Source organism: Neoarius graeffei, chromosome 2 (genome assembly GCF_027579695.1).
Source record: "Neoarius graeffei isolate fNeoGra1 chromosome 2, fNeoGra1.pri, whole genome shotgun sequence".
NCBI classification, from domain to species: Eukaryota; Metazoa; Chordata; class Actinopteri; order Siluriformes; family Ariidae; genus Neoarius; species Neoarius graeffei.
Window position 1 is genome coordinate 83,181,801 of NC_083570.1, and position 72,089 is coordinate 83,253,889.

The 72,089-nt window shown below is 42.1% G+C and overlaps 1 protein-coding gene across 1 annotated transcript; it reads right to left on the minus strand.

The window, feature by feature from the left end:
* Nucleotides 1–24,168: 24,168 nt before the first annotated feature.
* Nucleotides 24,169–54,372, minus strand: th (tyrosine hydroxylase). Its single transcript, XM_060910083.1, is given in 14 exon segments — nucleotides 24,169–24,328; nucleotides 24,424–24,557; nucleotides 25,884–25,979; nucleotides 27,433–27,489; nucleotides 32,410–32,479; nucleotides 32,644–32,779; nucleotides 49,000–49,145; nucleotides 49,576–49,626; nucleotides 49,726–49,793; nucleotides 49,878–49,966; nucleotides 50,089–50,263; nucleotides 53,114–53,200; nucleotides 53,202–53,315; nucleotides 54,289–54,372. Coding segments are annotated over 14 exon segments (1,467 nt in total).
* Between the last annotated feature and the right edge of the window lie 17,717 nt (nucleotides 54,373–72,089).

The window sequence follows — 72,089 nt, forward strand, 5'->3', positions numbered from 1 at the left end:
ATGGGAAGTCAATGGCAGCCCATAGAACCACACATAGGAAAATGCTCAAATTTGGCACACACATTCTAGACAGTCTCAGCATTCCCCTCAACAATTTTTAGGTCCCCACCCCCAACCCTCTAGCGCCACCAGCAGGTCAAAGTTGCAGGTACATTTCTGGTTGTAACTTTTGAACCGTTGGTCCGATTTTCAAAAACTTGGTATCCCTGGAATCCTTGGGTCAAGACGAATCCAAAGCACCCCATGCCGTCATTTTCCGCCCATATAGTTTTCCCGCCATTTTGAATTTTGTGAAAATCAATTAAAATGCTTCTCCTCCCTCAATTTTCGATCAATTTCTCCCAAACTTGGTAGATGGCAACTTTGGACTAAGCTGCACAAGAAATTTACCCGGTTTTTAGAATTTCCTAAGCGTTTGGCCGTGGCAGCCAATCAAAATTGGCTGCGAAGACACCAAACAGGAAGTGAGCTCATATTTCGGCCGCCCTTTGGCCTATCTTAACGAAACTTGGTGAGAGTATGTGGCACCCCTCCATGAAGGAGCACAAAAAAATTGGAAGAAATTGGCTGCTAGGGGGCGCTATAACTAGGAAAAATGTCTTTTGGCTCATATCTCATGATGCGTTTGGGCTAGAATCAAAAATCCACTGTCTCTGGAATCCTTGGGTCAAGACGAATCCATCGCGACCTATGACGTCATATTCTGACTTGAGGATTTTCCGCCATTTTGAATTTTGTTAAAATCATTGAAATTCTATGGCAACCCATAGAACCTTTAGACGAGAGGTATTCAAATTTGGCACACTGATTCTCGGCTGTCTCACGGTTCTTGTCACCAAATTTCAACTCACCACATCAAACTCTCTAGCGCCACCAACGGGTCAAAGTCCCAGGTACATTTCTGCTTGTTACTTTTGAACCGTAGGTCTGATCGTCAAAATCTTAGTATCGCTGGAATCCTTCCTTGAAACCGAATCCAACGCTCCCTGTCTCGTCATATTCCACCTGGTAGATTTTCCGCCATTTTGAATTTTGTGAAAATCAATTAAAATGCTTCTCCTCCCTCAATTTTTGACCAATTTTTCCCAAACTTGGTACATGGCAAAGATGGACTAAGCTGCACAAGAAACTTACCCGGTTTTTAGAATTTCGTATGCGTTTGGCCGTGGCATCCAATCAAAATTGGATGCGCAGACGCCAATCAGGAAGTGTGCTCATATCTCGGCCGTCCTTTGGCGTATCTTAACGAAACTTGGTGGCATTATGCCCCACGCCACCCCAAAGGAAAACAAAAGATTTGGACCAAATAGGCCGCTAGGGGGCGCTATAACTAGGAAAAATGATTTTTGGCTCATATCTCATGATGCATTTTGGGTAGAAACAAAATTCCACTATGTCTGGAATCCTTCCGTCAAAACGAATCCAACACGCCCTATGGCATCATATTCCACCAGGTAGATTTTCCACCATTTTGAAATTTGTGAAAATCTATTAAAATCCTTCTCCTCCCTCAATTTTTGACCAATTTCTCCCAAACTTGGTACATAGTAACTTTAGACTAACTGTCTGCCTGGTCAGTTCTTTCTGTTGCCATGGCAACTTAGGCTGGGTCACACTGCTTGGCCCCGCATTGCTGCTTGCAGCTATATTTATTATTCATCTTTCTTCTCCTATGGGAAGTCAATGGCAGCCCATAGAGCCACACATAGGAAAATGCTCAAATTTGGCACACACATTTGAGACAGTCTCAGCATTCCCCATAACAATTTTTAGGTCCCGACCCCCAACCCTCTAGCGCCACCAGCAGGTCAAAGTTGCAGGTACATTTCTGCTTGTAACTTTTGAACCGTACGTCCGATTTTCAAAAACTTGGTATCCCTGGAATCCTTGGGTCAAGACGAATCCAAAGCACCCCATGACGTCATTTTCCGCCCATATAGTTTTCCCGCCATTTTGAATTTTGTGAAAATCACTTAAAATGCTTCTCCTCCCTCAATTTTGGACAAATTTCTCCCAAACTTGGTATATGGCAACTGTGGACTAAGCTGCACAAGAAACTTACCCGGATTTTAGAATTTCTTAAGCGTTTGGCCGTGGCAGCCAATCAAAATTGGCTGCGCAGACGCCAAACAGGAAGTGTGCTCATATTTCGGCCGCCCTTTGGCGTATCTTAACGAAACTTGGTGAGATTATGCCCCACCCCTGCATGAAGGAACACAAAAAAATTGGAACAAATTGGCTGCTAGGGGGCGCTATAACTAGGAAAAATGTCTTTTGGCTCATATCTCATGATGCGTTTGGGGTAGAAACAAAATTCCACTATCTCTGGAATCCTTGGGTCAACACGAATCTATCGCACCCTATGACGTCATATTCTGCCTTGAGGATTTTCCGCCATTTTGAATTTTGTTAAAATCAATGAAATTCTATGGCAACCCATAGAACTGTCTGACTAGAGGTTTTCAAATTTGGCACACTGATTCTAGGCTGCCTCAAGGTTCTTGTCAGCAAATTTCAACTCATCTCAAACTGTCTAGCGCCACCAACAGGTCAAAGTTGCAGGTACATTTCTGCTTGTTACTTTTGAACCGTACTTCTGATCGTCAAAATCTAAGTATCTATGGGATCCTTGGGTCAACACGAATCCAACGCACCCTATGGCGTCATATTCCGCCTGGTATATTTTCCGCCATTTTGAATTTTGTGAAAATCAATTAAAATGCTTCTCCTCCCTCAATCTTTGACCAATTCCTTCCAAGCTTGGTACATGGCAACTTTGGACTAAGCTGCACATAAAACTTACCCGGTTTTTCGAATTTCATAAGCGTTTGGCCGTGGCGGCCAATCAAATTTGGCCGTGCAGATGTGAAACAGGAAGTGTGGTCATATCTCGGCAGCCCTTTGACCTTTCTTAACCAAACTTGGTGGCATTATGCCCCACCCCTCCAAAAGGTCCCATACCACATTTGGTGCACATTGGCCATTAGGGGGCGCTATAACTTTCCAAAATGTATTTAGGATCATATATCATTGAGCTCATATCTCAGCAGTCTCTTAGCACACACACACACACTTAGTACACTTGAAGTAATTTCAGGCATCACAGTCAATCGATTTTGACGGTGAAGCCGTGCATGCCTCTAACCATCTGGTTGGAGGTACATTTCTGCTTGTAAACACTTCCTGTGCGTGCCTCTGACCGTCTGCCTGGTCAGTTCTTTCTGTTGCCATGGCAACTTAGGCTGGGTCAACCTGCTTGGCCCCGCATTGCTGCTTGCAGCTATATTTATTATTATTATTATTCAACTTTCTTCTCCTATGGGAAGTCAATGGCAGCCCATAGAACCACACATAGGAAAATGCTCAAATTTGGCACACACATTCTAGACAGTCTCAGCATTCCCCACAACAATTTTTAGGTCCCCACCCCCAACCCTCTAGCGCCACCAGCAGGTCAAAGTTGCAGGTACATTTCTGGTTGTAACTTTTGAACCGTTGGTCCGATTTTCAAAAACTTGGTATCCCTGGAATCCTTGGGTCAAGACGAATCCAAAGCACCCCATGACGTCATTTTCCGCCCATATAGTTTTCCCGCCATTTTGAATTTTGTGAAAATCAATTAAAATGCTTCTCCTCCCTCAATTTTGGATCAATTTCTCCCAAACTTGGTAGATGGCAACTTTGGACTAAGCTGCACAAGAAACTTACCCGGTTTTTAGAATTTCGTAAGCGTTTGGCCGTGGCAGCCAATCAAAATTGGCTGCGAAGACGCCAAACAGGAAGTGAGCTCATATTTCGGCCGCCCTTTGGCCTATCTTAACGAAACTTGGTGAGAGTATGCCCCACCCCTCCATGAAGGACCCCAAAAAAATTGGAAGAAATTGGCTGCTAGGGGGCGCTATAACTAGGAAAAATGTCTTTTGGCTCATATCTCATGATGCGTTTGGGCTAGAATCAAAAATCCACTATCTCTGGAATCCTTGGGTCAAGACGAATCCATCGCGACCTATGACGTCATATTCTGCCTTGAGGATTTTCCGCCATTTTGAATTTTGTTAAAATCATTGAAATTCTATGGCAACCCATAGAACCTTTAGACGAGAGGTATTCAAATTTGGCACACTGATTCTAGGCTGTCTCAAGGTTCTTGTCACCAAATTTCAACTCACCACATCAAACTCTCTAGCGCCACCAACGGGTCAAAGTCCCAGGTACATTTTTGCTTGTTACTTTTGAACCATAGGTCTGATCGTCAAAATCTTAGTATCGCTGGAATCCTTCCTTGAAACCGAATCCAACGGTCCCTGTCTCGTCATATTCCACCTGGTAGATTTTCCGCCATTTTGAATTTTGTGAAAATCAATTAAAATGCTTCTCCTCCCTCAATTTTTGACCAATTTTTCCCAAACTTGGTACATGGCAAAGATGGACTAAGCTGCACAAGAAACTTACCCGGTTTTTAGAATTTCGTATGCGTTTGGCCGTGGCATCCAATCAAAATTGGATGCGCAGACGCCAATCAGGAAGTGTGCTCATATCTCGGCCGTCCTTTGGCGTATCTTAACGAAACTTGGTGGCATTATGCCCCACGCCACCCCAAAGGAAAACAAAAGATTTGGACCAAATAGGCCGCTAGGGGGCACTATAACTAGGAAAAATGATTTTTGGCTCATATCTCATGATGCATTTTGGGTAGAAACAAAATTCCACTATGTCTGGAATCCTTCCGTCAAAACGAATCCAACACTGGCATCATATTCCACCAGGTAGATTTTCCACCATTTTGAAATTTGAGAAAATCTATTAAAATCCTTCTCCTCCCTCAATTTTTGACCAATTTCTCCCAAACTTGGTACATAGTAACTTTAGACTAACTGTCTGCCTGGTCAGTTCTTTCTGTTGCCATGGCAACTTAGGCTGGGTCACCCTGCTTGGCCCCGCATTGCTGCTTGCAGCTATATTTATTATTCAACTTTCTTCTCCTATGGGAAGTCAATGGCAGCCCATAGAACCACACATAGGAAAATGCTCAAATTTGGCACACACATTGGAGACAGTCTCAGCATTCCCCACAACAATTTTTAGGTCCCCAGCCCCAACCCTCTAGCGCCACCAGCAGGTCAAAGTTGCAGGTACATTTCTGCTTGTAACTTTTGAACCGTTGGTCCGATTTTCAAAAACTTGGTATCCCTGGAATCCTTGGGTCAAGACGAATCCAAAGCACCCCATGACGTCATTTTCCGCCCATATAGTTTTCCCGCCATTTTGAATTTTGTGAAAATCACTTAAAATGCTTCTCCTCCCTCAATTTTGGACCAATTTCTCCCAAACTTGGTAGATGGCAACTTTGGACTAAGCTGCACAAGAAACTTACCCGGTTTTTAGAATTTCATAAGCGTTTGGCCGTGGCAGCCAATCAAAATTGGCGGCGCAGACGCCAAACAGGAAGTGTGCTCATATTTCGGCCGCCCTTTGGCGTATCTTAACGAAACTTGGTGAGTTTATGCCATACCCCTCGATGAAGGACCCCAAAAAATTTGGAACAAATTGGCTGCTAGGGGGCGCTATAACTAGGAAAAATGTCTTTTGGCTCATATCTCATGATGCGTTTTGGCTAGAAACAAAATTCCACTGCCTATGGAATCCTTGGCTCAAGTCGAATCTATCGCACCCTATGACGTCATATTCTGCCTTGAGGATTTTCCGCCATTTTGAATTTTGTTAAAATCAATGAAATTCTATGGAAACCCATAGAACCGTCTGACGACAGGTTTTCAAATTTGGCACACTGATTCTAGGCTGCCTCACGGTTCTTGTCAGCAAATTTCAACTCAGCATCTCAAACTCTCTAGCGCCAACAACAGGTCAAAGTTGCAAGTACATTTCTGCTTGTTACTTTTGAACCGTATGTCTCATCGTCAAAATCTTAGTATGGCTGGAATCCTTGGGTCAACCCGAATCCAACGCATCCTATGGTGTCATATTCCACCTGGTATATTTTCCGCCATTTTGAATTTTGTGAAAATCAATTAAAATGCTTCTCCTCCCTCAATTTTTGACCAATTCCTTCCAAACTTGGTACATGGCAACTTTGGACTAAGCTGCACTAAAAACTTACCCGGTTTTTCGAATTTCATAAGCGTTTGGCCGTGGCTGCCAATCAAATTTGGCTGTGCAGACGCGAAACAGGAAGTGTGCTCATATCTCGGCAGCCCTTTGACCTTTCTTAACCAAACTTGGTGGGATTATGCACCACCCCTCCAAAATGGCCCATACCACATTTGGTGCACATTGGCCATTAGGGGGCGCTATAACTTTCCAAAATGTGTTTTGGCTCTTACATCATTGAGCTCATATCTCAGCAGTCTTTTAGCACAGACACACACACACACACACACACCTAGTACACTGGAAGTAATTTCAGCCATCACAGTCAATCGAATTTGACGGTGAAGCCGTGCATGCCTCTAACCGTCTGGTTGGAGGTACATTCCTGCTTGTAAACACTTCCTGTGCGTGCCTATGACCGTCTGCCTGGTCAGTAGTTTCTGTTGCCATGGCAACTTAGGCTGGGTCACACTGCTTGGCCCCGGATTGCTGCTTGCAGCTATATTTATTATTAGGGGCCAAGCAGCGAAGCTGGCGAAGGCCCCTAATGAGTTTGTCGGTTTTCTTATTATTATTATTATTATTATTATTATTATTCAACTTTCTTCTCCTATGGGATGTCAATGGCAGCCCATAGAACCACACATAGGAAAATGCTCAAATTTGGCACACACATTCTAGACAGTCTAAGCATTCCCCACAACAATTTTTAGGTCCCCACCCCCAACCCTCTAGCGCCACCAGCAGGTCAAAGTTGCAGGTACATTTCTGCTTGTAACTTTTGAACCGTTGGTCCGATTTTCAAAAACTTGGTATCCCTGGAATCCTTGGGTCAAGACGAATCCAAAGCACCCCATGACGTCATTTTCCGCCCATATAGTTTTCCCGCCATTTTGAATTTTGTGAAAATCAATTAAAATGCTTCTCCTCCCTCAATTTTGGACCAATTTCTCCCAAACTTGGTAGATGGCAACTTTGGAGTAAGCTCCACAAGAAACTTACCCGGTTTTTAGAATTTCATAAGCGTTTGGCCGTGGCAGCCAATCAAAATTGGAGGCGCAGACGCCAAACAGGAAGTGTGCTCCTATTTCGGCCGCCCTTTGGCGTATCTTAACGAAACTTGGTGGGTTTATGCCCCACCCCTCCATGAAGGACCCCAAAGAATTTGGAACAAATTGGCTGCTAGGGGGCGCTATAACTAGGAAAAATGTCTTTTGGCTCATATCTCATGATGCGTTTTGGCTAGAAACAAAATTCCACTGCCTATGGAATCCTTGGGTCAAGACGAATCTATCGCACCCTATGACGTCATATTCTGCCTTGAGGATTTTCCGCCATTTTGAATTTTGTTAAAATCAATGAAATTCTATGGAAACCCATAGAACCGTCTGACGACAGGTTTTCAAATTTGGCACACTGATTCTAGGCTGGCTCAAAGTTCTTGTCAGCAAATTTCAACTCACCACCTCAAACTCTCTAGCGCCAACAACAGGCCAAAGTTGCATGTACATTTCTGCTTGTTACTTTTGAACCGTATGTCTGATCGTCAAAATCTGTGTATCGCTGGAATCCTTGGGTCAAACCGAATCCAACGCATCCTATGCCGTCATATTCCGCCTTGTATATTTTCCGCCATTTTGAATTATGTGAAAATCAATTAAAATGCTTCTCCTCCCTCAATTTTTGACCAATTCCTTCCAAACTTGGTAGATGGCAACTGTGGACTAAGCTGCAGAAGAAACTTACCCGGATTTTAGAATTTCCTAAGCGTTTGGCCGTGGCAGCCAATCAAAATTGGCTGCGCAGACGCCAAACAGGAAGTGTGGTCATATTTCGGCCGCCCTTTGGTGTATCTTAACGAAACTTGGTGAGATTATGCGCCACCCCTGCATGAAGGAACAGAAAAAAATTGGAACAAATTGGCTGCCAGGGGGCGCTATAACTAGGAAAAATGACTTTTGGCTCATATCTCATGATGCGTTTGGGGTAGAAACAAAATTCCACTATCTCTGGAATCCTTGGGTCAAGACGAATCTATCGCACCCTATGACGTCATATTCTGCCTTGAGGATTTTCCGCCATTTTGAATTTTGTTAAAATCAATGAAATTCTATGGCAACCCATAGAACTGTCTGACTAGAGGTTTTCAAATTTGGCACACTGATTCTAGGCTGCCTCAAGGTTCTTGTCAGCAAATTTCAACTCATCATCTCAAACTCTCTAGCGCCACCAACAGGTCAAAGTTGCAGGTACATTTCTGCTTGTTACTTTTGAACCGTACTTCTGATCGTCAAAAGCTAAGTATCTATGGGATCCTTGGGTCAACACGAATCCAACGCACCCTATGGCGTCATATTCCGCCTGGTATATTTTCCGCCATTTTGAATTTTGTGAAAATCAATTAAAATGCTTCTCCTCCCTCAATCTTTGACCAATTCCTTCCAAGCTTGGTACATGGCAACTTTGGACTAAGCTGCACATAAAACTTACCCGGTTTTTCGAATTTCATAAGCGTTTGGCCGTGGCGGCCAATCAAATTTGGACGTGCAGATGTGAAACAGGAAGTGTGGTCATATCTCGGCAGCCCTTTGACCTTTCTTAACCAAACTTTGTGGGATTATGCCCCACCCCTCCAAAAGGTCCCATACCACATTTGGTGCACATTGGCCATTAGGGGGCGCTATAACTTTCCAAAATGTATTTAGGATCATATATCATTGAGCTCATATCTCAGCAGTCTCTTAGCACACACACACACACACACCTAGTACACTTGAAGTAATTTCAGGCATCACAGTCAATCGATTTTGACGGTGAAGCCGTGCATGCCTCTACCCATCTGGTTGGAGGTACATTTCTGCTTGTAAACACTTCCTGTGCGTGCCTCTGATCGTCTGCCTGGTCAGTTCTTTCTGTTGCCATGGCAACTTAGGCTGGGTCACCCTGCTTGGCCCCGCATTGCTGCTTGCAGCTATATTTATTATTATTAGGGGCCAAGCAGCGAAGCTGGCGAAGGCCCCTAATGAGTTTGTCGGTTTTCTTATTATTATTATTAGGGGCCAAGCAGCGAAGCTGGCGAAGGCCCCTAATGAGTTTGTCGGTTTTCTTATTATTATTATTAGGGGCCAAGCAGCGAAGCTGGCGAAGGCCCCTAATGAGTTTGTCGGTTTTCTTATTATTAGGGGCCAAGCAGCGAAGCTGGCGAAGGCCCCTAATGAGTTTGTCGGTTTTCTTATTATTAGGGGCCAAGCAGCGAAGCTGGCGAAGGCCCCTAATGAGTTTGTCGGTTTTCTTATTATTATTATTATTATTATTATTATTCAACTTTCTTCTCCTATGGGATGTCAATGGCAGCCCATAGAACCACACATAGGAAAATGCTCAAATTTGGCACACACATTCTAGACAGTCTCAGCATTCCCCACAACAATTTTTAGGTCCCCAACCCCAACCCACTAGCGCCACCAGCAGGTCAAATTTGCAGGTACATTTCTGCTTGTAACTTTTGAACCGTTGCTCCGATTTTCAAAAACTTGGTATCCCTGGAATCCTTGGGTCAAGACGAATCCAAAGCACCCCTTGACGTCATTTTCCGCCCATATAGTTTTCCCGCCATTTTGAATTTTGTGAAAATCAATTAAAATGCTTCTCCTCCCTCAATTTTTGACCCATTTGTCCCAAACTTGGTAAATAGCAACTTTGGACTAAGCTGCACAAGAAACTTACCCGGTTTTTAGAATTTCATAAGCGTTTGGCCGTGGCAGCCAATCAAAATTGACGGCGCAGACGCCAAACAGGAAGTGTGCTCATATTTCGGCCGCCCTTTGGCGTATCTTAACGAAACTTGGTGAGATTATGCCCCACCCCTCCATGAAGGAACACAAGAAAATTCGAACAAATTGGCTGCTAGGGGGCGCTATAACTAGGAAAAATGACTTTTGGCTCATATCTCATGATGCGTTTGGGCTAGAAACAAAATTCCACTGCCTCTGGAATCCTTGCGTCACGACAAATCTATGGCACCCTATGACGTCATATTCTGCCTTGAGGATTTTCCGCCATTTTGAATTTTGTTAAAATCAATGAAATTCAATGGCAACCCATAGAACCGTCTGACGACAGGTTTTCAAATTTGGCAGACTGATTCTAGGCTGCCTCAAGGTTCTTGTCAGCAAATTTCAACTCACCACCTCAAACTCTCTAGCGCCACCAACAGGTCAAAGTTGCATGTACATTTCTGCTTGTTACTTTTGAACCATACGTCTGATCGTCAAAATCTTAGTATCGCTTGAATCCTTGGGTCAAACCGAATGCAACGCAACCCTATCTCGTCATATTCTGCCTTGTATATTTTCCGCCATTTTGAATTATGTGAAAATCAATTAAAATGCTTCTCCTCCCTCAATTTTTGACCAATTCCTTCCAAACTTGGGACATGGCAACTTTGGACTAAGCTGCACAAAAAACTTACCCGGTTTTTCGAATTTCATAAGCATTTGGCCGTGGCTCCCAATCAAACTTGGCGGTGCAGATGCGAAACAGGAAGTGTGCTCATATCTCGGCAGCACTTTGACCTTTCTAAACCAAACTTGGTGGGATTATGCCCCACCCCTCCATAAGTGCCCATACCACATTTGGTGCACTTTGGCCATTAGGGGGCGCTATAACTTTCCAAAATGTGTTTTGGCTCATATATAATTGAGCTCATATCTCAGCAGTCTTTTAGCACACACACACACACACACACACACCTAGTACACTTGAAGTAATTTCAGCCATCACACTCAATCGAATTTGACGGTGAAGCCGTGCATGCCTCTACCCATCTGGTTGGAGGTACATTTCTGCTTGTAAACACTTCCTGTGCGTGCCTATGACCGTCTGCCTGGTCAGTTCTTTCTGTTGCCATGGCAACTTAGGCTGGGTCACGCTGCTTGGCCCCGCATTGCTGCTTGCAGCTATATTTATTATTCAACTTTCTTCTCCTATGGGATGTCAATGGCAGCCCATAGAACCACACATAGGAAAATGCTCAAATTTGGCACACAAATTCTAGACAGTCTCAGCATTCGCCACAACAATTTTTAGGTCCCCACCCCCAACCCTCTAGCGCCACCAGCAGGTCAAAGTTGCAGGTACATTTCTGCTTGTAACTTTTGAACCGTTGGTCCGATTTTCAAAAACTTGGTATCCCTGGAATCCTTGGGTCAAGACGAATCCAAAGCACCCCATGAGGTCATTTTCCGCCCATATAGTTTTCCCGCCATTTTGAATTTTGTGAAAATCAATTAAAATGCTTCTCCTCCCTCAATTTTGGACCAATTTCTCCCAAACTTGGTAGATGGCAACTGTGGACTAAGCTGCACAAGAAACTTACCCGGATTTTAGAATTTCGTAAGCGTTTGGCCGTGGCAGCCAATCAAATTTGGCTGCGCACACGCCAAACAGGAAGTGTGCTCATATTTCGGCCGCCCTTTGGCGTATCTTAACGAAACTTGGTGAGATTATGCCCCACAACTGCATGAAGGAACACAAAAAAATTGGAACAAATTGGCTGCTAGGGGGCGCTATAACTAGGAAAAATGACTTTTGGCTCATATCTCATGATCCGTTTGGGGTAGAAACAAAATTCCACTATCTCTGGAATCCTTGGGTCAAGACGAATCTATCGCACCCTATGACGTCATATTCTGCCTTGAGGATTTTCCGCCATTTTGAATTTTGTTAAAATCAATGAAATTCTATGGCAACCCATAGAACCGTCTGACTAGAGGTTTTCAAATTTGGCACACTGATTCTAGGCTGCCTCAAGGTTCTTGTCAGCAAATTTCAACTCATCATCTCAAACTCTCTAGCGCCACCAACAGGTCAAAGTTGCAGGTACATTTCTGCTTGTTACTTTTGAAACGTACTTCTGATCGTCAAAATCTAAGTATCTCTGGTATCGTTGGGTCAACACGAATCCAACGCACCCTATGGCGTCATATTCCGCCTGGTATATTTTCCGCCATTTTGAATTTTGTGAAAATCAATTAAAATGCTTCTCCTCCCTCAATTTTTGACCAATTCCTTCCAAGATTGGTACTTGGCAACGTTGGACTAAGCTGCACATAAAACTTACCCGGTTTTTCGAATTTCATAAGCGTTTGGCCATGGCGGCCAATCAAATTTGGCCGTGCAGATGTGAAACAGGAAGTGTGCTCATATCTCGGCAGCCCTTTGACCTTTCTTAACCAAACTTGGTGGGATTATGCCCCACCCCTCCAAAAGGTCCCATACCACATTTGGTGCACATTGGCCATTAGGGGGCGCTATAACTTTCCAAAATGTATTTAGGATCATATATCATTGAGCTCATATCTCAGCAGTCTTTTAGCACCCACACATCCCTAGTACACTTGAAGTAATTTCAGCCATCACAGTCAATCGAATTTGACGGTGAAGCCGTGCATGCCTCTACCCATCTGGTTGGAGGTACATTTCTGCTTGTAAACACTTGCTGTGCGTGCCTCTGACCGACTGCCTGGTCAGTTCTTTCTGTTGCCATGGCAACTTAGGCTGGGTCACGCTGCTTGGCCCCGCATTGCTGCTTGCAGCTATATTTATTATTCAACTTTCTTCTCCTATGGGAAGTCAATGGCAGCCCATAGAACCACACATAGGAAAATGCTCAAATTTGGCACACACATTCGAGACAGTCTCAGCATTCCCCACAACAATTTTTAGGTCCCCAGCCCCAACCCTCTAGCGCCACCAGCAGGTCAAAGTTGCAGGTACATTTCTGCTTGTAACTTTTGAACCGTTGGTCCGATTTTCAAAAACTTGGTATCCCTGGAATCCTTGGGTCAAGACGAATCCAAAGCACCCCATGACGTCATTTTCCGCCCATATAGTTTTCCCGCCATTTTGAATTTTGTGAAAATCACTTAAAATGCTTCTCCTCCCTCAATTTTGGACCAATTTCTCCCAAACTTGGTAGATGGCAACTGTGGACTAAGCTGCACAAGAAACTTACCCGGTTTTTAGAAGTTCATAAGCGTTTGGCCGTGGCAGCCAATCAAAATTGGCGGCGCAGACGCCAAACAGGAAGTGTGCTCATATTTCGGCCGCCCTTTGGCGTATCTTAACGAAACTTGGTGGCTTTATGCCACACCCCTCCATGAAGGACCCCAAAAAATTTGGAACAAATTGGCTGCTAGGGGGCGCTATAACTAGGAAAAATGTCTTTTGGCTCATATCTCATGATGCGTTTTGGCTAGAAACAAAATTCCACTGCCTATGGAATCCTTGGGTCAAGTCGAATCTATCGCACCCTATGACGTCATATTCTGCCTTGAGGATTTTCCGCCATTTTGAATTTTGTTAAAATCAATGAAATTCTATGGAAACCCATAGAACCGTCAGACGAGAGGTATTCAAATTTGGCACACTGATTCTAGGCTGTCTCAAGGTTCTTGTCACCAAATTTCAACTCACCACATCAAACTCTCTAGCGCCACCAACGGGTCAAAGTCGCAGGTACATTTCTGCTTGTTACTTTTGAACCATAGGCCTGATTGTCAAAAGCTTAGTATTGCTGGAATCCTTCCGTCAGACCGAATCCAACGCTCCCTGTCTCGTCATATTCCACCTGGTAGATTTTCCGCCATTTTGAATTTTGTGAAAATCAATTAAAATGCTTCTCCTCCCTCAATTTTTGACCAATTTTTCCCAAACTTGGTACATGGGAAGGATGGACTAAGCTGCACAAGAAACTTACCTGGTTTTTAGAATTTCATAAGCGTTTGGCCGTGGCAGCCAATCAAATTTGGCTGGGCAGACGCCAAACAGGAAGTGTGCTCATATCTCGGCCATCCTTTGGCGTATCTGAACGAAACTTGGTGGCTTTATGCCTCACGCCACCCCAAAGGAGCACAAAACATTTGGACCAAATAGGCCGCTAGGGGGCGCTATAACTAGGAAAAATGATTTTTGGCTCATATCTCATGATGCGTTTTGGGTAGAAACAAAATTCCACTGCCTCTGGAATCCGTCCCTCAAAACGAATCCAACACCCCCTATGGCGTCATATTCCACCAGATATATTTTCCACCATTTTGAAATTTGTGAAAATCTATTAAAATCCTTCTCCTCCCTCAATTTTTGACCAATTTCTCCCAAACTTGGTACATAGTAACTTTAGACTAACCGTCTGCCTGGTCAGTTCTTTCTGTTGCCATGGCAACTTAGGCTGGGTCACACTGCTTGGCCCCGCATTGCTGCTTGCAGCTATATTTAGGGGCCAAGCAGCGAAGCTGGCGAAGGCCCCTAATGAGTTTGTCGGTTTTCTTATTATTATTATTATTATTATTATTATTCAACTTTCTTCTCCTATGGGATGTCAATGGCAGCCCATAGAACCACACATAGGAAAATGCTCAAATTTGGCACACACATTCTAGACAGTCTCAGCATTCCCCACAACAATTTTTAGGTCCCCAACCCCAACCCACTAGCGCCACCAGCAGGTCAAATTTGCAGGTACATTTCTGCTTGTAACTTTTGAACCGTTGCTCCGATTTTCAAAAACTTGGTATCCCTGGAATCCTTGGGTCAAGACGAATCCAAAGCACCCCTTGACGTCATTTTCCGCCCATATAGTTTTCCCGCCATTTTGAATTTTGTGAAAATCAATTAAAATGCTTCTCCTCCCTCAATTTTTGACCCATTTGTCCCAAACTTGGTAAATAGCAACTTTGGACTAAGCTGCACAAGAAACTTACCCGGTTTTTAGAATTTCATAAGCGTTTGGCCGTGGCAGCCAATCAAAATTGACGGCGCAGACGCCAAACAGGAAGTGTGCTCATATTTCGGCCGCCCTTTGGCGTATCTTAACGAAACTTGGTGAGATTATGCCCCACCCCTCCATGAAGGAACACAAGAAAATTCGAACAAATTGGCTGCTAGGGGGCGCTATAACTAGGAAAAATGACTTTTGGCTCATATCTCATGATGCGTTTGGGCTAGAAACAAAATTCCACTGCCTCTGGAATCCTTGCGTCACGACAAATCTATGGCACCCTATGACGTCATATTCTGCCTTGAGGATTTTCCGCCATTTTGAATTTTGTTAAAATCAATGAAATTCAATGGCAACCCATAGAACCGTCTGACGACAGGTTTTCAAATTTGGCAGACTGATTCTAGGCTGCCTCAAGGTTCTTGTCAGCAAATTTCAACTCACCACCTCAAACTCTCTAGCGCCACCAACAGGTCAAAGTTGCATGTACATTTCTGCTTGTTACTTTTGAACCATACGTCTGATCGTCAAAATCTTAGTATCGCTTGAATCCTTGGGTCAAACCGAATGCAACGCAACCCTATCTCGTCATATTCTGCCTTGTATATTTTCCGCCATTTTGAATTATGTGAAAATCAATTAAAATGCTTCTCCTCCCTCAATTTTTGACCAATTCCTTCCAAACTTGGGACATGGCAACTTTGGACTAAGCTGCACAAAAAACTTACCCGGTTTTTCGAATTTCATAAGCATTTGGCCGTGGCTCCCAATCAAACTTGGCGGTGCAGATGCGAAACAGGAAGTGTGCTCATATCTCGGCAGCACTTTGACCTTTCTAAACCAAACTTGGTGGGATTATGCCCCACCCCTCCATAAGTGCCCATACCACATTTGGTGCACTTTGGCCATTAGGGGGCGCTATAACTTTCCAAAATGTGTTTTGGCTCATATATAATTGAGCTCATATCTCAGCAGTCTTTTAGCACACACACACACACACACACACACCTAGTACACTTGAAGTAATTTCAGCCATCACACTCAATCGAATTTGACGGTGAAGCCGTGCATGCCTCTACCCATCTGGTTGGAGGTACATTTCTGCTTGTAAACACTTCCTGTGCGTGCCTATGACCGTCTGCCTGGTCAGTTCTTTCTGTTGCCATGGCAACTTAGGCTGGGTCACGCTGCTTGGCCCCGCATTGCTGCTTGCAGCTATATTTATTATTCAACTTTCTTCTCCTATGGGATGTCAATGGCAGCCCATAGAACCACACATAGGAAAATGCTCAAATTTGGCACACACATTCTAGACAGTCTCAGCATTCCCCACAACAATTTTTAGGTCCCCACCCCCAACCCTCTAGCGCCACCAGCAGGTCAAAGTTGCAGGTACATTTCTGCTTGTAACTTTTGAACCGTTGGTCCGATTTTCAAAAACTTGGTATCCCTGGAATCCTTGGGTCAAGACGAATCCAAAGCACCCCATGACGTCATTTTCCGCCCATATAGTTTTCCCGCCATTTTGAATTTTGTGAAAATCAATTAAAATGCTTCTCCTCCCTCAATTTTGGACCAATTTCTCCCAAACTTGGTAGATGGCAACTTTGGACTAAGCTCCACAAGAAACTTACCCGGTTTTTAGAATTTCGTAAGCGTTTGGCCGTGGCAGCCAATCAAAATTGGAGGCGCAGACGCCAAACAGGAAGTGTGCTCATATTTCGTCCGCCCTTTGGCGTATCTTAACGAAACTTGGTGGGTTTATGCCCCACCCCTCCATGAAGGACCCCAAAGAATTTGGAACAAATTGGCTGCTAGGGGGCGCTATAACTAGGAAAAAAGTCTTTTGGCTCATATCTCATGATGCGTTTTGGCTAGAAACAAAATTCCACTGCCTATGGAATCCTTGGGTCAAGACGAATCTATCGGACCCTATGACGTCATATTCTGCCTTGAGGATTTTCCGCCATTTTGAATTTTGTTAAAATCAATGAAATTCTATGGAAACCCATAGAACCGTCTGACGACAGGTTTTCAAATTTGGCACACTGATTCTAGGCTGGCTCAAGGTTCTTGTCAGCAAATTTCAACTCACCACCTCAAACTCTCTAGCGCCAACAACAGGCCAAAGTTGCATGTACATTTCTGCTTGTTACTTTTGAACCGTATGTCTGATCGTCAAAATCTGTGTATCGCTGGAATCCTTGGGTCAAAACGAATCCAACGCATCCTATGCCGTCATATTCCGCCTTGTATATTTTCCGCCATTTTGAATTATGTGAAAATCAATTAAAATGCTTCTCCTCCCTCAATTTTTGACCAATTCCTTCCAAACTTGGTAGATGGCAACGTTGCACTAAGCTGCACAAAAAACTTACCCGGTTTTTCGAATTTCATAAGCGTTTGGCCGTGCCTGCCAATCAAACTTGGATGTGCAGACGCGAAACAGGTCGTGTGCTCATTTCTCGGCAGCCCTTTGATCTTTCTTAACCAAACTTGGTGGGATTATGCCCCACCCCTCCATAAGTGCCCATACCACATTTGGTGCACTTTGGCCATTAGGGGGCGCTATAACTTTCCAAAATGTGTTTTGGCTCATATATAATTGAGCTCATATCTCAGCAGTCTTTTAGCACACACACACACACACACACACACACACACACCTAGTACACTTGAAGTAATTTCAGCCATCACAGTCAATCGAATTTGACGGTGAAGCCGTGCATGCCTCTAACCATCTGGTTGGAGGTACATTTCTGCTTGTAAACACTTCCTGTGCGTGCCTATGACCGTCTGCCTGGTCAGTTCTTTCTGTTGCCATGGCAACTTAGTCTGGGTCACGCTGCTTGGCCCCGCATTGCTGCTTGCAGCTATATTTTTGATGTGGTTTTGATTTAGGTAGATAGTGATTATATGCCCAAAATGCCCATAGTGATTATATGCCCAAGTGCCTCTGTCTCCAACTGTCTTACTGGAACTCAAATTTACACAGTTTTCGCAGGACATCATGGACTGTGCAGAGCAAGGCTACCTCAAGGACTATGGACACGGCGATGATACGATACGGTGCTCTCAGTGCTACGACTCCGTCATACCCCTGAGACCAAAAGGGGGACTGTAGGTATCATGCCGCCATCTTGTGTCAGAACTACAATTCCCAGGCAACTTCCGCGTGACCTACGTCACGCGTGGGCGGGATCATCTACGTCAGTCCGCCATGCGCGCATAAGTCCAAGCGGAAGCTCCGCCATTTTGTCTCTCGCGTCCGGTTTTCAAGGGAGCTAGACGCACAAAAGAGATGCTCTCCACCGAAAAGACGTCTTCTTTCTTGCAAGATCCATCACTCAGCGCGATTTTCTTTCTTACCCTTGGCAAAGGTAACTCTAGAGTCGCGCGATCTTTAAACTCAACCTGAGTTACAACCGGTTTACTTGTATTAGAAGTGACGTCACGACTGCAGCCCAGGCAGTTAAAAGTTAAGAAGCGATTGAATCCTTTTTAACTCAAAAGCGCTGTGCATCTTATTCTGATCAGAGACTTTTCCTCACGAACGCTGAGGTTCGGACCAAGAATCCTCTGCTTTCTACGGGAACCACCCAAGTGCTCCGCTGGACCTGAAAGTTTTCTACGCCTCCATCACGAGCGGCTCACGTGCTCCCACAGCGAGGCCCGAAACTACACCGGCGAATAGTTCTTCATATCTTGCTAAAGGCAGGATTAAGTAAGATTTTGGTATTTGGGCATAATTAGGATAGTCTTAGGAATTTGCTTTTATTTGAAATAGTGTGAATTTAAACCCAGGTTTATCTGTTACACTGTTAAGACACGCAGCGTGTTGATTTATTTTGGTTCTATGTTCTCTCAATTGTTTAATAGATAGGCTGCGCATGCTCCTTCTCTCTCTCTCTTATTCTGACTAATGCCGCTTTTCCACTACAAACGCGGCTGAGTCGAGCTGAGCGGGGCTATTGGAGTTGCATTTCGACTACAACCGCGCTGAACCGTGCTGGCTGGAAGTGGGTGGACACATTGGGTGGAGTTAGCGAAAGTGGGTGGACGTCACGTGATGTCGTTAAGCAGCGCAAACAGTGACATCAGTGAGCTTTTAAGCGGTAGTCTCACGACCCGAATAGTAAACAATAAACATGGACATGGAGTCGTTAGTGTTGCTGGTCTTGGTTCTGTGGCTTGTTGTCACCGACAACGCCAACAGATACTGGCAAGAGCGTATAGATGAGGCGAGGCGCATAAGGCTTCAGAAATTCTCGTAATTCATAATTCTTCTTCTTCCGGGTTTACGGTGTTTACAGATCCCAGCGTGCTCGCGGGGCGTGTGTGGGCATGTGAGGACACTCCTCCTCACCAATCAGTGCACAGGGGAGTGTCTGCTCACGCCCCCAGCCTCACTCAGCTCGGTTTGGCTCGCTTCAGCCCCACTCCAAAACGGTGCGAGTTTTAGGGGCTAAGCAGGGCTGAAGCGAGCTGAGTCGTGCTGTTTTTTGGTAGTCGAAATGCGAGCCGTGTCGGGCTGAAGTGAGCTGAAGCGAGCTGAAGTGAGCTGAAAAAGGGTAGTGGAAAAGGGCCATAACACTAATTTCCTTATCATACATTTTGACCTTATCAAGGTTTCAGTGAGTTTGGTAATGTTATGAGTGTGGAATCTTTTTGTTACTGAGAAAACACGTGCTCAACAGGCCTGACCAGGCCTGATACACTTTAGATAGCTTCCCTTTGTCTGCTTAGCAACACAAAGCTAATCTAGGCCTACCTCGTGCTCAGTAGGCCTCACCAGGCCTAACAAACACACTTTAGCTAGGCCATAGGGCCTTTCACAAACGCACACTAGCAACACAAGGCTAATCTAGGCCTCCACCATGTGTAGTTAGCTACACGAGGCTAAACATGGTCAAGTCCCTCCCACACACACACAAGCACACATTAGCAACAGAGCTAATCCTTTGTTCTATTTAGATAACATTCTTTTGTTTTAGCTAGCAACAAGCTAGGCCATACACACACACACACACCACACATGTATATACACACCTCACTGCTTGTATATATTGATTTATTATTTTTATCTTTGTTATAATAAATTCATTTATTAAACAAACTGTGTTTATTTGTGTGAACAATATATGAAGTCCCCAATCTTCTCAAAGAATTCAAAAGATGCATATAAGTTACGTAATATGGTAAGTGATCGTAATAATTTGGAAATATACCATAATCTAGCCGTTTGGTAATTCATCCAGGATTAATGGTATGATTCACTAAATGATTCATTGAACGATTCACTATATGATTCACTAAATGATTCATTGAACGATTCACTAAATGATTCACTTCAAATGAGACTGATTCTATGGTATGATTCAATTCAAATGAGTCAAAGTAAACGATTCAATGGGATTGATTCATTTTAATTATTAACCTTCAAATTTAATGAGACTGATTTAATGAGATTGATCACTTAATATCAATAATTAACTGATTGCACCCACATTGGGTTCTTGCTATTTTGCGTTGCCTCCGATGTTCTGTTTGTATCTTGCCTGAACCTTGCCTGTCCCTATTTTTTATTTTGCCTCATGTTTTGGATTTGTTTGCTTGAACAAACTCTTTTTACTGCATCTACATCTGTTTGTCACCTGCCTGCCTGACAGCATCAAGCAAAGACAACAACTTGCTTAAATTCCTAGAATTGGGTTAAGAACTGTCCAATGCATTATTAAAACCTTGAAGGATAGTGGATAACTATCACTTCACGGAAGAAATGTGGTTGGGGGAAAAAAAACCTTGACTGACCGTGATTGGAGAGCACTTAAACACTTGGTGAAGTCAAATCATATAAAATATACAGCAGAACTCAGTTATGTTTAATAGTGAAAGTAAGAGCAGGATTGGGACTAAACTGCTGTGTGGCCTTCAGAAAACCACATGTTGGTGAAGATAATCGGAAGAAAATGCTTCAGTTTGCTAGGGAGCATAAAGATTGGACTCTGGAGGAATGGAAAAAGGTCATGTGGTTTGATAAGTCCAGATTTATCCTATTCCTGAGTGATGGGTGTGTCAGGGTAAGAAGGGAAGTGCATGAAGCGATGCACCCATCATGCATAGTGGCCTCTGTATAAGCCTCTGGAGGCAGTGGTATGATCTGGGGCTGCTTCAGTTGCTCAGGTCGAGGCTCAGTAACATTACGTGGCAATAAAATGAAGTCAGCTGACGACCTGTATGTACTCAATGACCAGGTTATCATATGAATGGATTTTTTCTTCCCCTGATGGCATGGGCATAAAATTAGGGCTCAGACTGTGAAAGAGTGGTTCAAGAAGCATGAGGAATCATTTTCACGCATGACTTGGCCACCACAGAGTCCAGACCTTAACTCCATTGAAAGTCTTTGGGATGTGCTAGAGGATACTTTACAGAGTGGTTTGACTCTAGCTAAAGAGAGAAATATATATGCTGTACAAATCATTTGATATCACATTTGTGCATGCATTATTGTCAGCTCCAGAGCTGTCAGGCTTTTATAAACAAAAACATATAACAGCTTCTACACTCAAACATGAAAAAAAACTTAAATTATTTCATTTAAAAATATTGATGGCCCTCAGACCTGTGTACTTCACCTGGGATGCAGAGATGAGCACAGGTAGAAAATGGTCCAGGGCGCTCATTAACAGTGGTGCTTTGCATCAGTGACTATGTATAATAAAAGTATGGCATGATGTCAGGTGTATTAATAATAAGTATCTTTTGGAATAGTGTCAGAGATCTTCAGTGATTGTCAATAAAAAAATGTATATTACAGAATTTGATCAGAGTTACTAATTTATATATTTTTGTAACAAGGGTTAGTACTGTCACCTCACAGCAAGAAGGTTCTGGGTTCGAACCTGCCTGTTGACTGGGACCTTTCTGTGTGGAAGCCATGGCCTAATGGTTAGAGAAGCAGCTTTGGGACCAAAAGGTCACTGGTTTGATTCCCTAGACCAACAGGAATGGCTGAAGTGCCCTTGAGCAAGGTACCTAACCCCCAACTGCTCCCTGGGCTGCTCTGGGTATGTTGTATGTTGCTCTGGATAAGAGTGTCTGATAAATTAATGTAATGTAATGGAGTTTGCATGTTCTCCCACACTCCAAAGCCATGTGGATTAGGTCAACTGTCTACTCCAAATGTGAGTGTGAATGGCTGTCTGTCTGTGTTATCCCTGTGATAGACAGGTGACCTTTACCACCTCTCACCCAATGTCAGCTGGGATTGGCTCCAGCTCACCTGTGACCCACAAGCAGCATAAAAAATGAATGAATAGTAAAGGTACAATAAGACACTTATGGTCAGCCATCTCAAATAGTTTAATTTTATATCTTGTTGATGTTTGCTGTTGTTGTATTAGCAGCACTTGATTGCCTCAGTGGCAAGTACAACAGAAATGCTGTTTGATATCAGCCACCCCAATGCAAAAAGTGCATCCACCTGCAATAAACAGCTGAAGCATCATCACTGTGGCAGTGAATCAGATTTTACTGCTGTTGTCAGTAATTTCGAGATAAACTGTCAATTGGAAAAAGTACACAGTGCATGGTAATGAAACGTTCACCAACTGTAATCGAATATTTTTTACATATATGCAGATTATATATTGAAAATATCAATATGTTCACACTTTAGAATTTTAGTACTGTTCATATATTAATTCTTATATATATATATATATGGGGGGGTATTCCACGGTCATGTGAAGATATGAAGTTTATCTTCGAGTGGTGAATGTATATTTCACGAGTGAGTGACGCAAACAAGTGAAATATTTTTCAACATGAGAAGATAAACTTTATATCTTCATGCCACCGTGTAATGTTCTTTATATTATATAGACACATTTACAAAAAAATGCGCAAGTTTATCAAAAGAATTTTAATTTTGAACCGGTTCACCATTTTGACGTGTGTCACATCAGCAGGAAAACACTGGGAGTGACATCATCGGAGTGAAATATCAGAAAATGTCACTAAGTTCCGTGATGTATTTCATATGAAAAATACAAGTTTTTGAACACGTGAAAATAAACTTCATATCTTCAAGCCAATGTGTAATTTTCTTTTTATATTTTATAGACACATTCACAAACAAAAAGTACCCAAATTTATCAAAACAATTCATCGACTTCCTCACGTGTGAGGACATTAGAAAATATGTCACTCAGTGTCCCAGCTGTAATTCATATAAAAATGCGAGTGGCATATCTCATCTCATCTTATTATCTCTAGCCGCTTTATCCTGTTCTACAGGGTCGCAGGCAAGCTGGAGCCTATCCCAGCTGACTACGGGCGAAAGGCGGGGTACACCCTGGACAAGTCGCCAGGTCATCACAGGGCTGACACATAGACACAGACAACCATTCACACTCACATTCACACCTACGGTCAATTTAGAGTCACCAGTTAACCTAACCTGCATGTCTTTGGACTGTGGGGGAAACCGGAGCACCCGGAGGAAACCCACGCGGACATGGGGAGAACATGCAAACTCCACACAGAAAGGCCCTTGCCGGCCACGGGGCTCGAACCCGGACCTTCTTGCTGTGAGGCGACAGCGCTAACCCGAGTGGCATATTTCCCAGTAAAACACTCGGGTCTATGTAATATATATTTGTTATATGGACCTGAGTGTTTTACTGGGAAATACACCACTCGTATTTTTCATACAGGACATTGAATGACATATTTTCCACTATCTTCATTCCGATGATGTCGCTCCCAGTGTTTTCCCACTGTCTAGACACGCATTGTCAAAATGGCGAACCGGTTCAAAATAAAAATTATTTTGATTAACTTGCATATTATTTTTGTGGTGGCGTGAAGATATGAAGTTTATCTTCTCGTGTTGAAAAATATTTCACTTGTGTGCTTCGCTCATTCGTGAAATATACATTCACCACTCGAAGATAAACTTCATATCTTTACACCACTGTGTAATATCCTGTGTGTATATAATAGTTACTTATAATAGTTTTAATTTTATTTTTTCTAAATAGGCTTGGTTTCAGTTATTTTAACATGAGTCTTTTTGACCCAAAATTGAGAGCCACAGAGTGATCCAGTGACATCTTTGGAAACAAATTCCAGCATGAGGTCATTTTGTTGCCACCGAGGTTTTTAAAAGCAACAACTTTAGCTACAGCAGAAAAGACACAAGACACACAATGTAAAGAAAATGTCACATAGTAAACACTGAGGATCACAGCAGCAGGTGGCATGAATTCGGAAACTCAGGCCAATACATTCAAAGCATCTGTAAGGACCTTCAGTTCGTCTTTCACCGACTCCAGCCCTCCTCTGATCTTCAGTGGGTTGTCAAGGACTTCTATGCTATTTGTAAATGGGTCGAACCTCACTGAAAATGGCCTCTTGATTCCCATCGAATACATTCTGTCATTAAAAATAAGCAAATATATTTAGAACAGGTCATATTATTTCTTTATCAGATGTCACTCAATTACCCCCAACCCTCATTTCCTTTTTACCTCAGTTTATCTTTAGCATCAGAAAAGCTCTCCGACACAAAATAGACAGACTGGTAGGTCTGATCTTGGTATGGCTGCACAGCTACAGTCTCTGGGTCAAACTCTCGTCTCTCCGTCTCGTCTGAAAGTGCATGCTGGTGAGAAATAAATACACAGACATAGGAGTATGCATTAAGTAAGGAATAAAACACAATACAGTGTGCATATGGATTAAGTAACGTGAATGTGCACTATAAACTGTTTCGTCTGGTGGTCATGGTATTGATTGTAGTTCATACCTGGCTGAGACATGGTGACCTGTGAACCTTAGCCTACAGGGTCTGGACCCTTAAACTGTGGGCAAACGGCACACCCATCCAGGTGCCATTTTATTTTATTTTTTTCCTCAGTAGGGCTCAGTGTAGGTCTTCCGGCTTACCATGACCACCTTATGAACCATGTCTTCCTTATTGTCTAACTGTCCCTGTTTTTTTTTTCAATGTTTTTTCCCCATCCATCCATTATCTGTAGCCGCTTATCCTGTACAGGGTCGCAGGCAAGCTGGAGCCTATCCCAGCTGACTATGGGCAAGAGGCAGGGTACACCCTGGACAAGTCACCAGGTCATAAGATAAGATAGCCTTTTATTATCCCACAAGGGGAAATTTACATTGTTACAGCAGCAAAATATATACACAGAAAAAGATAAGGCAGTGAAGTAGTGCAAAAGTACTAAGTATACAAAAAAGTATATATATATATATATATATATATATATATATATATATATATATATATATATATATATATAAGAAACTACAAATGTAGAGATAAAAAAATTAACAAATTTGCATAAATTAACAGGTTTGCAGATATACTATCTATTACAAAGGTGGTATTGCACGTGTAAGTATTGTACAGGTGTTATTACCAGTATTACCCAGGTAGTATTGCACAAGTAAGTAGGTATATTGCACAAGAGCCATTTTAACCATGTGTAGCTAGCAGTTCGCTGTAAAGTACTGATGCTGATAGCTCATTGCAGGGAAACTAATAATAAGAAAACAAATTGTATCTTGTCACACAACTGAGAATCCCCCTTCCTTCCCCAGCAGTTTTACCTTAAAGTGCTAACACTGACTGAAGTCTTCTTTGATGCATGTTAAATATCTCCTTACAGGATGCCTTACCTGAGCAGCGTTCATGGTTTTACTGTTAATTTTTTTTTAATTGCTGTTTGTTAGGCTAAAATGAACTAACTTCCATACAAGTCCCTATGAATTAGCTGTTACTATAGAAACAATAACATGTTAGAATGAGCGCATTAATGTAAACCTGTGATTTGCCTTGTAGCTAAAATGATATCAGATTGTGCTGTTAAAGAAAGTTAATAATCACATTCAGGAATTCTACAGTGCTGTGGTATAATGGTGCATGGTAAAGATGAATATTCAGTTGGACTGTAAGAAAAGGAACACTTACCACTAGCTCACCATAGGAGGAAAGAAGGCCTGCTCCATAAGCTTTCACTGAGTCTCCCTGCTTACAGAGTCCAAACTCCACTGTGAACCAATAAAGCTGAAAATGCATGCATACACAAGCACACAATTATCGCAGCTCAGTGAGGTTATAAAATATCTATCTATCTATCTATCTATCTATCTATCTATCTATCTATCTATCTATCTATCTATCTATCTATCTATCTAACCCCCCCAACCCCCCCTGGTGGGTAGTGTGTCTTTCCTCAAGTTGAGGTCATCTACCAGAGTCCTGGGAGTCTGATGGTTCTGCGCAGTAGCTTAGCTGTTCCTAGGACTGCACTCTTCTGGACGGAGACCTCAGATGTTGTACCTGGAATCTGCTGGAGCCACACTCCCAGTGCTCCTGTCACCACTGGGACCACATTGGACTTTACCTTCCACAGCTATTCCAGTTGTTCTTTCATGCCCCTTTTCCACCAAATCAGTTCCAGGGCTGGTTTGGGGCCAGTGCTTAGTTTGGAACCAGCTTTTCTGTTTCCACTGACAAAGAACTGGCTCTGGGGCCAGAAAAATCAGTTCCAGGCTAGCACCAGCTCTTTGCTGGGCCAGAGGAAAGAACCACTTATGTTGCGGGGGGGGGGCCGAGTTGTTAAGACCAACAACAATAGCAAGACTGCCAAAGCCGAAATAACACCGGCTAACATTAGCTCATAACAAAGGCTAACATAACCATCTCACATTCAGTGTAAGAGTCAAACGTTATTAGGTTATTACCTGTCTCCTAGAACGTAATCGCCGTCCACTCAAAACCTGCCGATCAACACAAACATATTGGATCTGCCATCTTCTGATCCCAATGAAGCACCGTAAAGCCAGAAGCAGCAGCTGTACAAATGCGAAGTCATCCATTATTGTTGTTGTTGTTGCTGCTGCTGCTTCTTCTCCGTGTTGTTGTTGCTTCGATGTTCGTGCCAAGGTTTATGCAAACGCAGCGACGTAACTGACGTATACAGTGACATAATGACGTGGCTCCCCTTAGCACCCCGAGCTATGGAAAAGCAAACTGGTTCTCAGCTGGCTCGCAAGTTGAATGAGTTGTGAACCAACACCAGCACTGGCCCCGAACCAGCCCTGGAACTGATTTGGTGGAAAAGGGGTGTCAGTCCTTCGTACTTCTTGATCTACTTATGCTCCTTCTGCCTGATGTTACCACACCTATCACAACTACACTCTTCTGCTCCTTGTCTACCACCACTATGTCTGGTTGGTTAGCCAGCACCTGCTTATCAGTCTGGAACTTGAAGTGCCACAGGATGTTTTGGTGGTATGTTCCATTGGGACTTGGGGACTTCTAGTCCATACTCAGCACAAATGTTCCTGTACACTATCCTAGCCACTTGATTATGCCTCTTGCATCTTACGTTGTAAGATGCTTTTGTGTGTGTGTGTGTGTGTGTGTGTGTGTGTGTGTGTGAGAGAGAGAGAGAGAGAGAGAGAGAGAGAGAGAGAGAATATATGAGGATATATATAAGGATTAAAATACTCACTGTTGACAGTTTCTCAATGTCATCTTCTGAGGCACCAAGAGAGGCAAGACCAATGTTCTGCAAACACAGACATATCAGACCAACACCGACATTATAGAAGCCAGGTAGGAGTCATCAAACATTTTGCAACCAGTTCCCCATTAAAACGTTAAATTATGGACCCCCTGATAATCACAACACAGTTTCATTTTATTAATATAATCTACCTATAAGCATATTCTTCTTTCTTTATTGGAGCCATTAGAGCTTTATACTCCTGGACTCCAGCCTCAACAGATTTGAAATATTTCATATTATATTAACAGTTTCTTTGGTAACACTTTAACTTAAAGGTGCATTTGGTAAGCTTAGTCTTCCCCCCAAGATTCAGGAGAGCAGGTTTTAGATAAGATACGTGGAATGTATCTGCTGTGAGGAGGGAGTTCTAGCCTGTACAAAACTTTGCTGATGTGGTCAAGCACTTTAAAAGGTCCAATATATCATGGCTGTAGTTTCCTGCAGGAGTTGGGTTCTCTGAGGTTTTTCGTGGCTGTCCATACTCTGTCACCTGGGTTGTATGCTGGAGTATCTGCTCTGTGTTTATCTGAATATTTTTTGTACTTGGCATTGATCATTTCAATACGTTGGTGTACCTCCTCCCATACTGTCTGGCTGCATGAGAACCACCCTTCGACAGCTTGAACTTGGCTGGGCATGTTGTCCCAGGGGAACAGGGGTGGCTGGTAGCCGAGTATGCACTGAAACGGTGTTAGTTGGGTTGCAGAGTGCTTGAGGGAATTTTGTGCATACTCAACCCATGGAAGGAAGCGTGCCCATTCCCCCGGTTGTGCATGCAGAAGATCCTCAAGTAACAGCCGATTTCTTGATTGTCTCTTTCAACTTGGCCATTAGACTGAGGATGGTATCCAGATGTGAGGCTCACTGAAACCCCTAGTCTTTCTGTGAAGCCCCTCCAGAAATGAGAAATGAACTGAGAGCCCCAATCGCTTACAATATTTTCAGGGAGACCATAGTAACAAAAAACCTGCTGGAATAATAGTTCTGCTGTTTGGGCTACAGTGGGGATGCCAGGTAACAGAAGGAGTTTGAGAGCTTTGGAAAAGTGGTCGATGGTTACCATAATGGTGGTGTTACCTTGTGAGGGAGGGAGGTCAGTGATGAAATCAATGGCTTTGTGGGACCAGGGTGTCTGAGGAATGGGAGGGGGCAGAGTTTACCGGCGGGTGGTGTTCTGGGTACTTTGGCTTGGGTGCAGACAGAGCATGAGGTGATGAACTGGTTGATCTCTGTGAACATGTTCTCCCACCAGTACTTGTTCCTAAGCATCTGATGGGTGGGTTGGCTGCCCAGATGTCCCATGGTGGGTGATGCATGAGCCCACGTGAGGAGTCTACTTCTGAGATGCTTAGGCACATACGTACAGTAGACCAGGTGGAAGACTGTTGGGAAGTTATTGGGGTTGAGAGTTCCTGATTTCTTTATCTAGGTCCAAAGTGATGGACTGTAGAAAGCACTGAGATGGGAGGATGGTATGGGCAATGGAGTCCTAGTGAGTGGGAGCAAAGATACGCGAGAGGGCATCAGCCTTAGTATTTTTGGAGCCAGGGCAGAAAGAAATGGTGAAATGAAACCATGTAAAGAAAAGAGCCCACCTGGTCTGGCGAGGGTTTAACTGCTTGGCTTTCCTGAGATATTCAAGGTTTTTGTGGTCTGCGAGTGGCACCTTCTAACCAGTGTCGCCATTCTTCAAGGGGCAGTTTTATCACAAGCAGCTCCCGATTTCCCACATCATAATTCCTTTCCGCTGATAAGAGTTTCTTAGAAAAGAAGGCTACTGGATGAAGTTTCTGTTTCTCCCCGAAACGTTGTGATAGGACTGCCCCTACTTCCGTGTTAGAAGCATCTACCTCCAGGGTGAAGGGCTTGGAAGGATCCGGATGCTGTAAGATGGGAGCAGAGGTGAAGGCTTGTTTGAGACGACAAAATGCTTCTTCTGCTGAAGGGTTCCACTGAAGGCACTTTGATCCCTTCTTGAGCAGTGCTGTCAAGGGAGCGGTGATCGAGTTGAACCCTCTAATAAACCGGTGATAGAAATTTGCAAAACCTAGGAACCGTTGAAGCTCCTTAATGGATGTGGGTGAGGGCCAAGATGTGACTACAGAGACCTTGGAGGAATCCACACTAACTCCCTCAGCACTGATGATGTATCCTAGGAAGGAAATATGCTTCTGACGGAACTCACATTTCTCTGCTTTGACATAGAGATGATTCTGAAGCAGGCGTTGGAGAACCATTCTTACATGTTCTTGGTGACTTTCCTCATCAGGAGAGTATATCAGGATGTCATCAATATATACTAGGCAGATATGCCATTGCATATCCCATAGCATGTCATTGATGAGACATTGGAACATGCTAGGCACCGAAGAAAGGCCATACGGCATTGCTCGGTATTCAAAAGAGTTGGCAGTAGTGCTGAATGCAGTCTTTCACTCATCACCCCTTTTGATCCTGATGAGGTTGTATGCGCTGGGTAAGTCGAGCTTGGAGAAGATCTTAGCTGATCTGAGTTGTTCCAGGGCTGCAGGAACAAGAGGAAGTGGAGAAGGGTATTTAACTGATACCTGGTTCAATCCCCTGTAGTCAATACATGGACAAAGATCACTGCCTCGTTTCTCCACAAAGAAGAAGCCAGCTGAAGCTGGAGACTTAGGACAGATGTAGCCCTGCTTGAGGGCCTCCTGAATGTACTCTTCCATAGCTGCTTGTTCCTTCTGAGAAAGAGGGTATATATGCCCACGTGGTGGTGACATGCCTGTCAGTAGGTCAATCGCACAGTCATAAAGGTCTGTGAGGTGGCAGCCCACAGGCTTTTCACTTGCTGAAAACCTCCTTGAGGTCCAGATAACATTTGGGAACATTGTCCAGAGAGTCAGGCTGAGGGCTCGCCACAGAGGTAGAGGAGAGAGTGATTTGAGGATGAGAGATGCAGCCTTGAAAGCATGTCGGTGACCATTGTAGAATGTCCTTGTTTTGTCATAAGATCAAGGGGTCATGAAGCTGGAGCCAAGGGTAGCCAAGGATAAGATTGTGACTTATGGTGGTAGTGACAGAGTGAAATGAGCTCAGAATGGATGCCACCCACTTGGATGCCAAGAGGAGCTGTACGGAAGGTGACAAAACCATTTCCTATTGGTCCACCTCCGATGGGCCGAATGCTGAGTGCACTTTGAAGAGGGGTTGTTGGCAAGTTGAATTTCGGAACAACTGAGTTGCTGATAAAGTTCCCCTCTGCCCCTGAATCAATGAAAGCAGAAAGGATGTGGGTAGAAGAAGCCAAGTTTAACAATACTGGAACCTTGAATGATTTGGAATTGAACCTTCTTATTGGACTTACATTGCATGTAGGACCCTCTGTAGAAGGCAAATGGGACAGATGAATGGGACAGTGATTAAGCTGATGTTCAGAGCTCCCACAGTAGAAGCAAAGCCTCTCCTTTCTCCTCCTAGCACATTTGGAGTGAGTTAACCAGGTGCGTGAGACAGCCATGGGAAAACTGTCCTCCGAAGTGGGAGCCGGCTTTCCATTCTCCTGTAGGGAGGATCGATGAGCTAAGAGATTACCAAGACGAATCGTGAGGTCAATGAGAGAACCAGCGTTAGTTGTTCATCTCGGCAGGCGAGTTCACTCAGAATCTCAGGGTGCAAACCTTGGCGAAACACTGCCTTCAGAGCGGGATCATTCCATCCACTAGCAGCTGCTAGTGTTCTGAATTCCAGGGCATATTCTGCCATGCTTCTGGAGCCCTGTGATATGGTGAGTAAACTTTCACCTACTGTGATCCCCTCAGGTTCGTGGTCAAAAACCCTTTTAAACTGAGTGAGAAACTGCTCATAAGACTTTGTTAGCTTGCTGCCCTTGTTCCATATGGCACTGGCCCATTGAAATGCTTTGCCTGTAAGAAAGGACAGAAATTTAGCAATCTTGTGCTCATTAGATATGCTAGGCATAGCAGTGAAGCGCATGGAACATTGGAGAAGGAAACCTTTACAGGCAAGAGGGTCTCTGGTGAATTTCACCGGAGCCAGAAGTTGTAGGGCTGGGCTCAGAGATGACTCGGAACGCATTAGGAGGGCCTGCGATATCACAGTTACTAGTTGGGCCATTCTTGTGTTGAGGTCAGCTAGCATCTGCTGATGTTCTCCTAATAAGCATCCCTGGGCATTGAGAGCAATCTACTTTGCCTCTTCTGCTACATCCATGATGGTGAAGTATCCTGTCATGGTGCAGGCACTTGCGGATGTACGCACAGAAGAACGCACAGAAGAGTAATGAGGAGCAAACAATGTCAGAGCCAAAACGTGAGACTAGAATCAGAGTCATAGAACAAGTGATGGTCGGGCGATCGGTAAACCACATAAAGGAGGAAAGACAAAGAGCGTAAACGAGGAAAGGAGAAGCAAGAGTCAGAAAAACAAGAGTCAGTCAGAAACAACAAGGCTTGGTATGAACTGGTGAGAGCAGAACAATACTTCACATTGGGTTAGTGTGAGAGAAAGGTTTATATAGGCAGGAAGACTAATTAAGATGATGAGTGTCAGCTGATGTCAACAGTCTAGAGATAGAGGGCGCTGTGAGATTTGGGGAGTATAGTCCATGGTGTCCATGTTTGTAGTTTGGACACTCTCAGCAGGTTTACTGACAGAATCCCCAAGACTAAAGTTGGGAATCCTTGCTTTCTACACATCATTTACACATCATTCTTTATTTTCACATTATTCTATTTTACTTTAGGAAATCAACAACTTCACATAACACACAAGTGTCCCTGGAATAATTTTAAACCTATTCATCGTCATGTCATTATATCACAGATCCTTTGCTACATGTCAGTAACTCCAGGGGAACCTATTTTGAGAACAGTGAATATATTCTATTTTTAAAAAGGACACAAAAATACTGCATAACATATTTACCTGGGAAAACTGAGCAAATGTTTTATCAGCCAGCATAGGAACATGGCCCAAGAGTTCATGTACACAGTCCCTATGAAGAAAACATGGTCATGTTCAGGTGGTAAGACTCCAATTTCACTTAATAATAATAATAATAATAATAATAATAATAATAATAATATCCACATCATAGTTTAAAGAGCAAATATTTAGGAAGATGTGTGGAGTAAATATGAAGATGTTATGTCTTCTTACGGTTCAGGGGAGTGCATGGGGGAAGAGGCATGGCGAATGTACTGCGTACACTGAAACACACGGAATGCCAAACTAGCCAGAAAGTCTCGTGCTGACAGAAGACCTGCCACAGGCCTCAGCTGAAACCCTGTACATTCTGATAACACAGAAAAATATCAGTGGATAAAGTGTTTTCTTTAATCTACAATGGAACAATAAACCATTTGCTCTTCCTTTACGGCATATTCTACTCTGCTGGTCCTAAAACACATATCAGCAACAACATACAGTACCTAAGAGCTTAAACAATTCCCTCATCAATTTAACAGAACTTTCTAGTACCCAAAAAGCTTTTGAATGGAACTAATAGAAATAGCATTAAAACAACCAAAACCATGAGCTGAAATCATGAGAAATGTGTTTTTCATGAGTGTCTCAACATTCAGGCCTGATTTGAAGAAGACACAGTGGATATAAAAAGTGTACACACCCCGTTAAAATGATAGGTTTTTCTGATGTAAAAAAGATGAGACCACAATAAATAATTTCAAAAATTTTCCCACCTTTAATGTGACCTATAACCTGTACAATTCAATTGAAAAACAAACAAATATGTTCTGGGGAAAAACATGAAAAATGTACAATAAGCTGGTTGCATAAGTGTGCACACCCTTAAACTAATACTTTGTTGAAGTACCTTTTGATTTAATTACAGCATTCAGTCATTGTGGGTTCACACCTGCCATCAATTAAAATGACTCTGATTAACCCCAAATGAAGTTCAGACATTTACTCAGTTGCATCCTCCAGCAAAAGCCATGGAGAGCTTACAAAGCATCAAAGGGATCTCATTGTTGAAAGGTATCTGTCAGGAGAAGGGTACACCATGGAGCACAGTGAAAACAGTCATCAAGAAGTGGAAAAAATGTGGGACAACAGTGACATTACCGAGAACGGAACGTCCCTCCAAAATTGATGAAAAGACAAGACAAAAACTGGTCAGGAAGGCTGCCGAGAGGCCTATAGCAACACTGAAGGAGCTGCAGGAATTTTTGGCAAGTACTGGTTGTATTTGCCAGAAATTGTACTGTTGTTCAAGTACTAGTTGTACTTGCCAAGGTACATAGCCAATCCTAAGAGAAGAATTTATTATTTTTAGAAGTGGTTCAATTACTTCAGGTGTTCTGTTATCAATGGTATCAAATGCTGCACTAAGATCAAGCAACACAAGCAGCGAGACACAGCCCTGATCAGACGCCAACAGTAGGTCATTTACTACTTTAACCAGAGCTGTCTCTGTGCTATGATGAGGTCTAAATCCTGACTGATACATTTCATGGATGTTATTCCTATGTAAATATAAGCATAACTGCTGTGCCACAGATTTTTCAAGGATCTTGGAGATAAAGGGGAGGTTTGATATTGGCCGATAATTGGACAGCTGACAGGGATCAAGGTCGGGTTTTTTAATCAGGGGTTTGATAACTGCTAGTTTAAAGGATTTGGGTACATAGCCAATCCTAAGAGAAGAATTTATTATTTTTAGAAGCGGTTCAATTACTTCAGGTGTTATCAGTATTCCAGGAACATTGCTGACTACTTCAACGACAGCAGAGACACCAGGAACCTGTGGCGGGGGATTCAGACCGTCACAGACTACAAGCCCTCGCCGCATACCTGTGATAACTCCACCTCTCTGCTGAATCAGTTGAATGACTTCTTCGCTTGCTTTGAGGCAGACAACAGCACCACGGCACAGAAGACCCCACCACCTCCCGGCGACCAGGTGTTGACGCTGTCCCCAGACAGCGTGAGGAGAGCGCTCAGGACGACAAATGCATGGAAAGCCCCGGGTCCTGATAACATTCCTGGTTGTGTCCTGAGAGACTGTGCCGAGGAGCTCACAGATGTCTTTACAGATATCTTCAACATCTCGTTGAGCCAGGCTGTTGTCCCCATGTGCCTCAAAGCCTCCACCATCATCCCAGTCCCGAAGAAACCATCTCCCTCCTGCTTCAATGACTACCGCCTGGTCGCACTCACTCCCATTCTCCTGAAGTGTTTTGAGTGGCTAGTCATGCGGCATATCAAGTCTGCCCTCCCCCCCGCCCTGGACTCTTTCCAGTTTGCATATCAGTCCAACTGTTCGACCAATGACGCCATCTCCACTGCCCTCCACTTAGCCCTCACCCACCTGGAGACAAAAGACTTGTACGTCAGAATGCTGTTCATAGACTTTAGCTCAGCATTCAACACAATCATTCCTCAGCAGCTCATTCATAAACTGGACCAGCTGGTACTCAACATCTCCCTGTGCAACTGGCTGCGGGACTTCCTGACGGGGAGACCACAGGCTGTATGGGTCGGCAGCAACTCCTCCAGCACCATCACATTGAACACGGGGGCCCCCCAAGGATGTGTGCTGAGCCCCTCCTCTTCACTCTGCTGACCCACGACTGCACACCAACATCCAGCTCCAACCTCTTCATTAAGTTTGCGGACAACACGACTGTGGTGGGTCTCATCAACAATGGCGATGAGACAATCTACAGGAATGAGGTGAGCTGCTTGGCCATGTGGTGCAAGGACAACAATCTCCGCCTGAACATGGAGAAGATGAAGGAGATTGTTGTGGACTTCAGGAGAGTGCACACCCAGCATGTTCCACTAACTACTGACAGTGCTGCAGTGGAGAGGGTGAGCAGCACCAAGTTTCTGGGTGTGCACATCTCTGAAGACCTGTCCTGGAGCAACAACACAGCATCACTGGCCAAAAAAGCCCAATAGCATCTATACTTCCTCCGCAAACTGTATTTATATATATATATATATATATATATATATATATATATATATATATATATATATATACAGTGGTGCTTGAAAGTTTGTGAACCCTTTAGAATTTTCTATATTTCTGCATAAATATGACCTAAAACATCATCAGATTTTCACACAAGTCCTAAAAGTAGATAAAGAGAACCCAGTTAAACAAATGAAACAAAAATATTATACTTGCTCATTTATTTATTGAGGAAAATGATCCAATATTACATATCTGTGAGTGGCAAAAGTATGTGAACCTCTAGGATTAGCAGTTAATTTGAAGGTGAAATTAGAGTCAGGTGTTTTCAATCAATGGGATGACAATCAGGTGTGAGTGGGCACCTCGTTTTATTTAAAGAATAGGGATCTATCAAAGTCTGATCTTCACAACACATGTTTGTGGAAGTGTATCATGGCACGAACAAAGGAGATTTCTGAGGACCTCAGAAAAAGTGTTGTTGATGCTCATCAGGCTGGAAAAGGTTACAAAACCATCTCTAAAGAGTTTGGACTCCACCAATCCACAGTCAGACAGATTGTGTACAAATGGAGGAAATTCAAGACCATTGTTACCCTCCCCAGGAGTGGTCGACCAACAAAGATAACTCCAAGAGCAAGGCGTGTATAAGTCGGCAAGGTCACAAAGGACCCCAGGGTAACTTCTAAGCAACTGAAGGCCTCTCTCACATTGGCTAATGTTAATGTTCATGAGTCCACCCTCAGGAGAACACTGAACAACAATGGTGTGCATGGCAGGGTTGCAAGGAGAAAGCCACTGCTCTCCAAAAAGAACATTGCTGGTCGTCTGCAGTTTGCTAAAGATCACGTGGACAAGCCAGAAGGCTATTGGAAAAATGTTTTGTGGACGGATGAAACCAAAATAGAACTTTTTGGTTTAAATGAGAAGCATTATATTTGGAGAAAGGAAAACACTGCATTCCAGCATAAGAACCTTATCCCATCTGTGAAACATGGTGGTGGTAGTATCATGGTTTGGGCCTGTTTTGCTGCATCTGGGCCAGTAAGGCTTGCCATCATTGATGGAACAATGAATTCTGAATTATACCAGCAAATTCTAAAGGAAAATGTCAGGACATCTGTCCATGAACTGAATCTCAAGAGAAGGTGGGTCATGCAGCAAGACAATGACCCTAAGCGCAAAAGTCGTTCTACCAAAGAATGGTTAAAGAAGAATAAAGTTAATGTTTTGGAATGGCCATGTCAAAGTCCTGACCTTAATCCAATGGAAATGTTGTGGAAGGACCTGAAGTGAGCAGTTCATGTGAGGAAACCCACCAACATCCCAGAGTCGAAGCTGTTCTGTACAGAGGAATGGGCTAAAATTCCTCCAAGCCAGTGTGCAGGACTGATTAACAGTTACCGGAAACATTTAGTTGCAGTTATTGCTGCACAAGGGGGTCACACCAGATACTGAAAGCAACGGTTCACATACTTTTGCCACTCACAGATATGTAATATTGGATCATTTTCCTCAATAAATAAATGAGCAAGTATAATATTTTTGTCTCATTTGTTTAACTGGGTTCTCTTTATCTACTTTTAGGACTTGTATGAAAATCTGATGATGTTTTAGGTCATATTTATGAAGAAATATAGAAAATTCTAAAGGGTTCACAAACTTTCAAGCACCACTGTATATATATAAAATCTCCTTCTCACCCCCAGCGGGGGGGGTGGTATCCATGTCATCCTCAAGCTCGGGTCCTCTACCAGAGGCCTGGGAGTTTGAGGGTTCTGCGCAGTATCTTCGATGTTCCTAGGACTGCGCTCTTCTGGACTGAAGCTTCAGATGTTGTTCCTGGGATTTGCTGGAGCCACTCTCCCAGTTTGGGGGTTACTGCCCCAAGTGCCCCCACTACCACGGGGACCACGCAACCCTTGACCTTCCACATCCGTTCCAGCTGCTCTTTCAACCCTTGATACTTCTCAAGTTTCTCATGTTCCTTCTTCCTGATGTTGGCGTCAGCTGGGATAGCTACATCTATCACCACCACCCTCTTCTGCTCTTTGTCCACCACCACTATGTCCAGTTGGTTAGCCAGGATCTGTTTGTCAGTCTGGAAGCTGAAGTCCCACAGAACCTTGGCCCTGTTGTTCTCAGCCACCTTCTGTGGTATGGCCCATTGGGACTTGGGTACTTCTATTCCATACTGGTTGCAGATGTTCCTGTATACTATCCCAGCCACTTGGTTGTGCCTCTCCTTGTACACTGATCCAGCTAGCATCTTACACCCTGCTACTATTTGCTGGACTGTTTCAGGGGCTTCTTTGCACAGTCTGCATCTTGGGTCTGATCTACTCTGGTAGATCCTGGCCTCTATGGCTCTTGTGCTTATGGCCTGTTCTTGTGCTGCCATGATTAGTGCCTCTGTGCTGTCTGTCAGTCCTGCATTATCCAGCCACTGGTAGGATTTCTTGATATCAGCCACTTCCTCTATCTGACGGTGGTACATGCCATGTAGGGGTTTGTCCCTCCAGGTTGTCTGTTCCTCCTCCTCCTCTGCACTCTCATCAGGGTTCTGCTGCCTGAGACATTCACTTAGCAGTTCATCCTTTGGGGCCATCTTTCTGATGTATTCTCGGATTTTCGATGTTCCATCCTGGACCGTGGTCTTGATGCTCACTAGCCCTCGGCCTCCCTCTTTCCACTTAGTGTATAGTCTCAGGGTGCTGGACTTGGGGTGGAACCCTCCATGCATGGTGAGGAGCTTTCTAGTCTTGATATCTGTGGCTTCTATCTCCTCCTTTGGCCAGTTTATGATACCAGCGGGGTATCTGATGACTGGTAGTGCGTACATGTTGATGGCTCGGACCTTGTTCTTACCATTCAGCTGACTTTTCAGAACCTGCCTTACTCTCTGGAGGTATTTGGCTGTGGTTGACTTCCTTGTGGCTTCTTCATGGTTTCCATTAGCCTGTGGGATGCCAAGGTACTTGTAGCTGTCTTGGATATCACCTATGTTGCCCTCTGGTAGGTCAATCCCCTCAGTCTGGATCATCTTGCCTCTCTTTGAGACCATCCGGCCACACGTGTCCAATCCGAATGACATCCCTATGTCATCGCTGTAGATCCGGGTGGTGTGGATCAGCGAGTCTATTTCTTGCTCGTTCCTGGCATACAGCTTGATGTCATCCATGTAGAGCAGGTGGCTAATTGTTGCCCCACTACGGAATCGGTACCCGTAGCCGCTCTTCGTGATGATCTGACTGAGGGGGTTCAGGCCTATGCAGAACAGCAGTGGTGATAGCGCATCTCCTTGGTATATGCCGCACTTGATGTTGACTTGGGCAATGGGTTTGAGTTGGCCTCTAGGGTTGTCTTCCACATTTCCATTGAGTTCTGGATGAAGGTCCTTAGGTTCCTGTTGATCTTATACAGTTCCAGACATTCCAGTATCCATGTGTGTGACATTGAGTCGTAGGCTTTCTTGTAGTCAATCCAGGCAGTGCACAGGTTGGTCTGTCTCTTCTTACAGTCTCGGGCGACTGGTCTATCAACCAGTAGCTGGTGCTTGGCTCCTCTGGTGTTACTGCCAATTCCTTTCTGTGCCTCGCTCATGTATTGAGCCATATGCTTACTCATTTTTGCCGCAATGATGCCTGACGGGGCCTTCCATGTTGTGCAGAGACAGGTAATTGGCCGGTATGGGTCCCTTCTGGGGGTCCTTCATGATTAGGACTGTCCATTCTGGGTGGGTCCCTTTCCTCAGCAGCTGGTTCATCTGTGCTGCTAGGCGTTCATGGAGTGCAGTTAGCTTCTTCAGCCAGTACGTATGGATCATATCGGGGCCTGGTCATATCTTCATCTTTGACACTCTTTCTTGGATGTCTGCCATTGAGATGGTTACTGGTTCTTGTTCTGGGAGGTTGCTGTGGTCAGCTCTTAGGTCCACTAACCATTGGGCATCGGTGTTGTGTGATGCCTTTCTTTCCCATATGTCTTTCCAGTATTTTTCCACCTCAGCTCTTGGTGGGTCTGACCGGTTGTTGTTTCCCTGCCACTGAGAGTACACCTTGGCTGGTTCAGTGGAGAACAGCTTGTTTATTCTCCTGGCCTCTCCCTCCTTGATGTATCTCTTCAAGGAAGAGGTATCTCTTCAACCAGGTGGCCAGAGCTGTTTGGCAGTTTCGAGTGCCTCTGGTATGGAGAGTGAGTTGTACTTCCTGGGTGCCCCTTTATTCACCATGTTCCCTTTCTGTAGTTCAGCTAGCTGGCTAACTTCTCTCCATGCTGCCTTTATCTTGGCCTCTAATCGTCTCTTCCATGGTGGATACTGTTTGCTATGTCCCGAGCCCACCTTGTGTCCAAGCATCTCCAAGTAATCCATGATTACTGTTGCTGTACTGTGTATCAGCTTGTTGGTCTCAGTGAGATTCTCAATTGAGATTGTCTTCAGAGCAGCATTCACATCTACTAGTAGATCTTCTGAAGGTACTTGGCAACTCAGCTTTGGTTTTCGTCGGGGGCTCCAGGTTTCCAGTTAGGTCACCCCTTCTCAGGTCAGTACCCAATCTCTGGTTGTGGGGATGATGAAGACATCTCCCCGCTGACCTGTCTTACTGGCTCCCCCAGGACGTATTTCATTAATCTCTAGTTGTGATAGTAGATTTCGATTACGGATGTTCGATTACGGAACCACCCTAGCAACTGACGCAGACCTTGTTGACCCGGGCGACGTCTGAGCCGGTATGACTCTATCAGTTATGTCTTCACTCATTCCTGAGGTAGGCTGATATATCATGAGGGGTCTTGCCTAAGGACCCTTACTGGATGATGTTTTGCCCCAACCGGGATTCGAACCCCAAGCTCCCACGTCGTAGTCAGTGAGCATTACCACTGTACTATCCAGCTGATATATATATATATATATATATATATATATATATATAGTCTATGTCTATGTCTTATCTAGAGTGTTTATACTGTTTATATTGTTTATTTCAATTATTCTATTTTTATTTATTGCATTGCCTGTTTGCACCGTGGGTCAGAGAGGACTGAAATTTCATCTGTGCTCTATGTCAAGCATGTATAGCATATTTGACAATAAAGTTGACTTCACTTGACTTGACTGTTTGAATAGACGTGTAAGTAAGGGATCTAGTACACAAGTTGAGGCTTTTGATGCCGAGATTAATGAAAGTAATTCAGTTTCTCTTAGGGGAGTAAAACATTCTAATTGCTGATCTGATACAGTTATATTGTTAACTACAGGGTCACCTACATTGTCTGACCTTAAATTAGTAGTTTGAATTTGTCGAATATTCTCAATTTTGTCATTAAAAAAATTCATGAAATCGTTGCTACTACGTACTACAGGTGTGCATGTGTCTATAGTGGACTTATTCCTGGTTAATTTTGCTACAATATTAAATAGGCATCTAGGATTATTTTTGTTATCTTCTATTAGGGAGGAGAGATATGTTGATCTAGCAGCATGAAGAGCTTTTCTATACTTCAGGAAGCTCTCCTTCCACGCTAATTTGAACTCTACCAATTTTGTTTGACGCCATTTATGTTCCAATTTTTGAGTGGTTTGTTTTAATGTGCGAGTGTCATCATTATACCAGGGTGCTAATTTTTTGTCTCTGACCATTTTCCTTTTAAGAGGAGCTACATTATCTAAAGTATGGCGGAATGTTTACTCTAAGCATTCAGTTGCCTGATCAAGTTCTGCAGGGGCTGACAGTGGCCCAATCAAAGTTGATAACTCTGGGAGATCATTTATAAAGCTCTGTGCAGTAGTTTACGCGAATGTACGTTTAATACAGCAGCATGGTGAGGTGCATATATTTTTACTCAGACATATTTTGAATGAGATGAGATAATGATCTGAGATAACTTCAGACTGTGGAAGTATGACTATATTTTCTACATTTAACCCGAATGTTAGTATTAGATCGAGGGTGTGACCACCATTATGGGTCGGTCCTATGACATTCTGATTAATCCCTACTGAATCTAAAATGGACACAAACGCTGTTTTCAAAGGGTCTTCTGGGTTATCGAAGTGAATATTAAAACCTCCGACAACTAAAGCTTTGTCTAAGGAAATAACCAGATCTGAGATAAAATCTGCAAATTCAGAAAGAAACTCAGAATATGGCCCCGGGGGCCTGTAAATAATAAATAATGGAATTAAGTGGGTAGACCTATTTTTCAAGGCTACATACATTATATTAGTATGAAAAACTTCAAATGTATTAAATTTATAACCAGGTTTTTGTGTTACACCTAGATAATCATTATAAATAACCACGACGCCTCCTCCTCTGCCAGTTAGACGAGGCTGGTGTATATAACTGTATCCAGGAGGACTAGCTTCATTTAATGCTATATATTCATTAAACAAAGTATATTAAACTCCTAATCAGTAATGAGTTCATTAACCATTAGCACTTTAGATGTAAGAGATCTAATATTTAATAGCCCCACCTTTAGATCAAAGGTGCTGGCAGCGGCTGTACAGTCAGCATGATCTAATTTTATATTGATTAGGTTACTGGAGCAAACTATCTGAATATTTCAACTTATTTGTTGAGCTCGGGGAACAGACACAGTCTCGACGTAGTGGACCTTGAGTGACGACTCTGTGCAGCTAGCAGACAGTCGGTTTAACCTGTTCGTCTGCTCCCTGGCCTTGGCTCTGGATTGTCAGAAATTAACTAGGCCTGTTCTGAGACTATGACCTATGCTGCAGGAAATGAGAGCAGCACCTTCCCGAGTGGGATGGATACCGTCCCGCCCTAACAGGCCAGCAGTGCCTTCAAAATTAGCCCAATTATCTATAAAGCCCACACTGTTTTAGAGCACCACCTGGACAACCAGCAGTTCAGCGACCATAACCTGCTGTAAGCTACATCGCCACGCCGCATTGGGATGGGGCCAGAGCATACTACAGCATAGGACATCGCCTTCGCTAATTTAAACACCTCTACAAAGTTACTCTTAGTAACCTCAGACTGACAAAGGTGTATATCATTAGCTCCTGCATGGATAACTATCTTTGAGAACCTGTGCTTGCCTAGGACCCTAAGATTACCTGCTATGTCTGGCACCCTGGCTCCCAGTATACACCTGCCTAAAGCTGCTAGTGCCTCTAAAGGCTGAGCTAATTTCACGTGCCGTATGATAGAGTCCCCTATAACCAGAGCTCTTTCAGGTTTCTCAGTGGGTGCATCACTAAGGAGAGCAAACCTGTTCGACACGTGAAGTGGAGAAGAGCGGTGCTCCCGTGGGCGAGCCTCAGCTGTAGCTTTGGCTCTACACTTATGCCGCCGAGTCGTCACCCATTCGCCCCGCTGTAAGGGCTCTAATGCTGGAGTTGGGGGATTACTAACTCCACCTAGGGCATCCAGACTTTCCCCCACAGAAACTACACTGTTCTCATTCTCACTGGCCTTCTCTAAAGCCTGGACACGCGCTTCTAACACTGTAATCTTCTCTGTCAGAGAGCTAACTAATCTGTACTTATCACAAATAAAGCTATCACTAGCGACGGAGGAAGCATGACTAAACATCCTGCACTCAGCACACTGAACAGGCTGAAGGTGTGCCATGATGAAAGGATTCACGTACCTTAATTGAAGATCTGTTGATATTAAAGCAGATCCAATGTGGATGGCCTCCACTTGTGGTCTTTACACAGGAGGAGAAAAAAAAAGAAAGCTTCCGGTCTTTGCGTTCTTCCGAAAAAAGAGAGAGAAAAAAACGGAAAAAGGAAAGTGAAAGTGGAAAGTACAAAAAGGAAAGCGACAGTACAATAAAAATGAAGAGGATACTGGAAAATTATTTGTAGAAAAAAATTTAAAAAGATTAGTAATTAACTCCAACACTCACGGAAAAAAGACTTGTCGCAAACAACTCAGGAACCAGGACGTGCGTAGCACAGAATGCGCAACCCAATCACCAATCACCTCACACTCACATTCACACCTCATTTCCATTCTTCAGGATAGACTAGAAAATGTTGTGGGAGTTAAGAGAACGGCTCTCTCCTGGCTCAGGCCTTATTTAACTGATCACTATCAGTATGTTGATGTAAATGGTGATATTTCTAGACATACTGAGGTAAAGTTTGGTGTTCCACAAGGTTCTGTCTTGGGTCCACAGCTTTTTTCTTTATATATGTTACTTCTGGGTGATATTATTCATAAACATTGTATTAGTTTCTACTGTTATGCTGATGACACACAGTTATATGTTTCTGCAAAACCTGATGAGAGACACCAGCTTAATAGAATTGAGGAATGTGTGAAGGACATTAGACACTGGATACTTATTAATTTCCTTCTGCTTAACTCTGACAAGACTTGTACTAGGACCACATGCAGCTAGAACTAATTTTTCTGATTACACAGTAACTCTGGATGACCTTTCTGTTTCGTCACGTGCAGCAGTAAAAGACCTCGGGGTGATTATTGACCCCGGTCTTTCATTCGAAACTCACATTGATAACATCACCCAGATAGCTTTCTTTCATCTCAGAAATATTGCTAAGATAAGAAAATTAATGTTACTGCATGACGCGGAAAAACTAGTTCATGCTTTTGTTACCTCCAAGTTGGATTATTGTAATGCCTTACTGTCTGGATGTTCCAATAAGTGCATAAACAAGCTCCAGTTAGTTCAAAATGCAGCAGCAAGAGTCCTTACTAGAACTAGAAAATATGACCACATCACCCCTGTCTTATCCACACTGCATTGGCTCCCAATCAAATTTTGTATTGATTATAAAATACTACTATTGACCTTTAAAGCACTGAATGCCCCACACCACTCATCTACATTAAACAATTATAGACCCATTTCTAATTTATCTGTACTAGCTAAAGTTCTTGAAAATCTTGTGAGCAACTCACTTAAGGAGTTTTTATACAATAATGCCATCTTATCAACCTACCAATCTGGCTTTAGAAAAAGACACAGTACCATCACAGCTGCAATCAAGGTGGTTAATGACATCACTGTTGCCCTAGATAAGAGGCAACATTGTGCATCACTGTTTATTGATTTATCCAAAGCGTTCGACACAGTTGATCATGATGTTCTAAAACTTAGGTTGCTAAACTCTGGGCTTTCAGAGAATGCCGTTGCTTGGTTTTCAAATTATCTTTGTGATAGGTCACAGTGTGTTAAATATGATGGTCTATGCTCAGAAGTTGTTCCCATCCTCAAGGGTGTCCCTCAGGGGTCTGTACTGGGGCCTCTTCTATTTACTATTTACATAAATAACTTGGGACAAAATGTATCTGATGCAAATTTTCACTTTTATGCTGATGACACAGTCATTTATTGCTGTGCTGTTAACCTAGAAAAGGCCATTGAAAATTTGATAAATGCTTTTACTGTGGTACAAAATAATTTACTTCAGCTGAAACTCATTTTAAATGCTGATAAGACTAAACTAATGCTTTTTACCAGCTCTAAGGTTAGGCCCTTAACTATCCCAAAGGTTGTCACACTTGAGGGTGGTGAAATTGAGATTGTTGATTCTTATAAATATTTGGGAATACTGATTGATGATTCCTTAACTTTTAAGCCTCATGTACAAAACCTAGTGAAAAAGCTGAGACTAAAACTGGGTTTTTATTTCCGTAATAAGTTATGCTTTTCTTTTAATGTAAAAAAGCAACTTGTTGCGGCTACTTTTCTATCCGTACTGGACTATGGTGACCTATTGTATATGCACTCATCTACTCAATGTCTTCTTAAGTTAGATTCTGTTTATCATGCTTCTTTGAGATTCATAACCAACTGCAGAGCTCTTACTCACCACTGTGAGCTCTACTCAAGGGTAGGCTGGCCCTCTTTGACCACTCGTAGGCTCTGTCACTGGTACATATTTATATACAAAGTGATTATTGGGCTGCTCCCATTGTATCTGTGTGAACTCATTAAGCATAAAAACACTGGACAATATGCCCTACGTTCACAGAATCTGATTTTGTTGGATGTCCCAAATGTTCGTACGGAATTAGGAAAGAAGGCTTTTGTATACGCTGCACCTACAGCATGGAACCTGCTTCAAAATGAACTTAAGATGCGCCTATTTATCACTCTGGAAGCTTTTAAATCAAAAATGAATGAAAAGAAAACTGACTCTCTAAGATGCAGATGTTTCTTAAATTATTAGCTAAGCTTATGTCCTCAAACGTTTAATCTGTGTTGTATGTCTGTAAATGATACTAACTTTGTGTTTCAAGCTTGCCGCTGCCTGTCTTGGCCAGGTCTCCCTTGTAAAAGAGGTTTTTAATCTCAATGGGATTTTTTTTGTTACCTGGTTAAATAAAGGTTAAAAAAAAAAATAAAACCACAGTACCTGAGTGAACTTCTGGTCCTCTATGACCTGCCACGCCTACTTAGATCAAAAGGTGCAGGCTATCTGCTGGTACCTCATATAGTGAAGGCTACATCAGGGGGCAGAGCCTTTCCTTACAAAGCCCCACAGTTATGGAACAGCCTTCCAAGTAGTGTTCGGGAATCAGACACAATCTCAGCGTTTAAGTCTACGCTGAAAACATATCTGTTTAGTCAAGCCTTTTGTTAATGGTGTTTATGAGGTAAAGGTGTAGATCTGGAGGGTCCTCAGACATAGAGTGTTTTGGTAAACTGGGATGTATGGATGCTGTCAGTCCCCCACTCACTTGCTCACTCGAGTTTGTTGACAGTGTAGTGGCTGCTGCTTTATGTCCCGGGGCTCCCTCATGCCTGTGTTACCTTCTGGCTCTCCCCTTTTAGTTATGCTGTCATAGTTAGTTGCCAGAGTCCCTGTTTGTACTCAGTGCAATATATATACTGTTCCTACTTATTCAGGTGACATTGGGCATACCTAACAACCTGTGTTTCTCTCTCTCTCCCCCCCCTCCCCCCAAATCTGTCCCTCTGAGCTACATGTCGGTCCTGGGATCGAGATGCTGACCTCTTCTGCTCCTCGGATCTGCCTGATCCATCCTGGTACCCTGTGTCTGGTTGGAGTCTCATCGCATCGCTCCTGTGGAGGGTGGCCCCATATGGACAGTTGGGGGTCGCACCTGGAGGATGCTCTGGACTCTTGCAGTGGTGCTTCTGTGGCTGGGGACTGCAGTTGACTTGCTGACTTTAGGATTGCAGTTGAATTGCTGACTTTGGGACTGCGGTTGTCGTGAACGGTTTTGCGCTCGGGTTTCTGTCGGTGAGGGGTTTATAGCATCAACGAAGCTGACTTTATGTTAGGACTGTTAATGTTATAGTCATGTTGTCTGTTGTTGCCCAAATGAGGATGGGTTCCCTTTTGAGTCTGGTTCCTCTCGAGGTTTCTTCCTCATGTCGTCTGAGGGAGTTTTTCCTTGCCACCGTCGCCACAGGCTTGCTCATTGGGGATAGATTAGGGATAAAATTAGCTCATATTTTAAGTCATTTAAATTTTGTAAAGCTGCTTTGTGACAATGTTTATTGTTAAAAGCGCTATACAAATAAACTTGACTTGACTTGACTTGACTTGACTTGACTACTACATGTGACAACAATCTCCTGTATTCTCCATATGTCTGGACTATGAGGTAGGGTCAAAGAAAAACATCCAGGCCTGGCTAAAATTTGCAGAAAAATACATCAACTCTCCCAAAAGCATGTGGGAAAATATGTTATGGTCTGACGAAACCAAGGTTGAACTTTTTGGCCACAATTCCAAAAGGTATGTTTGGCACAAAAACAACACTGCGCATCACCAAAAGAACACCATACCCATGGTGAAGCATGGTGGTGGCAGCATCATATTTTGGGGTTGTTGGGTTTTTTCAGCTGGAACAGGGGCTTTAGTCAAGGTGGAGGGAATTATGAACAGTTTTAAATACCAGTCAATTTTGATCCAAAACCTTCAGGTGTCTGCTAGAAAGATGAAGATGAAGCGGAATTTCATCTTTCAGCATGACAATGACCCCAAAAAAGTTTTGGAATGCCTCAGCCAGAGCCAAGACCTAAATCCAATTGAAAATCTGTGGGGTGACCTGAAGAGGGCTGTGCACAAGAGATGCCAGATCTGACAGATCTGGAGCACTTTTGCAAGGTAGAGTGGGCAAATATTACTAAGTCTAGATGTGGCAGGCTGATAGACTCCTACCCAAAAAAACTGAATGCTGTAATTAAATCAAAAGGTGCTTCAATAAAGTATTAGTTTAAGGGTGTGCACACTTATGCAGCCAGCTTATTGTATGGTTTTTTTTATGTTTTTCCCCCTAACAGATTTATTTGGGGGCGGCACGGTGGTGTAGTGGTTAGCGCTGTCACCTTACAGCAAGAAGGTCCGGGTTCGAGCCCCATGGCCGGCGAGGGCCTTTCTGTGCGGAGTTTGCATGTTCTCCCCGTGTCCGCATGGGTTTCCTCCAGGTGCTCCGGTTTCCCCCACAGTCCAAAGACATGCAGGTTAGGTTAACTGGTGACTCTAAATTGACCGTAGGTGTGAGTGTGAATGGTTGTCTGTGTCTATGTGTCAGCCCTGTGATGACCTGGCGACTTGTCCAGGGTGTACCCTGCCTCTCACCCATAGTCAGCTGGGATAGGCTACAGCTTGCCTGCGACCCTGTAGAACAGGATAAAGCAAGTAGAGATAATGAGATGAGATTTATTTGTTTTTCAATTGAATTGTACAGGTTATAGGTCACATTAAAGGTGGGAAAAGTTTTGAAATTATTTATCATGGTCTAATTTTTTACATCAGAAAAACCTATCATTTTAACAGGGTGTGTAAACTTTTTATATCCACTGTAAGGGCAATTCTTCAGCAGAGAGGCCAAAATTATGACATTATTAAGATTGTTTTAACTTGTCAGCTCAGCGATATTGCTAAAGTATGGAATCCAAGGCAAAATGTACTGAAAACCATATTTAAAAATCATCACCCCAATTACAGTAATGTTGCTTCAGAGAAATCCAGGTTTGAATTTAAAAAAATGAAAGTTCAGTTTTTTTCTGATGCAATTTCGTTACTGACTTTTCTTTCCTCATAAAAGATTTTGCGTCCAGAGTTAAACACAGCCAAATTTTCTATGCTTTTTTAGGGTCAAAAGATACCCCATATACACTGTGAAATTTTTATTTACTGCCATTATCTTGAGTACTGCAACTAAAAAAGTTACCACATTTTACTGTGAATGTAATTCCATTACCGAAGAACTATCCATAAATTATAAATATGAATTATAACAGATATGTCTAGAATAATATGCATACAGGGGCTATATGGAAGCAGATATACAAACCAAGGGTGGACATACATTCAGATTTTTTTTTTTTACCCCAATATTAATACAGTATGCTAATAATAACTTGTGATAATGAGAGAACATCTGGAAAATCCACTAAAGCTCATAAGCCTACAGTATGAACACATTTGCACTCAACTGTAAATACAGTGATGTTTAATTTTAGCTTTAATGAGTTGGCATACTTTATATTTCAATTTCATGACCAATATGGAGTCTTTATATGGGCAAAACGAAGAAACTTTGAGGCTATTTCATAACAAGAAGTTGTGATAATCTGCTCAATACCTTTCAAAAAGCGCGAGATGTCCTCGAGTTGAGGGATGCTATTAGGACTGTAACCACAGTGTTTCTCCAGCAGCCTAAAAGCCTCTAAATACTCATTACACGCATGGGTGGTGTACAGATCTCTGAGAGTATTGTAGACCTCTCGCCTGTCAACACACGCACACACACACACACACACACACACACACACAAATTACATTTAGAATCCAAGGTCAGAATATGACGTATGTAATGCTCACAAAAACATTTGACTTAACAGCTGCCACTTGTCTTACCACAGGTGCAAGCCAGTCCATAATTAAATTTCCATATCAAATTTAAAAAATTACAGACACAGAAAACATGCTAACATAATGCATGGTCAAGCAGGTTGACCTGATTTGTACTGTGTAAACCAATTCACTTTAAGTTGCACAGCCTGTTTCTGACAGTGATTGAGTTAAAGCAGCATGCTGCCATGGAGTAAAATCAAACTGTAACAAATCAATTTATCTAGAAACATTGCACTGGAGAAACAATATATGTGCATATTTAATGGCACAGTCTTGGCTTAAATGTCTATTTTGCCACACATACCAAGTTTCAATTTCCTCTTGTGTGTACTCCACCCTTGGAATGGTTTCCCCACTGGAAAAAAAAAATTGTATTTTCTAAATTAATCAAATTCATATACTACAAAACACAGGGTAAAAGTATGACAATAGCTATGGTTTAGTCTCGACTTACTGCTTATATTTGAAAGCAATATCCCCAATCAGTTTCCGTCGTTTTCTGTACAAAGGGTCTGTGAATCCCTACAGGAAAGAACTTGTGGCTTAAAGGTCTTTTAGGGTGCTATGAGAGTTATCATCACACATAACAAAGCTAAATCTACTCACAGGATGATCCTGATCCAAATCTGGATCAAATTTAGTCACCAAGTGATGGCATTTATCCAGTTCTGCAATTTTCTTTGGGAACCAGTGAACTTGGGAAGATGGAATGGTCAAACGAATATATAACACATTATTATAAAGCATTTCAACTGTAGTCCTAAAAGTATAATATTAAAATGTAGTCTGAAATAGCATACAAATGCAAAGAGCTTACATTTCACTTCTTTAGAGGTTCTGACATCATCTGCAATCCTTCTCAAGGAACTGACGAGAGTATTTACATCTGACACATGAACTTCACAGCGCACAAAATATTCCAAGTCCTGTGAGCCATCTTTGGGTTTACAGCTCACTCTGGTCTCAAGATGGTGCATCTTGGCTTCAAATGTCTGTGAATAATATGAGAAGCATTCTCATACAGTTTGTGAACAGCTGATTGCATGCACATACACCTTTGAGGACAGTGAAAAATTATATCATTATAAAATTATACATTTTTTATATTACCTGAGAATGTATAATTCAGTCACTAACGAAAGCAGCATATTACAAAAGAGACACTTTTCAGACATAATAATAATCTCATCTCATCATCTCTAGCCGCTTTATCCTTCTACAGGGTCGCAGGCAAGCTGGAGCCTATCCCAGCTGACTACGGGCGAAAGGCGGGGTACACCCTGGACAAGTTGCCAGGTCAATCCAGGGCTGACACATAGACACAGACAACCATTCACACTCACATTCACACCTACGGTCAATTTAGAGTCACCAGTTAACCTAACCTGCATGTCTTTGGACTGTGGGGGAAACCGGAGCACCCGGAGGAAACCCACGCGGACACGGGGAGAACATGCAAACTCCACACAGAAAGGCCCTCGCCGGCCACGGGGCTCGAACCCGGACCTTCTTGCTGTGAGGCGACAGCGCTAACCACTACACCACCATGCCGCCCTTTTCAGACATAATAATAATAATAATAATAATAATAATGAAAGCTGATGGATTTTGCTGCACGAATAAGAAGCAAGTGTGACAAAGTGTCCAGATGAACTGTGTCTGTTTCTACAAGATTCTCAGTGAAACTTAGACCTCATTTCATTATAAATCTGTACAAATTGTACCGGAGACTAAAGGGTCGTCAGACCAAACATTAACTTTGTTTCATGTCTTACTGTTTACTGCTCTTTATCTCATCTCATCTCATTATCTCTAGCCGCTTTATCCTTCTACAGGGTCGCAAGCAAGCTGGAGCCTATCCCAGCTGACTACGGGCGAAAGGCAGGGTACACCCTGGACAAGTTGCCAGGTCAATCCAGGGCTGACACATAGACACAGACAACCATTCACACTCACATTCACCCTACGGTCAATTTAGAGTCACCAGTTAACCTAACCTGCATGTCTTTGGACTGTGGGGGGAAACCGGAGCACCCGGAGGAAACCCACGCGGACACGGGGAGAACATGCAAACTCCACACAGAAAGGCCCTCGCCGGCCACGGGGCTCGAACCCGGACCTTCTTGCTGTGAGGCGACAGCGCTAACCACTACACCACCGTGCCGCCCTTTTCAGACATAATAATAATAATAATAATGAAAGCTGATGGATTTTGCTGCACGAATAAGAAGCAAGTGTGACAAAGTGTCCAGATGAACTGTGTCTGTTTCTACAAGATTCTCAGTGAAACTTAGACCTCATTTCATTATAAATCTGTACAAATTGTACCGGAGACTAAAGGGTCGTCAGACCAAACATTAACTTTGTTTCATGTCTTACTGTTTACTGCTCTTTATCTCATCTCATCTCATTATCTCTAGCCGCTTTATCCTTCTACAGGGTCGCAAGCAAGCTGGATCCTATCCCAGCTGACTACGGGCGAAAGGCGGGGTACACCCTGGACAAGTCGCCAGGTCATCACAGGGCTGACACATAGACACAGACAACCATTCACACTCACATTCACACCTACGCTCAATTTAGAGTCACCAGTTAACCTAACCTGCATGTCTTTGGACTGTGGGGGAAACCGGAGCACCCGGAGGAAACCCACACGGACACGGGGAGAACATGCAAACTCCGCACAGAAAGGCCCTCGCCGGCCACGGGGCTCGAACCCGGACCTTCTTGCTGTGAGGCGACAGCGCTAACCACTACACCACCGTGCCGCCCTTTTCAGACATAATAATAATAATAATAATGAAAGCTGATGGATTTTGCTGCACGAATAAGAAGCAAGTGTGACAAAGTGTCCAGATGAACTGTGTCTGTTTCTACAAGATTCTCAGTGAAACTTAGACCTCATTTCATTATAAATCTGTACAAATTGTACCGGAGACTAAAGGGTCGTCAGACCAAACATTAACTTTGTTTCATGTCTTACTGTTTACTGCTCTTTATCTCATCTCATCTCATTATCTCTAGCCGCTTTATCCTTCTACAGGGTCGCAAGCAAGCTGAGCCTATCCCAGCTGACTACGGGCGAAAGGCGGGGTACACCCTGGACAAGTCGCCAGGTCATCACAGGGCTGACACATAGACACAGACAACCATTCACACTCACATTCACACCTACGGTCAATTTAGAGTCACCAGTTAACCTAACCTGCATGTCTTTGGACTGTGGGGGAAACCGGAGCACCCGGAGGAAACCCACACGGACACGGGGAGAACATGCAAACTCCGCACAGAAAGGCCCTCGCCGGCCACGGGGCTCGAACCCGGACCTTCTTGCTGTGAGGCGACAGCGCTAACCACTACACCACCGTGCCGCCCTTTTCAGACATAATAATAATAATAATAATAATAATGAAGGCTGGTGGATTTTGCTGCACAAATAAGAAGCAAGTGTGACAAAGTGTCCAGATGAACTGTGTCTGTTACAAGATGCTCAGTGAAACTTAGACCTCATTTCATTATAAATCTGTACAAATTGTACCTGAGACTAAAGGGTCGTCAGACCAAACATTAACTTTGTTTCATGTCTTACTGTTTACTGCTCTTTATAGTATTTTTTTTAATGTAGAAACATTTAATTTCATTACTTTTGAAGGCATCTTTGCTGTACAGCATTTTTCTACATGTGCCTATGAGACTTCTGAACAGTAGGTATTTTGTATTCTACACAAAGCCTAACGTCCAGCTCTCTACACAAAACACCATGATGAATAAAGTTTCCTTGCACAGGTTTTTATTTTGGGGTTTAATGAAAAGAGGGAAATGCTATACAGAGCTTTACCTACCTCGAAGACCTTGAGAGTGCGAGAGAGGGACGGACCTTTGGAGCCTCTCAGGGTGAAGAAGAGGTTGATCAGTGCTTTTCCGTCCTTCCTCCTCAAACACGATGTGCTCGTTGGCCTCCGCCGCTGCCGCCGCTTCCGCCGCTTCTCTCTCCTTCCGTGCGTCCTCGATCAGACTCTGCCTGCGCCCTACAAAGCGCTGAGACTGCCGCAAAGTATGCGCGCACACACACACACACGTTTGTCTCACTATCCTTGTGAGGACCTTCCACTAACATAATTATTATTGCAGTTAATTAATGCTGTGCCTGCACCGAAATTTAACCTTAACCTCAGTAATGAAAAGGAAACTTTTTGGCTATCTATCTATCTATCTATCTATCTATCTATCTATCTATCTATCTATCTATCTATCTATCTATCTATCTATCATTTTTGTTTAAACACACACACACACACACAAGCAATTTCCTTGTGGGGACCAATCAAATGTCCCCACAAGGTCAAAATTGTTAGATTTTACTAACACACACACACACATACACACACATACACACACGGGGGGCATATATGGGGTTGATGCATGGGATGGGGATGGGACATGCCTGTTCTAAAGTAAATACTTTGTCTGAAATGGTGTCTGGATGTGTATATCCAGTATGGGAAACTATTTTATCTTTGTGTATCTTAAAAAAATATATTTAAGGTCTATAATTATCTTTTAAAGGAAAGCTTTAAATATACAACATATGCACATTTCTAGATAAAAGACATACTAAAGGTTCAAAATGAAACTCCTTTTTTTTCTGAGAGTGTCGCTTGGAGAAATTGTCCATCACCATGGAATAACCTAATGCTGATTTCTGTGCTGTGGTGTCTTTGAGAAACCCAGTCCAATACCCAGCATGATGGTGATGATGGTGGTGTTTTAATGTTGTCAGAAGTTTCCCTATGTTTTTTGGGTTTTTTTTTTTCTGAACAGTTTTATCTTGACCCTGTGCGCTTTGGGTGGAAATGATGCCCATCTCCAAAGCGCGCACAAACCCGTGGCGCATCAGTTAGATTTCAGCACAGCTGTGGATCACTGCCTTATGCTCCATTATAACTGTAAATCAGAATAACACAGGTAAATCTATGACTTGCTGCTAAGTTGTAGAGATAAAAGCCTCTGAGCTTACCGTGATGGAGTCGGAGCGCTCCAGTTCAGAGCCAGCTCTCCTCATGCTTTTGGTGGAGGAAGTGGAACTGGTTGAATTTGGCATTGTGGCCGTTCAGAAGCTCGGAGACGTGACAGTGACTGGCCAAGCCCTATATTTATACAGGCAATTTCTCTTTACTGACGTCAAACTCAGAGCCCCTCATTTTCATCGTCAAGCACTTTATAGCCTCACACACCCCTGCGCTTTTCTTTCTTCTTTTCCATTTTCAAGTTAGTCTTGATAAACACGTTTAAAAAAAACAACTTTAAAAGGTTTTCCTAGTTCTTAAAATAGCCGACCATTGTTTACTCTCTTTAGCTAAAAGGAGAAAATAATTTCTAAACTAAACAACAACACCATAATCAAGTCAAGTCAAGTCCACTTTATTGTCAAATATGCTATACATGCTCGACATACAGCACAGATGAAATTTCAGTCCCTCTCTGACCCACGGTGCAAACAGGCAATGCAATAAATAAAAATACAATAATTGAAAAAAAAAACAAGCAACAATATAAACAGTATAAACACTCTAGATAGGAACTAGACATAAACACTCAGACAATATAAACAGTGTAAACACTAGATAAGAACTACACACAGGACTAAACACTCAGACAATATAAACAGTATAAACACTAGATATGAACTAGACGTAGACTAAAAACTCATACACACACACAAATTGGTTCAATAATGTTGTTGTTGTTGTTGTTGATGATGATGATGTTGATGATGATTATAAATCATCCTTTAATTTAAGTTATGCTACAAAAATTATTTCACTATAATCACTACACTATACAGTTATGAAAGTGCTTGTAAAAAAATGTGTAGTCACAGTTGAGTCATTTTACAAATTTTACAAGGACTCATCTCATCTCATTATCTCTAGCCGCTTTATCCTTCCACAGGGTCGCAGGCAAGCTGGAGCCTATCCCAGCTGACTACGGGTGAAAGGCGGGGTACACCCTGGACAAGTCGCCAGGTCATCACAGGGCTGACACATAGACACAGACAACCATTCACACTCACATTCACACCTACGGTCAATTTAGAGTCACCAGTTAACCTAACCTGCATGTCTTTGGACTGTGGGGGAAACTGGAGCACCCGGAGGAAACCCACGCGGATACGGGGAGAACATGCAAACTCCGCACAGAAAGGCCCTTGCTGGCCCCGGGGCTCAAACCCAGGACCTTCTTGCTGTGAGGCGACAGCGCTAACCACTACACCACCGTGCCGCCCTTTTACAAGGACTGAAACTGAAAAATCTTTATCTTTCTAAATGTTGTTCATTTCATGTCAAGTTTACATGAATCTCATTTCACTGCAGTTCAGTTTAATTAGATAAAAATATCAGTTGTCTTCATGGCCTTCATTTTCAAATCACAATTTTAGAATTCATTACCACCATTGAACAAAAATATTACACAGGTAGCTCTAGTTAATTCAATAGCTTCCCTTCCACTATAAAAACACCCCCACAGAAAATTCAGTTACTTTCTAACCTCAATTCAATATCCATTCTCTTCCAGCCTGCCAAACTCGATTCTGAATAAAGCATTGAAAGTTCCCTGTACCACTAAGTGGAGTTTTATCTCCAGCTGAGAATAGCATGATTAAACTAAAGGATGCCTACCATGCTGTCCTCCCATACCCCCTTGGGGAACGCAGGCCACTCGATGATTCACCTTAACTCAGCATACAATACATAGTATTGTACTTCTTTCCACTCCTCTTTCGAACAATGTGCGGTGTATTGTAATGTCTTAGCTCTTTATGTATTTTATTTATTAATTTTTTTGTCACTTTCTTGTTTTCTTTCTTTTGTATGTAAAAATAGTTACATACATTTTTTTATACATGTTCGAAATAAAAAATAAATTCAAAAAAATTCAAATACATACACTGAAGCTGCAAAAGCCTGTAAAAACTATAGCAGTGTACGAGTGAGATTATGGAGGAGCTGCAGAACCCCTCCATAATTAACCTGAATTAACCTATTGGGACACCTTTAAATTTGTGTCAAATAATATTCATGGCTATACAGACACTATTACCTGTTCAGTTTCTGTAAAGAAGTATGTATTCCAATGGCAAGTCCTGGTTCACCCTAACAAGGAGCAAGCTTACTATGGCAACCTTGAGGCATATATGCCCTATAAAATGTAATTAACCCTTTGATGCAAAACATATGCACACCCCTTCTAATGCACAACATGGGTCAAAAATGACCCGCATTCATTTTCCAGGTTATTTCATGCTGACTGAGTTTTTCTTTGCTCTACCTTTTGAAATCAATTTATTTTATGATTGAATATTCCAAGTATTCTTTAAATATCTTGTTTTTAATTACCACAAATCATTAATTTAATTTTTTCTTTCCTACTTTATGAACAAAAATACTTGTTATATTACTACACATGGGTCATCCAAGTGTGATTTAAAATTAAATGTCTTAATACTATAATAATAATTTGTTTCAAGTAATTACTTTAGCAGTGAATGGGGCCAGTTATTTATTTATTAACTATGTAGTTAGCTAAGCCAACTACAATAAAATTAGCTAACTAAAGTAGAATATGTCAACAGCTCGGTAGCTAATAGTAATTACTTGTAACTTTCTGACAAGTAATCTACTCACTCTCAAGGTAACCTAAACATAATCAATTTTTTTCTAAGGTAATGTTAGAACAATTGAAAAGCGTTACTTCCATGTATGAGATGGGCAAAGGGCGCTGTGCTGAGCTGTGAAATGTCTGACACAAGCACAATTCACAGTTCCCACCAAACGCTGGAGTAAATGCATGCGGGTCGTTTCTGACCCATGTGTGTAAACTTGATGTAGAATTACAAAAGCTGTGCTTGTTCATAACTTAAGAAAGGAAAAATAAAAATGATGATTTGTGCTAAACCAAAACAAGATATTTACTGCATATTTGGAAAAGTAAATGACAAAATGAATTTATTTCAAAAGTATATCATAGAAACACTCAGCCATACATGAAATTACCTGGAAAATGAATGCAGGCCATTTTTGACCCATGTTGTGCATTAGAAGGGTAGTGATACAAAAAGGGTTTTTAATTCAAAAAGTAAGAAAGGAAAAAATAAAATAAGGATGTATGATGATCAGAAACAAGTTAATTGAAGAATACCTTGAATACTGAATGATGGAATTAATTTATTGCAAAGATATAGAAGATAAAAACTCAGCCGGGTCACTTTTGACCCATGTTTTGCATCAAAGGGTTAAGGCTGCGGAGAAAGCATACTCAACCAAATTGAAGGATCAGTTATCTGCTAATGATGTTCCTCAGGAGATACTGGAGATGGTCATTGACTTTAGGAAGAAAATTACATCTCACAACACATTGGGCATAAATGGCTTGGTCATCAGCACAGCAGAGTCATTTGAATTTGTTGGGGTACTTTCTTGTCATGGGACATAAGATGGGAATGGGAAGATAATGCCTGTGATGGCAAAAAAAGCACAAAGTCAGACAAAAAAAAATCTGATATAGTTTTACACAGCAGTCATCCTACAACATCAATAACAGGCCAAAACTAAAATGCAGCAGACTAGCCTTAGCAAGGAAGTATGCATAAAAAATCTTGACTGATCAGCTTTTCCGAAAACCTGCCCCTGGCAAGTGTTTCTGGTAAGTAAAATCAAGAACTACAACACAGCGAAACAGTTTCATTCCAAGAGCTGTACTATCCATCAACAAATTACAAGTACTCACTCAACACACCTGCTTTTAAGGAGTGTTGTGTACATTCAATAGTTTACAGACAGCATCTTCATATTAAACAGCACCTTTGCATTTTTTTTCTCTTGTGTATACACTGTGTTGTTGTTGACCCTGTATATCTGCACCTTTGTACCAAGGCAAATTGTTCCTGCTCATGTACATGGTGAGATAAAGTGATTCTGAGTCAGATTCTGACACTAAAATCATGATATACTGTATGGAGCCCAGATGCATGAATGAGTTACTGCTTTCGTCACAGGTGCTACTGAAGCTACAGAATAGCTACTTGACCATGCAGCGGTTAGCATGCTGCAGGGTGCACAGCGGAAATGCTAAAGAGCAGTGATTTGGCCGAGGGCTCTCTGAACCAAAAGGGCTTCATTCACCATTTATTAAGAGAGACAGAGGAACAAACTGAGATAAAACACAAACTGACATCAGGACAAAGTGCACCACTTTTTCACCTGGGCCTCAAAGCAGGGAATATAGCTTTGATTGTCATTTTTTGAGTTTTAATGTTCTCACAGTGACGGTCTCTTCTTGAAATACATACACTTTCTTTGTGTTAAAAGGTAAGGCTTTTAATGATTCATTTACTGTCTGCTGGGCATTTATCTCATCTCATCTCATCTCATCTCATTATCTGTAGCCGCTTTATCCTGTTCTACAGGGTCACAGGCAAGCTGGAGCCTATCCCAGCTGACTACGGGCGAAAGGCGGGGTACACCCTGGACAAGTCGCCAGGTCATCACAGGGCTGGGCATTAATTAGATAAAAATTTCAAAAATGTGTGAATTTTGAAATTATTATTATTAATGACAAATCTTAAAATAAATACAATGTGGTGTTTCACAAGGGCTGTATTACTGTATCTTGTGTGTGTGCAATATATATATATATATATATATATATATATATATATATATATATATATATATCTCGAAATATCGAAATAGAATGTTCAACATAAAAAAATTATTATAAACAGCAGTAAGCCATAATAAATGAAACAAAGTCAATATTCGGTGTGAGACGAGCCTTTCCCTTAAAAAAAAAATTATAATATCAGTCTCAGGTACAATGAATGCAGTTTTATAAGGAAATGAGCTGTAGGTTTTACTGAGCATCTCACAGAACCAGCCACAGTTCTTCTGGACACTTTGACTGTCACACTCACTTCTTTATTTTGCAGCAAAACCCAGCAGCCTTCATTATGTTTTCTTTTTTAATCTGAAAAGTGCTCTCTTATGTAATATGCTGCTCAGATACAAACTTTTTTTCTGTAACATTTAATTTTGTGCTGGAAAATGAACGTTTGGAACTCTAAAATGTTTTTGTACTGACTTGATAATGTAGAAGTTATAAAATAGAAATCTATAACAAAGTTTGTATGAAAAAAATAGGGGGCCTAAGACTTGCACAGTACTGTATGTGTGTGTGTGTGTATATATATATATATATATATATATATATATATATATATATATATATATATATATATATACACACACACACACACAATTCAGATATAATAATGCAAAACTGAAAATGCTCTAAAAAGAGTTGTTGTTTGGGGAAAAAAATACCACTGGTAATTTTTTTGTCATACATAATTAATTATATTCACAGAGTATTTTGAATGTAAAATATAAATATAACAGTTTTTTTTCATAAACATTTTTCTGTAACTAGTTGAGACCAGAAGCATTTTGTTACCAAAACAGACCAGGATGATGTGAGATATCTAATAGTAAATCAGCAGGAGAAAGTACATTATCATTATTTTAAGTTCAAAAAGATCTGCAAATAAGAGGTGGCTGACTGTTAAGGGGAAATATGACCCCTCTGGGTGAGGTGACTCAGTATACACAGTTTTCATACAAATGGCAGCAATGACGAAATAACATCCCCCTGTGCTTCATCGGTCATTCACTGTTTATTCATTTCCCCCCCCCTCTCTCTTTTCTGAAAGTTACAGAGGTTCCCTGGCACAAGGCACACAATTATCGCAATTATGTATTGATTCCCTGGTAGCGTCCTCCTCGCATTGTGCTCAGTGGCTTGCTTTCAGTGTATAATTGTTAGACGGTGTAATTGCAGCACGCGCACAGCTGGGTGATTATTCCTCATCCTCCTCAATTCTTTTTTTTTTGTCTATTGGGCATTTAATGTTTTGGTTGTTTCTTTGAGGATCATTAGTCTTTCTGACTGAAAGAAGCAACAGTTGCATATTTTATTATTTTCACATTCAATTCCCTGGTAATAATAAATGATCAAATACACATTTGGGGTAGATCATATTTGTATATTATTATTATTATTATTATTATTATTGGCAGACTGCCTAAGGTATCAGTAAATGTGGTTATTGGCTATTTCACACCACTAACAGGGCTTGTTTATGGATGTTATTCTGCCAAGAAAATGGGCCTTTTGGAATCCTCCTCAAGAACCTCTTGAATTCAGGTCCCCCATGTGCCACATTCATAAAACAGCCTCGAAATGAAAAGAAACATACACTTGTCTTGGTCCCCGTTACTGGCAGAACATTATTATGTTTTTATGTGTCCATGTTTCCTTGCCAGTCACAGGCCACATAAAGAGCAACATGATCTAAACCCTGAAAACAGTTATCTGACTCTTATTTCCCATAGCCCAGGGCAACAAACGCAGACTACTGAGTGCACTCTCATTTGATCAGGCTTTGCCACCGATCCACCTTCTTATTCTTATGAAAACAGAAGAACATTATTTCTGTTGTGTGGTTTTTATTTGTCTTGTTTTAATGTTTTTGCATCAATGGTAACATTTTATTCACAAATATATAATGCACATATATCCACTTATAACATTTTAGTGTTAAGTGGAAACGTTTGGTGTGACACTGTCACAAAATCACTTGCTTTCTGAGTAACTACAGAATTAGCGTAAATGCTTTGTGCTCTGTCCTTTCTGTTAAATGTCATGTGGAGTGAAGGTAATTACCCATTTGCTTTGCAGTGTGTCAAAATACAGCTGCCAAACAAAATGGCTAATCATGTAGAGTGCACTTTCATTACTTTTTACATGTGTAATTTGTCAGAGGTGGCTGTTCTGAGGTTGGACGCTCAGTGAGCCGTGTTGGCAATGCTTGAGTCATGGCTACTTACCCTGACTATGTCTACGGCACCTATAAGAATATGAAATATGCTCGCTTTATACCACAGCGCTGTTGATTTCTCACATCTGATTGGTTAGAATATTGTGGGCTGTGATTATGATTATACATACAGGACACTTTTTTGATGGAATAAAAACATGTATTCTACTCCCTTCTAGCATGTTTCATTCATTTGGTTTGATAGCATGCAATATTTTTATCATATCGCTTATCCTACGTGTATTACGTCAGTCTACCCAGTGGAGAATAAGCATTGAATATGGTTTAAGATATTGCATGGTTGTCAAGACAACATCACGTCACACATCGGAGACTTAAAACTTCCGCGCTAGCGAGCGACTGACAGTTTGTAAACAAACATGGCTGCCAGGTTTGCGTCATTAAACACGGAAGATTTTGAGAGAATTTTGAAAGAGAGAGATGCGTTGAACACCCAAAATGTGTATGTATAATAACAATCATATTGGCTGGCTTTTTTTTTTCATGGTATGTCAGATATATTCCATTCAGCTAGCATGATATTGCAAGACAAATTGCAAGTTTATACTCATCTCATCATCTCTAGCCGCTTTATCCTTCTACAGGGTCGCAGGCAAGCTGGAGCCTATCCCAGCTGACTACGGGCGAAAGGCGGGGTACACCCTGGACAAGTCGCCAGGTCATCACAGGGCTGACACATAGACACAGACAACCATTCACACTCACACCTACGGTCAATTTAGAGTCACCAGTTAACCTAACCTGCATGTCTTTGGACTGTGGGGGAAACCGGAGCACCCGGAGGAAACCCACGCGGACACGGGGAGAACATGCAAACTCCGCACAGAAAGGCCCTCGCCGGCCCCGGGGCTCGAACCCAGGACCTTCTTGCTGTGAGGCGACAGCGCTAACCACTACACCACCGTGCCGCCCGCAAGTTTATACTAATTCACTTATTCTATACTCATGACTTGACTTATAGTGAACAGGATGTTTAGTTAGCATTGTTGGAAGGAGTGTCCAGTATCAATGTTTTGTAACAGCCAAAGAAAAAAGCCATAACTTTATATTTTGTAACGCAGGAGTGTCTTCACGACAGAGGGTTTTGCAGTTTATCAGTAACATGATGTGTTACATGTCCTATTAAATTAAATAGAGAGGAAATAAAGTAGACTGGGGTGGGAATGATTGTTTATAGCTGCTATACAGGAACTACCTTGTCTCATGAACGTTCCACACCGTTAAATGCAAATAAAAATGATTAAGATTACAACATGTTGTCCTTAATAAAGAAAACATTGTAACAAGCAAGCACAGGGTTGCAGTAGGTAGCACTGTCAGCTCACAGCTCCAGCGTCCCCAGTTCAATCCTGAGCTCAAGAACACGTACATGTTCTCCTCTTGTTCATGTGGGATTCCTCGGGGTTCTCTGGTTTCTTCCCACCTCTGAAAAAAATGTCAGTAGGTAAACTGACTAAGATAAAATGGCGCTAGATGTGAATGAGCATGTGAATGTGTGTGTGCATGGTACACTGCAGTGGACTGGTGTCCCAGTGAGGATGAATTCTCAGTGTTCTGAGACCAGGATAAAGTGGTTACTGAAGATAAATAAATGAATAAAGCTCTGATTAGAGAATGGTATCATGTATTCCCAGGGCAGCCCACATGTGATGGAGGTGAAGGACATTCGCAAAAGTCATAATAAGTCATTGTGCTTTTCGATCAGAACTTGGTCAAATTTCACGAAATGAGTCCTGGTATATTCTAATATTCTATACTCAATATATCAGCAAATTAAGAGTAACTGATGTTCTTTTGTTCTACAGAATTTTGGATTTAAGTAGACAAGTTTTCTTTTAGATATTTAAAATCATTGCACTTACAACCTTCACATAACCTTAATTAATGACAAAAAAAATAAGAGTGAGCGTGCAATACAGACCATTAATGAGTGTTACAGCTTTTACCTAGAGGCGATGCTAGAGTGCAAGAAGACTCCACACAACCCACATTAGTCCCAAATTTTCTTTAGGAGTGAACGCTTTATTGAATTTACCTTTCCTAATGGCGCCATGTGTAGTGCCTGCTGGAGGGTAGGCTAGAGCAGGATGTGATAATTGCGAGTACCCATATCTCACTGACACACTTTCTAATTAAACTCTGACATTTTCCCTTCTCAGCACATGCAGCCTTTTCTGCTCTTATTCCCTTCATCTGTTTTTAAATCTTTCAGTTCAGCTTTACAAGAAGACCTTGTGATAGCAGAAAATAACAGAAACAAGAAGGATCGACTTTAATACCTTTGTTTTTATCACCCTTCCCTGAGGAAATGTTTGACATTATTCACAGAAGACAAATCTATGTTTCTCCCTCGCACAGGAAGTGGGCTATTGATTGTGTTGCTGAGTTTCCATCCTTAAGACAAGAGCTATCTGTGCAGTTTAACCACTGTTAAACAGACAACACTGATTTTCCAGTAAACAGTGGATTCAAAGGTGGATTCTGAGCTAGGAATATTATATTTTAGTAGAAATACGCGGGGCGGCACAGTGGTGTAGTGGTTAGCGCTGTCGCCTCACAGCAAGAAGGTCCTGGGTTCGAGCCCCGGGGCCGGCGAGGGCCTTTCTGTGTGGAGTTTGCATGTTCTCCCCGTGTCCACGTGGGTTTCCTCCGGGTGCTCCGGTTTCCCCCACAGTCCAAAGACATGCAGGTTAGGTTAACTGGTGACTCTAAATTGACCGTAGGTGTGAATGGTTGTCTGTGTCTATGTGTCAGCCCTGTGATGACCTGGCGACTTGTCCAGGGTGTACCCCGCCTTTCGCCCGTAGTCAGCTGGGATAGGCTCCAGCTTGCCTGCGACCCTGTAGAAGGATAAAGCGGCTTGAGATAATGAGATGAGTATAAATACGCAGGTGATTATAAGAAATCGTGTACTGATTGGCTGAGAGATTCGGACTATTTCTTGATAATCACCTCTCGCGACAGCAAAATGGCAGCCAATCACTTTGTCACCATAAGTGAGGAAGAATTAAAAAACTTATGAAAGAAAATAAATGCTGTTCCTAAAAGCACTAAAGATGTTATGAAGTTTGGTCTAAAACTATTCAAAGGTAAGGTGGAATTGTGATTTATTTTATCTATTTCAAAACAAAGTATTTTATTTCAGTTGGCATAGATAAGTGACACAAGCATGTCACTTTTGAAGTTTGAAATAAATGCTTTTTTTTTTTTAAAAAGTGATTTTTTTTAAACAATCACCTGTGTATTTATCAGGCTCATACTTGAGTCCAGGACTCGGACTCGAGTCCGACTTGTGCCCTAATTCATGCACTAATCCGACTTGTGACTTGGCTTGGACTTGAGCACTGATGACTTGAACTCGGACTCATGCATTAATTGCATTCGGACTCATAAATTGGAGACGAGGACTCAGATTGTTTATTTTTTGTAACATGCCATAATAATGTGGCATAAGATATTTATATCTATATTAATTTTTATAATAATTTCGTGCAATAATTTCCACCTGTTCATACATCATGTTCAGGAACAAACTAACATTAATGGCACTAAAATGCCTGGAGAGAAGCCTCTAGGATTGTTCGCTCTGCTTATACAGACTTCTTATGCAGTGGGAAAAAATGCACTGCTATGTGTTCCATATGTAGAAGAACTATCGAGGAGACGACGGGGACAACCTCGAACTTCAATCATCATTTGGCAAGACTCCACCCAGAGAAGAAAGTGACATGCTATGTTCATTGCTCTGTTGATAGCAGGGTTTGCTTGCTGAACGATGAACTAGCTAGTGTTAACCCTCTTTCATGTTATTTACCCTGTTGATAGTGGGCGGGGCTTGCTGAGTGATAAACAAGCTTTTTATCTGTAGCCTATTAACTAAAACAGGGCAGTCGAGCAGTAACTTTAGTTCAACACAGTAGCAGAGATGATTTCACATAAAGGCAGCAATAGCCACCGTCAAATGGTGCAGTTGGTGTCTTGTTCTCGGACTCGACTCGAAATTTTCTTGAATGATTGGATTTGACTCGGACTTGAACACTGGGGACTTGAGACTGGACTCGGACTCAAGGTTTAGTGACTCGACTACAACACTGGTATTTAAACTAAAACAGTTATCCACCTCAGGTCCAGTGAATATCAGTAAATAATAACATCGACTTCATCTCAGTTATTATTCACCGATATTCACGTCACCTTCTGCGAATAACTGTTAAATATTAATGTTATTTTAAAAAACACCAAAAATGATTTTAAACTCAACTGTTAAACACATTGAAGTGCAGTGGTGGAAAGAGAACAAATGAGTAACCCACTGACTTGAGTAACAGTAATGCTATTGTAGTGAAAATTTACTTGAGTAAAAGTAATATTCAAGAAAAGTATTCAAGTCAGAGTAAAATAAGTTGTGTGGTGGAAAAGCTGCTTCAGTAATTACTTTACAATTGACTATTTTGACATGCCTACAACTGACAAAACTAATCCGAAAATGCTCTATATCTGAACAATGCATTTTTGAACAATTATGTTAACTCACAAAGTGAGATACCCTGAAAACCACCTCCACTGTCAACAGTATATAAAGAAGGGTCACATTAGCTGGCTAGCCAACTTAGGCCCTGTCCACACGGCAACGGATTCAGGTGAATCCGATAAAATTGTTTATCGTTTCGGCCTGGCGTCCACATGGCACCGGTGTTTTGGGTGCCCCAAAACGATATTTTTTGAGAACGGTTTCCAGAGTGGAAAAATCTGGCAACGGCGCCGTTGCGAAGTCGTCTGGATGAGTAGAACGGATTTGTTTACGATGACGTCACAACCACATGACTAGAACAAGTCATCACGACGGGTAGAAGAAGGGGTTTATGCGCATGCGTCCTACTTCTTCTATTGTTCTGGTGTCTCCGATGGGACCGTCTTACAGCGCACATAGAGGTGTGGCATATGTATTGCATTGTTTTCAGCAAGCGTTGGTTTGCCATATGTACCTGATATTTTACTGATCCGTTGCCCATGTGGACGCGATATTTTTTTCTCGCTCCTCCTACTCAAGCGAGTAGGACGCTTTTTGCTTTGCTCCTGCTTGAACTTCTCTTTTCTGCTTTTTTCATTATTTCTCTATTTTTTCTTATTTGCTTTCTTTTTACTTACATTCAACAAGATAACCTAGAAGTTAGACAAAGCAACTGACACAGAAGACTGGATTATAGCAAAATGGGGAAACCAAGGAACTCTAGTAACAAATGGACTGAGCTTGAAAAAAGAATTTCTAGCCTGGAATCTATGATTAATGCCCGTCTATTAAGGATTGAAGGGAGTCCAGCAGCCGATACCGCTAAAGGGAATGCGGGGAATGTTCAGTATCTGAATGATGGGAACTTGGATGAATCGGTTGACTTCACAAAGCAAAATGTGAGTACTGATTGCTGGAAAAGACAAGGTGCTAGACCCAAAAACAAAAGGGCATTAACTTCAACTCCATTGCGGTCTGATGCCGTCAAACCTACAGTCTATGAATACCACCGGGCTGAAAACTACAGATATACACAGCCCATTACACTCCAGAACAGATTTCAGTGCCTTACAGACATGGAACCAGTAGTTCCTAGAAAGTGGCAGAATTTGAATAACAAAAATAAAGCTCGCAGTAGAGGTAGAAAGCAGCCGCCAACACTTGTTAATCCTACAACCCTTGTTGTGGATGATTTCACTGTGGAAAATATTGGAGGAGAGTCCATGGTTGTGTGCTGTTTTCCTTACGCTTCCATCTCAGAGACTACAGACAACATTTCAAAAATGCTGTCAAACTACAAATCAATTAAACGCATTATTGTGCATGTTGGAGCAAATGATGTTTTCAGGGAACAGCTCACTGTGAGGAAATCTTTCAAAGACCTTTTTTCTGCCCTAAACGGACTTGGAATGCCTTTTTTTATCAGTGGTCCATTACCAGGATCTGTGATCAGCAATTACGGGTTTTCCTGACTGCTCAGTCTCAACACCTGGCTTGCAAAGACATGTTTTTCCTCTGGCATTAATTTTATTGACAACTTTAACCTTTTCTGGAAACGCAAAGCCTTTTTCAGCCCAAATAGCACAGAACTCAGCTGGACTGGTGCCAAAGTCTTGGCAGACCATTATCAACACTCTGTCCACTATTCCATGCCGACCTTGGGTACACTCTCTGATAAGCGCTCTGTAGCTGCACTGAAAGGAGCTAACAACACTGATACGAACTCTGTTTGGGTACAAACTGAACCTCCCAGGGACATCAACAAAGGCTCAAAAACAGTACGGAAACACACTGTTGATGTTCAAACTCAAGCAGTGAATCTGCAGGCAGAAAGAAGCGGGACTAACGCTCACTCTGATGGATTCAAGCAAAACTCCTTGTCACCAACGAAGGCAACTAAGCCCCCAGCAACTACAGAGGATCATGCTGACTCATCTGCCCCCAATACAGTTCAGGAAAATGATCAGAGGGTGGAGCTATCACCACACACATCCCCGTCACTTTCCAAGGCTAGCAACATGATATCTGAGCTAACAGGTAAGCTGGCAGAACTATCAGAAAGACAATCAGATAAACAAGCATCACCACAACCTCCTGAGACTGGCAATAGGCAATCACCAACAACAGCAGTGGATGTAACCCCAAGCCCCTCTGTATCTCCTTCACCCCCCAGACTGCGTTTTCCTGAGAAAATGGAGAGACTATTGTCTTTAAGCCGAGTGTCTTTGGCAAGCCCAAGAGGACACTCAAATCAAGTACCATACACAGAGCTGTCTCATGGTCAGGCCTTGTGTACCCCAAAATCTCTAATGATATATCCAACTGCCACAGCACCCAAGAAACAGAGGGCACCACCTCCCCCTGTGATTACAGATAAGACTCAAGGACCATGTGCACAGCTACAGTTCACCAGCAGCAGTGAAGACCTTCATGTTGGAATGAACTGATATAATCTGGGTCCAGATGGTAGTTTTGAAAATAAGCTGGGACCCACGACGTACTTTTCTATTCCTGTGCTAACACGAAGGAGAGGTGTTCTTATTCATCCTATCAATGGGGTAAACTCGTCAAATCTCCTTCCAGTTCCAAAACAACCACAGAACGCTTCTGTGGAAATTATCCCCACATTCACTGTAAAACTAGCTCTTCAGAATGTAAGATCACTTAATAAGCCTTTTTTAATTAATGACTTCATCGGTACACACAAACTGGATTTTATGCTTCTTACTGAAACTTGGCTTGAACAATCAAGTAGCTCTATTACTCTTATTGAAGCAACTCCCCCACTCTTTGATTTCATGAGTGTTGGAAGAGCCAATAAACGGGGAGGAGGAATAGCAAATATATACAAGGCATGTTTTCAGTACAAACAGACAACTCTTGGTGATTTTACATCTTTTGAATACCTAAGTGCAATCCTAAAATGTTCTTCTAACATATTAGTGTTGACTATTTACAGACCACCAAGACTTTCTGCACCACTGTTCCTAGAGGAGTTTGGGGAACTGTTGTCAAATATTTGTTTAGAGTTTGACAATCTTATTATTTCTGGGGATTTTAATTTCCATGTTGATAATCCAGATAACACATATGCAAATGAATTTCTTACACTGATTGATGCCTTCAACCTAACACAACATGTACAAGGGCCAACACACTCCCATGGCCACACCCTCGACCTTGTCATCACTAAGGGTCTTAATGTATCTACTAGTGTCATGGACCTGGGTATATCTGATCATTTCTGTGTTTTCTTTGATGTTTCCATTTCCCCTCACTTTCAAAACAAGTCTGTGACTGTAAAAAAGAGGGTAATTACCAATGGCACAGCAGCTCTTTTTGAGCAGGCACTCTCAGAACTCCCATGTCAATCTTCAGATTGTGCAGATGATCTAATGGAAATTTTTAATTCAAGAATGAATCATATTATGGATGCTATTGCTCCTTTTAAAACCAAAAGAGTCATAGACAAAGGAAAAGCACCCTGGAAACTAAATCCAGCAGTTAAAATGTTAAAGAGGGAATGTAGAAAGTCTGAAAGAAAATGGCGTAAATCTAAACTCCAGATTCATTATCAAATCTACAAAGGGATGTTATGTAAATACAACTTAGAAATTTCTAAAGCAAGACAGTCTTTTTTTGCTGACATTATTAATAGGAATATCAACAATGCCCGTGTGCTATTTTCTACAGTTGAAAAGCTAACAAACCCATCAAAACAAATGCCTTCTGAATTTCTCTCAGTTAATACATGCAACGACTTTGCATCTTTTTTCAAAGGAAAGATTGATAAAATACGTATGAATATAGCCACACAGGTGCAAACACTTCAAAATCTGGAACCATTGGATAACGAGAGAGGGGGTCGTAATACAATGTCAACATTTAGTTTAATTGATGTTGAGACTCTGAGAAAAACAGTACAAAGTCTCAGCTCCTCCACATCTGAACTGGACATTTTACCTACAGTCTTTTTCAAATCTGTTCTTCACCTAATATCAGACGAGGTACTTCAGATTATCAACACCTCCTTACGAACTGGCATGTTTCCCTCATCTCTGAAAAAAGCGGTTGTAAAACCCCTACTGAAAAAGAATAACCTGGATGTCTCAGTACTCAACAACTACAGGCCCATATCCAATTTGCCATTCGTTGGTAAAATAATTGAAAAAATTGTTTTTAATCAATTAACTGCCTTCCTGACATTAAACGGATGTTTTGATAAGTTTCAGTCAGGTTTTCGTGCCAATCATAGCACTGAAACAGCTCTTACTAAAGTCATGAATGACCTACGTCTTAATTCTGATGCTGGTAAAACATCAGTCTTGGTGCTTTTAGACTTAAGTGCTGCATTTGACACGGTAGATCATTCCATACTGTTACATCGACTGGAGCATTGGGTTGGATTTACTGGTATAGTAATCAACTGGTTAAAATCTTACCTACAACAAAGATTTTTTTATGTGGCCATTGGAGGCCACAGTTCATCACCCGTGTCCTTGAACTGTGGGGTTCCCCAGGGCTCAATCCTGGGACCATTACTATTCAACCTTTATATGCTCCCACTTGGACAAATTATTAAGAATAACTCAATAAACTTCCATAGCTATGCAGATGACACTCAGCTTTACTTAGCTATGTCACCTAATGACTATGCCCCTCTTGAGTCTCTTCATAGATGCATTGACCAAATTAACAAATGGATGTCTCACAATTTTCTTCAGCTGAACGCAGATAAAACTGAAGCAATTATATTTGGCAAAAAGGAGGAAAGGCTTAGGATTGCCACTGTTCTTGAAACTAAGGGGCTTAAAGCAAGGGATACTGTCAAAAACCTTGGTGTCCTTATTGACAGCGAACTTAACTTCAACAATCATATGAAAGTGGTAAAAAAGTCTGCATTCTATCACCTAAAAAACATTTCTAAACTCAGGGGTCTCATGTCAAAACATGATCTAGAAAAACTTATTCATGCTTTCATCTCCAGTAGGGTTGATTACTGCAATAGCCTTTTCACAGGTCTTCCAAAAAAGACCATCAAAGAGCTTCAACTAATCCAAAATGCAGCAGCAAGGGTTCTTACAAGAACAAAAAGGGTAGTTCATATCACTCCAATCCTAAGGTCTCTGCACTGGCTTCCAGTGAGCTATAGAATTGACTTTAAAGCACTACTTCTTCTATTTAAAACATTAAATGGGATGGGACCCAGCTACCTACTGGATATGTTTCAATTATATGCACCAACTAGGTCTCTAAGATCACAAGAGAAAAACTTGCTAGTAATACCAGCTGTCAAATGAAGTGTGGTGAAGCAGCCTTTAGTTGCTATGCTGCTAAGCTTTGGAACCAACTTCCAGATGATATCGAAAATGCTCCTACTGTTGTTAGTTTTAAATCCAGGCTCAAGACAAAGCTGTTTTCAGATGCTTTCACTTGATTAATTTTTACCTAAGTAATTAATTTCCTTTAACATAATTTCTTTTCATTTTGATTTTAATGATTTTACTTTCTTTATTTTAATTTCTTTTTAATCTTGGATTTTAATGATTTTACTTTTACTTTAATTCTTTGTTACTGTGATCCTCGTAGATTTTGTCTGCGGGATGATTTTTGGTGATCCTCGTAGATTTTGTCTGCGGAACGATTTTATTTGGTGATCCTCGTAGATTTTGTCTGCGGGACGATTTTTGGTGATCCTCGTGGAAGAGCCACGGGAAGAGCGCGCTTTATGAGTTAAACCCATAATAATAATTAATCTCGAGGCTGATTAACTTTATTTCATTTTATTAATTTAATTTCTACTATTGTTTAATTCTTATTATTTTTCTTCCCCAATTATTTTATGTAATTTTATTTTCTTTTGTTTACTATTCTGCTTTTACTTCTGTAAAGCACATTGAACTGCCACTGTGTATGAAATGTGCTATATAAATAAACTTGCCTTGCCTTGCCTTTACCCGCTAAAAAACAAATCTCGTTGCCATTGTCGTGTGGATGTAGCCTTAGCCAAATGCTGCTGGGATTTCAAAGGTTTACTAGGTTTGTTAGCTAGCTAACTCATGTTCATTCAGACATGTTTTAGCTACATATTTAGCAATTTACTAAAGATGCCACCTGGCGACTTGTCCAGGGTGTACCCCGCCTTTCGCCCGTAGTCAGCTGGGATAGGCTCCAGCTTGCCTGCGACCCTGTAGAACAGGATAAAGTGGCTAGAGATAATGAGATGAGACTAAAGATGCCCCTTAGATATTATCCTGAGTGTTACCTATAGGCTGTAGCAGCAATTGGATATATTTGACACAACATGCAATTGCTAACAAACAACTGCTTCAGTGTTAAAGTTTACATTTTA